Source organism: Simochromis diagramma, unplaced genomic scaffold (genome assembly GCF_900408965.1).
Source record: "Simochromis diagramma unplaced genomic scaffold, fSimDia1.1 OVJJ01000107.1, whole genome shotgun sequence".
Lineage (NCBI taxonomy): Eukaryota > Metazoa > Chordata > Actinopteri > Cichliformes > Cichlidae > Simochromis > Simochromis diagramma.
Window position 1 is genome coordinate 5,561,776 of NW_024387209.1, and position 72,089 is coordinate 5,633,864.

Sequence of the window (72,089 nt, forward strand, 5' to 3'; positions counted from 1 at the left end):
AGCTCTCTGCTGACGAGACTAGCGCCACATATGGAGTTGTTTATTTTATCTGTTTATTATTTTCTTATCCTGTTCTCACTGTCTCTGTGCTCTGTGCCTATAAAAATGCCAAGCCTCTGTTCATGGTTGTGAGTTGTTCTCAGCAGCTCACCCGTGTACACGTTAAAGCATAAAAAGTAACCTTGTCTCATTGTGTCTTTATTTCTCCTGGGTTTTTACAGAGTTTTCCCCCAACAATCAGTTTTAATCTTTTAACTTTATGCATCAAGCAAAAATGTAATTATATGCAACATTCTCTGACTTGAATAAATTAGTTTAACATTTAAACCTATTTTCTACACATTCCAGCACATAAAATAAAATATTTTTTGTGTTTACACTCAGTCTTTCAAATAGATGCAAGTAAAACACAGCAGAAAATAAATAAAGTCAAAGACTCAGCGGTCCTGTTGCTCTATTTTCACCTGTAAAGCAGGACTGCGGTAGGCGGAGGTTTACCCTGGTGCAGGTGTGCCGCAGCGGTCAGTTGAAGAATCCGCGAGTTTCTCTGTGAGTTTCCCATTACGTCGTTGCGCACTCAGTGCTTGCTTGGAAGTTTAGGGGTTTTTTCGCTGTAAAAAGTTTTCTTCCCACGCACAACGGACACTAATGTTTTTGTCACTTTTTGTGGAATCAAACTCAAAGTAAGGTCAGTACTTCCACGCTTTAAACGCTGCACGCTCATACTCTCTCCCACAGTCGATATGTGATCCATTGTTGATCTGCACACAGCTGTTGTCACGAACGTCGCACTCGCTTACGTCACTGTCGTGAGACATTCTCGCAAAAAATCACGGTTTTAGTAACGCAGTAACGCAGCGTTACTACGGGAAAGTAACGGTAATCTAATTACCGTTTTTGCAATAGTAATCCCTTACTTTACTCGTTACTTGAAAAAAGTAATCAGATTACAGTAACGCGTTACAAGTAACGCGTTACTGCCCATCTCTGGTCCCAACACTGGTGATACAGCTGTGTTTATGGTTCCCTTCACAGCTATAATCAAGCTCTTTGTTGTGTGCTCCTCTGGTTTGAGAGCTGTAGCAGCTTTTGAAGAATAACCTCCCTGGCCACTGGTGGTAATGGGCTGCTGAGGGCCTGGCTTCTCCTCTGCAGTAGGGTGACTGCTTTGTCTGTTTTGAATCTTAACCCTTTAAGACCTACCATAGAACCAAGTCCGCCAGAGCTTATATTATGTTTTTACATGGTGTGGTGCCATTTTTGGGAGCATTTCAAGTTGCTATACATCAATACAACAATTATAGCCCAGATTTTAATGATATGTATTCATTAAGTGCATAGTAATTACATAAATTGCAAAAAAGTGCAATAAACTACAAAAAAATTGAAAATCGTTTTTGCTTTTTTAACATATATTTCTAGTTAGAGAAATTTAAGAGGCTTATCCCTCAAAACTGTAAATACAAAACAGTTGCACAAAATAGCTTCCTACCACAGGAAATTTATTTTGAGTGTCTTCATAGTTTTATTTTTGAAATACACCAATTTTTATATACTGCAGGAAAAACGAAAATAAATGTTATAATGCAAATTTGCAAAAAAGCAGCATATGCATCAAAATAAACTATTTCCAGCAGTGCAATGTGAGTCCTAAGCATCCCAGAAAGGACACAGAAAGTCATAAAGTCAAACATAACTTTTAAAAACACCAGTATAGGCCCCGAGGCCCTGATGGTAAAAAAAAAAACTACATTTCCGCAAAAATGACGTCACTTCCGGTTTCGGGCAGGTAATGGCGGACATGCAAAAGTTTGCGCTGACGTCTATTCCAACGTAGGAAGTGTTATGAACAGCTGATCGGATTGGCAAAGCGTGTTTCTGGAATATTATGTTTTTGTTGCTGCAAGTCCTTTTTATGCAGTTTTTGCAAAGCTTTATGTGGAAGGAAACCGTGACCTCGGACAAGCTGATGGCATAAGATGTAAGTACAACTCCTCCGGTTTCATATGCAAAAAAAATTATTGCGCTAGCTTACGTGGTTGCAGAGCTACCTGGATTTAAAAATAGTTACGCAAAACAGAGCGTGCCCACTCCGACTGGCTCTAAAGGGTTAATGAAAACCGAGGGAGAAGAAAACAAGTGTTTTATCTGTGTTTCAACAAGAGTATCTGCAGCATTCAATCATTCTAAGATTTTGTGATCTTTTATGTTATTATATTGTAATAAAATTAAAGTGTTGGCGATTTTTTTTACTGATTTAGTCAATTTAGAAATATGTTAAATAGAACATTTAATTGAATTGAACATGCTGTTTACAGCCACTTTGTAGCTTTAGACCCCCCCCCCCCCCATTTGCATTTATTTTTAGCACACTGATCTTCATTTTCACTTTCCTTTATTTAATTACCTGCTTATGTTTATTTACCACACTTTTGTATTTATTTTCAAAGTATATCTATTCACCTGCTAGTTTATTAGGTGCACCTTGTTAGTATAGGTGGACGGATTGATCCAGATAACGATAGTTTTGATACCAATGCTGGTACTGGTGTCGGATCGATACTGTCGTGATAGTTTGTTCCTATCCTCTACGTTCAGTGTGTAAAAAACAGAAACTGACCCAAAGTGCTCTATGAAAAGGCACAATTACATTCCAGGTCTCAAAATCCAGCTTCAAAATACATGAAAAGCTGAAAGGTGTGTTTTGTTGTGTTAACTAATTATTGTGGAAATTAAAAATCACAGTGATTTCGTGGTTGTTAAAATCAGATTTTGCAAATAAATGATCATTGATTTCATAAATGATTACACACTGCTCCTTCCTACATAAGCTGCCTTATTTTTTAATAATTTAAAAGTATCGGTATTGATCAAATGGACCAATACGGCAAGGCCGTGATCCATTTGGCAAAGTAAATCCATTGGGTATCCTTGTTGGTCTTCAGACAGCAATTCTGACGGCTAAAGAACCAAATGGGACAGGCAAAAATAAATAAATAAATAAAATAAAATAAAATAAAATAAATAAAAGTATCGGTATAAGTATTGATATCAGCACTTGTACTTGCACTTTTTTGGTATTGGATCAATACCAAAATTTGGAGTATCGCACACCACTACTTGTTAGTACCAGTTTGGACTTCTTTTTGCCTTTAGAGCTGATTTAATTCTTCACGGCACAGATTCATCAACGTGTTGGAAATGTTCCTCAGAGACTTTGGTCCATGTTGACATGACAGCATCACACAGTTGGTGCAGATTTGTCAGCTGCACATCCACAATAGGCAAGGCAAGGCAAGGCAAGTTTATTTGTATAGCACAATTCAACAACAAGGTGATTCAAAGTGCTAAGAATTTCCAGTTTCACCACATCTCAAAGGTGCTCCATTAGACTGAGATCTTGTGACTGTGGAGGCCATCTGAGTACAGAGAACTCATTGTCATGTTCAAGAAACCAATATGAGATGATCTAAGTTTCGTGAAATGGTGTGTTATCCTGCTGGAAGCAGCCATCAGAAGATGGTACACTGTGGTCATAAAGGGATGGACATGGTCAGTAACAATACTCAGGCCGTGGTGTTTAAATGATGCTCAGCTGGGACTAAAGGGCCCAAAATGTGCCAAGAATTTTGGGCCGTTGTGGGAAGCAACTTGACACCTGTACTTAAATGCCTGAAGAAAGTTTTTGCACACACTACAAATTTTTAACCATTTATCGTATTTTTATGTGTCATTAAAGATGCCAGGAGAGTAACGGCCTCCCCTATGGATGGGACTAGGATCCACATTCCCTGGTTTAGGAGGGCAGCGCCTTAACTATTAGGTCACTGGTAATGTATGAGCATCAGACACCCAGTCACTGATTTAAAAACTTCAGAAGTTCAAATTCATTCATTCAGAGTTTTTTCTTTATCTTACTCTGCCTCATCGCTCTCTCACCTCAAAAAGCACATTTCCACTGTTTCATAGCTTTCAGCCTTCACCCCAAACTGAGCATGTTTGTGCAACACAATGAAAATAAATGATTTTTCCTCCCATTCCCCCTCCACTCCAAATCCAAACATCGAAACACTAAATCTTCTTTTTTCACAACTTTCTGTTGCAATGTGAATGTTTTTTTGGATTTTTTTGGGTCTCCTTTCTGCTCCTTAATTGCTTCCTAACTAATTAAAAACACTGAAATGTGCCCAGGAAATGCAGTCGGAATGGACGGGAAAACAAACATGTCATTAATCTTTGCTTTAACGCTCCTCTCATTAGCATGCGCTTCCTGTGCTCTATGGAAGAACAGACATCACTGTGACACATTATGCACTCCATGAATAGCCTGACAACAGGAGTTTGTATTCACTGAGGCACATTGTTTGTGTCTGTGCATGTGCTGTTGTAGGTCTACTAGTTCGCCCACACCATTTGTCCATCTTCAGAAACAACATGAACAAAAATAAATGCTGCTGGGAGGCCGAGTAATAGCTCTGCATGTGTGTGTTTTTATATATGTGTGACGAGAATTTCAAATGTTTAAAAGGAAAAAGCCAAAGTGCATACATTAAATGTGCATCAAGTATAGCTGTTAAGCAGCTACACTAATTAAAGGAAACATTTTTTTAAGGATGCAATTGAATAACGTGTGGGAGCAGAGCACTCTTGTGGGAAGCAGTACATGAACCCTGGTAAATGTCTTCAATGACAAGATAATTAAATGATGTTTCCTGTGGCTGTTTAAAGGTACTTAATGCAATTTTGGCAACCAGAAGGCAACGTATAAGATCCACCTTCTAGTAATTAAGCCCGCCTTTTTCTTCTTCTTCTTCCAGCTGCTCCTTTTAGGGTTCACCACAGTTGATCATCTGCTTGCACCTCTATCTTCAACATCCTCCTCTGTCAAACCAACCATCTGCATGTCCTCCTTCACTACATCTTCCTCTTTTCCTCCTGCCTGGTAGCTCAGCATCCAATATATCCACTCTCCCTCCTCTGTGAATCTCCAAATCATCTCAGCCTTGCCTCTCTAACTTTGTCTCCAACCTGCTCGGTGCTCATGTACTTATTTCTAATCTTGTCCACTCAAAAAATCAAATCATCCTGTTTTTTTTTGTCAGCGCCACCATCTCCAAACCTCACATCATAGCGTTCCTTTCACTTTCACTTCTTACCTTGTAAGCTTGCCGCTGACTTTTATATAACTGCCTCCAGACTGTTACATTCAAAATGCACATTTGTATTTGTATATATCGTTTTTATTTATTTTATTTACTTATACAGTATAATACAATCTTTGTGCTCTGTGTAAAACGCTACAGTCTTTTCTTGTCTAATTTATTTACTGAATGACAGTATAAGAAATCTGATCAGTCAATCTAATAACAATCTTAAACAGCTTGAAGAAATTCCTGAAGGAATTAGCTCGCTATACAAAGACATACTGTCAAAAACAATGAAATAGCATTAAATTACTTTCTGTCAGCAGGAAGACAAATTTTGTGAGGAACAAAGTTCAGTTTCTGAGAGTCCATGTCTCCTTGATGCTCATTGGTGAAGTCGCATATCATAATTGGAGCACTTCTGTCACGGTACTGGGTCTGCGTCTCAGTATTTGTGTTTCAGACTTTGATTTAGTTCTCAGTGATCTTAGTCCTCTCTCCCTTAGTGTTATCTCAGCCTGTGTTCGAGTCTTTGTGTTTGTTCATCTCCTGTGTCATCCTAATCAGTGTATGATGACACAGTTGTGGACCTCCCACTACAACCTTTTTTTAGTGGCATATCATCTCTCAGCATTAGTGACATGCTTCACCTTGTCCCTTTAAAACATGCTGTCTTGGTCCCGGTTTTTGTATTGACATTTTTGGATTTTGGTTTCACTTGTTCGATTGGCTATTCCTTTTATTTAAAAAGTCAGCCTTCTTTATTTTTCTCACATTCAACCTGTCTGGCTTTAATTTCACTTTAAAGGATCTTAAAAATGAAAGCAACACAAACTTCAGTTCCTCTACTGGTAATTTGAGGCTACTGTCCAACTTTACAGCAGAAATGAACAGCTTTAAAACTTGATGAAAATTGAGATATGACTGTGGAGTTATGGCTGTGGCCATGATTGGCACATGCACAGGCAGCTCGAGCCAATCAAATCAATTTCAATTCAATTTTATAGCGCTAAATCACAACACCACTCACCTCAATGCGCTTTATATTGTATGGTAAAGACCCCCTTTCGGCAAGCACTTGGCGACAGTGGGGAGGAAACAACTCCCTTTTCTAAAGGAAGAAACCTCCAGCAGAACCAGGCTCAGGGAGGGGCGCCCATCTCCTGCAACTGGTTGGGCGTGAGGGGAGGAAGACAGAATCAGAAGAGTATGCTCGACCTTATCCACTACTTCAAGTCAAAACTGGACATGAGTTAGATTATGTGGTTATTAATTTTATCACTAATTTATACCTGTGCATTACATTTATACAGTTTATGAGCTCACCAAAATTAGCTGGTCAATTATCCATATAAGGCAAGTCTTGTTGAAAAAACCCCAAGATGGTATGGGTTAAACTTATCCATGGAGGTACTTCGGATGTCACAAAATTACCTGGATAATTCAGTTTCCTCACTTCATCAGCTCTCAGGTTGTTCTGTTGCCATCTGGCTGCAGTTGTGTTATGGGAGCCTGTGCTACTATCACAGTGGTTTCTGAGTGTCTGTCCCTCTTTCACACTGCCATTAAGGAGATACTGTGCAACTCTCCATATATTTAAACATGTTTTTCACACAGATGAAAGTGAGAGTTTCTCTGTTGTCCTTTACAGTAGTTTGAAAAAATGTTTTCTTGATCAAGTTCGACTGTCAATCCATCAAAATCTAAACGCCTCTCGGTCACACTGACTTTTTGAAGTGCTCATTTACACACAGATGCACACACAAACAGATACTCGTTTGCAGGCTTCACCTTTATCGGTCAGAGCTGATGCGTGACGCCGCACTTTCACGGATCACTGTTCAAGGTTTATCTGCAGGGGTTTGTACTGGGGCGCCCTTGGGCTGCCTATCAAAACGTGTTTGAACGATACTCAATGTTTATTTTACTTGTTGTGAATGAACAATATGATGTTGTGCTTTTGGTGTGAAGCATCGTTGCACTTGTGTCCAGTCAAAGTTTTGTGATACAGTAAAATCACCAGGGAGCTGCTTTGAGTTTCAGAAGAACTTGCTGAATATGTCAACTAAGAACAACTTTTTTGCTGGTGTTATTACTTTCAATGAGTCCGGCTGGTAGCACAACCTAAAGTGCTCTCCAAGGAAGAATTAAATTCTTTTTAATCTTCCATCTTCCAACATATTTCATTGTATTATATATTTATATATATATATATATATATATATATATATATATATATATATATATATATATATATATATATATTAGTAACATGACGTACAGTACTGTGCAAAAGTCTTGAGCTGGCCCTCAGTTCTTCATATTTTGCTTCCAAGGAGCCAGATTTTCTTGTAATCTTTTGAAGTGCTCTTGAGCAATAGTTCTTCAGGCTTTCTGAGAGTCTTACAAACGTGTTTTTTTTTTTTTTTTACATTGACTGCTTTTTCACAAATTTTCAGTCCACTCCTTCCACCTGACCATTCACCACAGCATGTGTGTGTTAGGTTTGTAAGTACAGCAGGTACATTCAAACTCCATTTCATCTCTCAGCATCAGTGAGAAGTTTTCACCTTGTCTCACAAAAACACGGTTTCTGTTTGCATTGCCCGTTAGTTTTGCGGTGCTTTGAGTTTCTTCGGCATCATTTCTTCTCATGTTTTCCTTGTCAAGTTTTCACATCCTGTATAAGTTATTTGTCTTTGGTTACTTCCCATTTTACTCTGAAGGTTAGTAAGTATATGTATAAATAGTAATTGTGTTTCATGTAGGCAGGTTTTATCATTAAAAATGTAACTACATAAAACCAAGAGCTCCATCTAAGACTCTAAAGGCCAGGGAAAGCCTCTTCTCTCTAAAAAGCGCATCTGAAGAAACCACAAGACTGGAACAATGTCTTATGGACAGATGAGACCAACGTGGAGATGTTTGGTATAATGCACAAAACCAAACACCTCATATCAGCTGTCAGTACTCTGGTGGAGGGGTCTTTGAGCTTGTTTTGGAGAAAGAGGCCCTGGACACCTGGCAGTGATGGATTTGACCATGAACTCCTCTGTATACCAAAGTTGTCCATAGTCAAATGTGTGGATATCTGTTTCACAGCTAAAGCTTGTCTGAAACTGACCCCAAGCACAGCAGCAAATGAGTGAAAAGCAATGAATCAGAGCTGTACATAAATGAAAGCCCACAAACCTCAGTGAACTGAAGAATGAGACAAAATTCCTCCACTTATAAAGTTGCATAAAAACTCATAAAAACTTATTTCACAGGACTGTATCTGCAGGGAGTGGTTGATGCTTGTGAGAATAACAAAAGAGTATTGCACTTTGATTTTCAGGTTGTTAACATTTGAAAGTACAATGAGTGTCTTTGATTTTTTGGTTGTTTTGATGCGAACTGTCTAAATGAACCAGAAGGAAAATAGATTCAAAGCTGTCATTTTCCATTTCCCCTCAAAAATCCCCACACACTTAAAAATCATTGAAAAAAAAAGAGTAAAAATCACTTTGCAGGGGCAGTTTAAACTTAAAATTTAAGTTTGCCTCCTTAAATTTTATACGAACTTCCGCAACGGCACAAAAGGCACTCTTTAATCCCTAAATTTTTCCTTCCAAAATTGCTTAAAAACAGCTAAAATTACTTTGTAAGACATAGTGTCAAAGAAATGGAAGTGTGACAGTCAACTGATGAAGACTTCATTATAAGGGGACTTTTTATTTAGTCTTATTTTCTTATTTTGTGGAGAAAAATCTACATATTTCAGTTCACTGGAGGCTTGTTTAGATTCTACTGATAACAGACTTAAACAGCAAAGCAAAGGGAGAAAAGGTCTAAAAATTCATGAGTGCTGGCAAAGAAGAAACAGCAGAGAGAAGACAAACAGATAATTTTATTGACTTTCTCCTGTCTGAGGTGATGTTTTTAGTATTTAACAAACAAAGAAAGCTATTAATCGACACAGTGCGCCTCTCAGGTGTCGACAAAAGCTGTTGTCTGCTGCGGTACTGAGCATTTCTCTCCATTTGGCTAAAGCGCTTACACAGCTCTAATGAAGTGCCACTCTTAAAGTTAGCGAGACACACTGACCTCAGCTGTATCCAGATAATTAATAATATTCGCTTCAATATGATGTACACTGCAGCCCTCGGGACTTGTAAGACAAAGTAATGTGGATTGTAATTAAAGTCCTGACTGTGTGACAGAAGGGATAGGTCGAGGTTTAGAGACTACAAGGTCAGCGATAGATATTAAGCAAAAAAAAAAAAGAAAGTTAAATGCACTTTTCTAGGGGCTGGATATGGTACAAAAGTCTTGAGCCATCCTCGTTTCTTTCTATTTCGCTTCCAAGCAGCCAGATTTAATTCTTGAGCAATAGTTCTCCAGGATTTCTGAAGGTCTTTGAAACTATTTCTTTGGACATTGGCTGTTTTTTCACTCACTTTCAGTCCAGTCCTTGTGCCTGATCATTTTCAAAGGAATGTTAATGTTTGTTAAGCCAATTAACACTGATGTCTGAATCATTTAAGCATCAAAAAAGATTTCACCTTAACACTGAAAAATGGTTTCAGTGGAAAGGTGGCTGGCAAGAAACTCTTCTTAAGGAAAGGAAACAGGGAGAAAAGCCTTATATATGAAAATTACACAAGAACTAGAGTGAAAATCAGTGATAACGGGGCTGATGGAGTGATGAATCTAAATCATCGTCAGTATACAGAGAAGTCATAACTGGACAGAAAAACACACAGTGGAGCACTATCAGTCATGGACTGGCCTCCCCAGAGCCCGGACCTCAACATTATTGAAGCAGTGTGGGATCATGTTGACAGAGAACAGAACAAAAGGCAGAAACATCCAAAGAAGAGCTTTAAATGTCCTTCAAGAAGCCTGGAGAACTATTTCTGAAGACTACTGTAATGAACCACGGCAGACCCGATGACATATTTATGCTTTTAAGCATCTCTTTATGAACGCAGTTGCTTATAAACACACGAACAGCCACAGCTCTCCCACTGCCAACCGCACACATCACCAACCACAACAACGACATGATAGGACCCCGTTCAGAGTTGTAACCCAGCGAGGCGTGATTGCAGATGCCCTGCAGGTGTGTCCGCCTTCCCTGCCCTGGCACCACCGACCACGCCCCGCTACAATTCCTTAAAGAAATTATAAGAAAGCTGCCTAAGACAGATCAGACTGTGCTAAAGAATAAAAGTGGTCACACCAAATTTTGACTTTCAGGCTCATTAGGATAGTTGATACTCTGTTTTTGCTGGCCAATAAACTGTTACACCCATTTTCCATTTTCCTTCCAAAATATGAAGATGTATTAAGAGGGTGGCTCAAGACTTTTGCACAGTTTGATAGAAACCACATGAATCGCGTAAACGTCTATGTAGCGGATAAATGGATCACTACACTGTGGATACTGAAGCACCCTCCACAATGGCTCGTTAGATTTATGAACTTGAGCCGTTAGTAGGATGAAACTATTTCTGGGTTTTAAGACGTATTAATATTCAGCTCCATCTAGATCTATGCAGCTGAAGATATATGACTTCCATATTTGGAGCCAGGGGTATTTTTCATCGTAAAATCTGTACGAACAGATAACAGGATCTCACTGTGAGGAATGTGTTATGCCTGCAGATTGTTTGAGCAGATTGGCGGAGAGCTTTCAACAATTCCCTTGAAACTGAGTAGGGAATACTTTCAGGTGTGACTACCTACAAATTGCTACCCTGTCAGTGCACAGTGTCTCTCAGTTACGATCAACTCTATGATTATTACTCCTTACTTAAAATAAATACATAAATGAATAGAACAATACACACATAACGGGTGAGATCACAGCTATGTCCATATTTTCTGGTTGATTTCTGTCCAACTATTTTTAATGAGCATCAACTTGTACACAAAAAAAGGTCATATATTGAAAAATATGGTTTTATGTTAAGTCTAAATAAAATAATTATTCCAGTAAAAATCAGTGTGTGTGTCAACAGGCATGAAATTTGTGTGATGCAATCCAAATTAATAGATGAAAACAAACAAAAACACATGTTTTCAGGTTATTGCCTTATTTGTCATCACTTCTTTTTCTGCGAGTGCTACAAGTCAAGCCGGTCCTAATTGGTGTGAATTCCACAGTCAAGTAGTTGGAAGTGTAAAAACCTGTGGGTGGGGTCCACTTTGGTTAAGCTGCTTTCAGATGTCAGGCGCAGCAGGAAGAGACTGAGGAAATTAAAAAACAACAATCATGCACCCACCGTGCAGGGGAAGTGCAGATTCAATGAGCCTACATGTTGACAACAGATTAAATCATGTCGATATCGAGTTTGTTTAAAGGGGACCTGTTATTCTTTCACTTATATCCTGCAATATACACTGTTACACTTGTAAATGCTCATAATAAACATGGTTAAAATTTCAAGTAAATCACTCAGAATACAATCAAGGAATCCTTATGTACAAAACGCTCAGACTTCAGACTGCTCTAAATACTCAATTTTGGACTGTTTTTTCTACTTGTTACTCTGAAAGATGTCATACAAAGCCAATGTCCCTATTATATAGCACCAAATTATGACAACGCTCGCCTCAAGGCGCTTTATATTGTAAGGTTAAGAACCTATAATAATACAGAGAAAGCCACAACAATCCAGTGACCCATGTGAGCAAGCACTTGGCGATAGCGGGGAGGAAAATCTCCCTTTTAGCCGGAAGAATCCTTGAGCCAAATTGGTTGTGGCCGACTAGACTTTCCAGAATCTGAAATTTGATGAAACATTTCGTGTGTGCAGTTTAGTTAAGCAAAAATAGAGAAAGAGACGATCAGTTCAGTTCTCAAACTGAACTTTGTTTTTGTGGCAGGAATTTATCATATTTCTTCTTCCAAAAGTAACAAACTTATCAACATTTGAAGCAAAACGAGGGCTCAAGTGTGAAATGTAATTCTGGGCTGCCAAGCCACCTTAAATTGACAGTGCAGGGGTGTCACAGGGGTTCCTGCAGCCATCAAATCCCCTCTACAACACCTATATCCTTTATGCATTGCATCATTAAGCATACATCATCTTAACATTAGGAGGGAAACATATATCAGTTTTAACAGAGATTAACAGCTACTACAGCTAATTTCTCTGCTGTTGCCCCTAAAGGTCCCCCTGCTTCTTCTTTTTTTTTAAATGCATTAAACAAAATCAAACTTGGATATTTTTCTGTGAAGCCATGGGAATAATTTGTCGAGGAGCTCATTTCTGTTTCACACTCAAGTGGCTCTCAGGTTCTCCTCAGGTGGTAGCTGAACTTCTATAACTTGGTGTGATATGCAAACTTTTGAGGTGTGTTAAACACATTGGAGTGAGAAATAAGGATCTGACATCTTTTGTTATTAAAGAAGTAAAATATCTGAGTCTGAGCTGTGTCTTTCTTTTTGTTTAAAGCCTGCACTTGATGATGACAGCAACATTTTAAAACCTCCTCCTTAAATCTTTGTGCCTTCACGCCTGTCACTTTTCAATATTGCTCGCTGTAAACATATTCATCGCCTCTCTGTCATTTGTATTCATCGCTGCACTTTGATCCATATTCATCCTAAAACACGCTGCTCACTGTGTCGTAGTCCTTGCTCATGTGAGAAGTGCTGGGCAGTGATTTGAGGTACTCCATGTGCCTTCTGGCGTCCTCCTGATTGTGTTTGATGTAGTAAATGATGTAAGCTGTCACCATGGAGAACCAGCAGAACATGGCCACAAACATGGCTACGTCAGTCGTCTTGTGGTGGAAGTTGCAAAAGTTGATCCCCGAGTCCAGGACCTGGATCACTGGCTGTCCCACGTACTCCTCCTGCTCTGACGTGAAACAGCTGACCTCGTTCACCGTCTCAGGGTCGAGCCTCAGCTCCCTCAGTGTCTCCTGCAGCGAGCACTCGCAGTGCCAGGGGTTCTGGGAGAGGCGGATTCGGGCGTGCAGCTTGGTGAAGGTGTCCCTGGGGAGGCCGCTCAGATGGTTGTTTGAAAGATCCAAGGTCCGCAGGGCTTCGGAAACCCCCTGAAAGGCATCGACCTCCACACTCTCCAAGACGTTGTGAGATAGATCCAGCTCCCTGAGGCGGTGAAGGTCAGCGAAGGCTCCTTTCGGGACGTGTCGGATCTGGTTCGACGAGAGCAGGAGAACCACAGTGTCCTTGGGTAAGTTCGGCGGGATGCTTTCCAGGTTGCGCGAAGTGCACTGCACCACCATGCCGTTCCTCTCTGTGCAGTGGCAGAGCTTAGGGCAGGCATAGGCGGTCATCATCAAAGAGAAGAGAAGTGTTCCCACAAAGAAAAGAGAACTAAAAGAAGAAGGGTTTATGGATGACCTGCACCTTTGAGAGGCCCCCATTAGCCAGCGTTAGGACTGAAATCAGTGCTGCTGGTATGAGGGTGTGTTGCTTTAGAGGCATGAAATACATTCAAGCAAATGATGTCGCTACAGTTTCATTCTCAACATTCGCTTGAACATCGTTTATTCCGACAGTTAACTGATCCATCTCAAAAGAAGGCAAACGTTTGAAAGTTTGCATACTTGCTAAATGAGATTTCACAGTGAGGTATGGATGATGTAACCCAGAGACAGTACACGGTGGGAAATGTAGTCCATGGTGGGAGGGACACCTCTTCTCCGCCCGGCTGCAAGAAACCTGTGAGAAAAAAAGATGACAGTGAAACAAAGGGTGAAAAAGATATCGCGGCCCCTTCATCTCACAGCCTCTTTCCAGGAAAAGTAAATAAATAAATAAAATCCTCCCCCTTTTCTCCGACTCCTTCCTCCTTGGAGGGGGAAGTCGGTAAAGTTCAAGATTATCATAATAATACAAGGTTTTCTATAGCATGGGTCCCTCAACTCAAAATCTGTCCCCGCGAGAAAACGACAAGTCATTAAACAAGGTGTGGGCCCATCAATATGCATCAGATGAACTTTGAAAAACAGTGATTTGTGATTAAATAAGAAGTTGCCTGTAGTCTATAAGGTTAGCAGTGATGTATGTGAGAGCATCGAAGGTCGGGATGCAAATTAAAACCCTCTACAGGATGCACTGTATTCAGGCTGACGACAAGGTGCAGACTGAGTTTATCACTCAGTCTGCACCTTGTCGTCAGCTTTTTGATCAAGACTGTGAGTCTCAAACAAGCTGCTGTGTAATGGCTTCTGAATGATGTTCATACGATAAGCTAATGTTTCAGAAACTGCGGTGCCCTTTTGGAAATTACAGGGATATTAACGTGGGTGTAGCAGAGATAAGAATGCAGGAAATAAAAAAGGATATTACAGGTGTAGATGTTATTAAATGGGGGCATAATTCGGAGATAAACTCTCATAAGTTTCAGCTAATTGAGTTTAAATTTCCTTTAAAGCATCTACCTTCTATTTTTGTTCTTTATTTGATATTTTACACGATAAAGTAGATTCTAAATGGCAAACTTAATTAATTTGTTAATGTAAAAAGTATCTGATTAACTGATATATTAATTAACAGTTACAACAATAAATGCCCAGCTCCCCTTAGGAATACCATAGAAACACTTTTGCATACATTATTATTTCTATTCATGATAAAGTAATCTTATACTGATCAATACAGGCAGAATTTTTTTTTCTTTTTTCTATTTTGGTCTCATTTGGCTTAACTATTTTAAACTAAATTTGGAGTTGGCAACTTACCTGACAGCTTCACTCTGTCCTGCTGGATCTTAAACGGATTGGAGAAACATCCAGGAGTAAATCACCGCCTCATCCTCTGCAAACAAACAGACGTCTCCGCTCAGAATCCAGCTGAGAAAAAGCAGCTGCTTAAAGAGTCCAGCTGTTTAGTCAGGATCTCCTGTCTGTGGATCTTTGCAGCAGCAGCAGCAGCTGTGAGTCTCTCTCTCTCTCTCTCTCTCTCTCGCTCTCTCTGTGTGTGTGTGTGTGTGTGTGTGCAGAGATGGAGAGGTGAGGTAGCAGTCCCGGTTCCTCCTTTGTTTGCTTCCGGGAAATGCAGCACTTGGAAGACTCCGGGAAAACGTACACAACACAGAAAGTTTTTTGGCGTGTGTCCGTGTACAGTAGCACTGTATATTACCACTTTGTAGGCTGACACACTAAAGTTGATAATCATTTCATGATAGATTCTAGCATTTTTTAAATATGGAAGAAAAAAATCTTTCTAATCTTTAAGTAGAAATTTTGAGGGGTCCCGCCCACAGTGATAGAAAAACGTGTTTTCTTGTTTTCTTCCAACTCAAAGGGATTAGAAAATAAATTAATTCAGAATATATATATATTAGGGGTGCAACGATACACAAAATTCACGGTTCGGTTCGGTTCGATACTTTGGTGTCACGGTTCGATATTTTTTTGATACAAAAAAAATGTTCATGCCTTTTTAATTTGTCATTTATTAAAATTATAAATATATATTTTAACTCAAAAGTACAGTTTTTAAATTTAACCCTAACCCTTGTGCATGTTTTTTATTTTGACAGCGAATGCGCACCTGCGGACCACTTATGTGCAGCCCTGGTTATTTAGCTCGTCATATTGCAGCCACAGAAATTATTTTGTCCATGAAACCATAAAGCTGCACTTTCTTTTTGCCTTATAGTCTGATTTGTCATAACTTCTCCGTTTTGTGGTAAGCTTTTCTTTGGCTGTCACTTCTTCACCCTGACCTGTCTTATTTGGCTCAGCAGAACTAAAATATATATCCTGCTGCTTTTACACATGCACTCACATAATGCTCAGCGATTCTCTGCGTGATCAACCTCTCACATGTTTAAGCTTGCTGCGGGAGATTTCACTTGTCATGTTTGCATAGTAAGCTAACGATTAATAAGACGATGTCAGAGGAATTGGTGCACAAATTATCATCACTCAAAGATCAGTGCTGTCGCTCTCTATACACAGTTCGCACGATTGCAAAGTGAAAGCAAAAAAACAAGCGCAAATTCAAACGCCATGTCAATATGTCACATATTGACAGTGGCTCACCAATGCCAATGACATAATTACCCAGCTACATTTCTGAAAGAATGCAAAAGCATTGACATATATATTTCCTTCCTACAATAGCCCGACGGGCAGGGAAGAGATAGATTTTGGTAGCCCGACTGAAAAAATCGCTAGCTCCGGGACGTCGGGCTAGCGATATTGCGAGCCCTGTATCTGATTGAGGAATCACTCATCTTTGGAAAAGAGAGTTTATTACAGAGAAATGTCTCTTTCCAAAATAAAATCTATACTATCCGCTTCTTCTGGGCTATATTCTCAGCAGCATAAGGAGAATCATGTGCTAACAGCTGTCTAAATGACTCGGCTAAAGTTAGTAGCATGCTTGTTGTTTTTGTCTTTGCACTAGGATGATGTCGGCGTAAATGTGCAGTCATATTCGTTGTGTTCCCACTAGTGCTTTCAGGTTAATCTCGTTGAAATGACCTTAACGCCTCAACACGGCAAATCTCCGTTAACGAGCTACCGCCGATTGCCCCGTGCATGGGGCTAGACGGCCAACACGTTAACGAGCTAACTGCGCTAACACACTAGTTCCCACCCATGTAATTGAGCATTGCACGGCACATCCAACATACTGTTTTACTTTAGTCCATGACTCGCTTACCTTCAGGGTCATACGTCACATGAAAACCAAAATAATTCCAAACGTCAGATCTGAATGAGGGTGGGGGAGGTCCATGTTGCAAGGAGAGCTTAACTTCTGTCTCACTAGCTTGCCCTGCGCTCTTCCTTCTGACTATGCTGTCTGTGTTGAGCGCTCAGTGGATCTGCGCTCGAAAGTGCAGCCTAGGCGGAGTAGTCGAACGCAGATTCACTGAGCGCTCAACACAGACAGCATCGTCAGAAGGAAAGTTGATAAAATAAATTACAAATGTTGTATTGTTCGATACATATGCGTACCGAACCGAAAGCACTGTATCGAATGGTTCAATATCGATACGAATATCGTTGCACCCCTAATATATATATATATATATATATATATATATATATATATTGAGAGAGGGAAGGTAGTCAGAACTGAGGGGATTGAACTACCAGAAGGCAACATTGCAGACATAGAGGACAGTTACAAGTACCTGGGGATCCCGCAGGCAAATGGGAACCATGAAGAGGCCGCTAGAAAGGCTGCAACCACCAAGTACCTGCAGAGGGTCAGGCAAGTCCTGAGGAGTCAGCTGAATGGTAAGAACAAGATCCGGGCCATCAACACGTACGCCCTGCCCATGATCAGGTACCCTGCTGGGGTAATAGGCTGGCCAAAGGAGGAGATAGAAGCCACTGACATAAAGACAAGAAAGCTCCTTACCATGCATGGAGGGTTTCACCCCAAGTCCAGCACCCTGAGGCTGTACGCTAAGCGGAAGGAAGGGGGCCGGGGACTGGTGAGTGTCAGCACCACAGTCCAGGATGAGACAACGAACATCCAAGAATACATTGGGAAGATGGCCCCAACTGACCGAGTGCTCAGTGAATACCTCAGGCAGCAGAAACCCAAGAAAGAGGAGGGAGACGAGGAACCATCATGGAAGGACAGGCCCCTGCACGGTATGTACCACCGGCAGATAGAGGAGGTGGCTGATATCCAGAAATCCTACCAGTGGCTGGACAAAGCTGGACTGAAAGACAGCACAGAGGCACTAATCATGGCAGCACAAGAACAAGCTCTGAGTACAAGATCCATAGAGGCTGGGGTCTATCACACCAGGCAAGACCCCAGGTGCAGGCTGTGTAAAGATGCCCCAGAGACAATCCAGCACATAACAGCAGGGTGCAAGATGCTAGCAGGCAAGGCATACATGGAACGCCATAACCAAGTGGTGTAGTGTAGTGTACAGGAACATCTGTGTCGAGTATAACCTGAAAGTCCCGAGGTCAAAATGGGAGATGCCCCCAAGGGTGGTGGAGAATGACCGAGCTAAGATCCTGTGGGACTTCCAGATACAGACGGACAAAATGGTGGTGGCTAACCAACCGGACATAGTGGTGGTAGACAAACAGAAGAAGACGGCCGTAGTGATCGATGTAGCGGTTCCGAATGACAGCAATATCAGGAAGAAGGAACACGAGAAGCTGGAGAAATACCAAGGGCTCAGAGAAGAGCTCGAGAGGATGTGGAGGGTGAAGGTAACGGTGGTCCCCGTGGTAATCGGAGCACTAGGTGCGGTGACTCCCAAGCTAGGCGAGTGGCTCCAGCAGATCCCGGGAATAACATCGGAGATCTCTGTCCAGAAGAGCGCAGTCCTGGGAACAGCTAAGATACTGCGCAGGACCCTCAAGCTCCCAGGCCTCTGGTAGAGGACCCGAGCTTGAAGGATAAACCGCCCGCAGGGGCGTGCTGGGTGTTTTTATTTTATTTTATTGATATTGTAGCGGGTCAGGGCTGTTCGGGGTTCTGTTTGTACAGTTATGTTTTGTCTATGTTGCCATAGTGACGGGTGACGTCCTCTCGCTGCGACGGTGTGTCCTTCCGGGGTCAGAGGGCGCCCCGTGTGTTGTTGTTGTTGCCGCGCTGAGCAGTTAGCTAGCGGCAGTGTTCTTCTGCAAATGTTAATAAACGGCTGTGCTCCCTGGCTAGCTCACGGGAAGCAAGACCAAACGATACCTCCGTCTCCTCCTTGTCTGAGCTCGCCACATTGGTGTCAGAAGTGGGATAGCTCACCCTCGCCGTAATGGAGAGAGACATTCAGAGGCTGGAGCAAGCCGTCGAGGAGAACATTCCCCGCTTGGGAAACTGGCGATGGAAGAGAGAGGATGTGAGCGGCCATGTAAGTCCCCCGACGGGTCCCAATGGCGCGAGCGTACCGCGGCGGCGGCCCGTCGCGACAGATGCTAGGGCAATGCTTCATGGGCTACCTCTGTCGACCCACACGCCGAGCCCCCAACCGCAAGCAGTTATGCGTACCACGCCAGTTAAGGTACCGAAATACAACGGGCTAACCCCGTTAGAGCTCTACCTCTCACAAGTGCGGCTAGCCGCCAGACATAGTGGCTGGAGTGAAGAGGAGACTGCTACACACCTAGCGCTAGCATTAGAGGGAGATGCACTGCAGATACTCCTTGACCTAGCCCCGGCAGAGCAGCATGAGCTCCAGGCCCTCACCGCGGCACTCGAGAGGCGATTCGGGCAGCGGCACTCCACTGATCAGAGCAGAGAGCAGCTAACCAACCGGAGCCGACGACCGGGGGAGAGCCAGGGCACCTTTGCAGCAGACGTGTTGCTGTATGCTCGTCGTGGCTACCCGGAGTTTCCAGCAGCAGCCCGTGAGGAGCTTAGCCTGCATGCTTTTCTGCGAGGACTTTTCCCAGAGCGACTACGCCAACATGTCCGCCTGGCCATGCCTCAGACCCTCCGTGAGGCGCTCCTTGAGGCTGAAAGGGCCGAGCCGGTGCTCACCTCGTGACCTAACCAGCAGGTGCCCCCCCAAACTACCCCCAAATCAGAGCCGCAGACTGCGACAGGGAGGGGGAGGTTGCAGAGATGTCCCAGCTGCAACCCTCGGTGCCCCCGGAGGCGTCCTCGTCGACCGACTGACCGACCGCTGCTACCGGTGCGATATATATGTCCCAAAATTGCTCAAATGTAGTTACTCATCTAAACAAGGAACAGAGGAAAGAAAACTATTGTAGTAGCTGGCCACTTTATTAGGGAAATTTGCTCTTGTGTAGTTTATGATGTAAAGCTGTAAGTTTGTAAGTTAACGCTCACTGATCACTTTAGTGCATACAGCTATTCGTGTATAGCTGAAGGGTTAGCTCAGATTATTAAATAGAGGGTTCAATCCACACGCTGGTCAAAAAGTTGCAGTGAAAGTCTTGTTTGCTCTTCTCTTTTCTTGGTTAAATATTTGCAATTAGTGAATCACACTCACTGGCCACTTTATTAGGTACACCACGGCCCATGAAGCTAGCCAGTTAGCTCTGATGGCTAGAGCCTGATGCTAACAACACTGAGGGGGTCCATGGGTTCAAGCTCAAGAACAGCCAACAATGTCAGCATGTCTTCTTGTAAATTATACTCACTGACCACTTCATTAGGTACACTGGGGGCATGAAGCTCGCTGGTTAGCTCAGATGGTTAGATCGTGGTGCTTCAATGTCTGCAGTTTGTAAGTTACAGGCACTGGCCACTTTATTAGGTACACCTGCTGATTTATAGCTAACTGGTTAGCTTAAATGGTTAGAGCGTATTGCTAATAAAAAACAATACACACACTGGCCATAAGTTTATATAGAATGACGTTTAGGCACTCGCAATCACAATGAAACAACTCCGTGCATCTAGAAGTTGTCAAGACAACCTGCAAGAATCACTCAATCTCAGCAGGAGCAGAACCAGTGCTGTCAGCTTAGAACAGGAAACTCAGATCACCGGCTCACCAAAAATGAAGAATAGAAGATTGGAAAACATGAATGCATGCATGCGTGTTGTAAATTCTGAATTCATTTTGGGGGGTTTTATACAGAGAAAGCTTCTGACAAACTGCATATCTACAAACGTTCTGCTTATCATATGTGGCATTCACTCCACTAAATGATTGGCTGAGCTCCTGAAAATGAGTTTTTGCAACTCCCCTATTGTGTAAATCAGTCCACGTGCATTATCTCTTTATTTCCCGGCACCTACTGATGTATCAAATTCAAATTTCAAGCTTGCTTGCAGTTTTGAATGACAGCTAAACCTTTTCTTTGGGACATCTTCTCTCCCTCTCTGATGTATATTTTAACCCCATTCTGTATTTGTTTGATTATTAAAAAGAAACAACACTGCAATGAGCACTTTTGCAGCCCCAAAAGGCACGACAAACTAAATTAATGAGTGTTTTGTACTCTGCCATTGAAGTTGCCCACTTATTAGCCCACTTAGAGTATACTGCATCCATTTTAATGAAAAGGAACAATAAACTTTTTATTCTCTTCATGAACATCCCATTTAAAAAAGTCTGGAGGTCCCTGCGCCTTGTTTTGTTAACCTACTGCCACCCTATTGTCCCCGTGCTCTGTGTGTGACTGATTGCTTGCCCTGCATGCCGCTCTCTGTCATTCTTCATAAACATTGATTACAATTGTCCTGCCCCGATGGAGGACTTCAATGCTGTCACACTGGCTGTGACAAAAGACCTTTTTGAAGGTATGGTGGACATGCAAAGACTGTCAGAATGCAGGCAGCGCTTTGCAAAGCATCTGTATGATTAAATGGCAGCCATGTGCAGAGTTCAGCCCCGTCAATTTTGCTGAAAGGCAGAATCATTGATTGTATTGACCAGTGAAGCATTTCAGTGTGCATGAGTTTGCTTTTACTGTGGCTGCATCCACAGCCCGTCCTAGGCACGCTGATAAATGCTGTAACAGCTCAATGGCGGCTTTTTGTTTATTTTTTTTTTTTGCCTCTTAGGTGATCGGTGATAGATTTACCTCACATCCGCCGCCATTTAAGCTTAGTGAAACTTGCCAAGGCATTTGTTTAACATCCTTACTCATCTTGTCAGGCTCCTGGCAAAATTCCTGCATGGTATCCTGTCTTAAATAAATTCAGTCCTCCTCAGGATCACAATGATATGGAGCCGGGCCAGTTAAAGTGTCGGATAAGCATTAGAGACAGAGTACTTCTGTCATATTTCACATTTGCTGTATCAGTGCTGAATTGCAAAAGATGACATTACTTCCTGTGAACAAAGATACTGTTTTTGACACCTCTTGCCTGGCTTGTTATAGATGACATTGTAAAGTCACTCTCTGAAAGCAGCACCGCACTGCCCTACAGTATATATTGACCTCTCCAAAGCCACACTCGGTACATTTGATAATGATTTCAGGCTGCAGAGGGTACATTGGATTTTGCTCACTCTGCTTCCAGTTGCTTTCAGTCACAGCATGTTTTAGCTCTGTGACCCTGTGACAGAGGACCAGGACAGGCGAGACCCTGGCTCACAAAAGATTTGGAGCATCTTTGAGATCTGTATGTCATTGCTGTCCTCATTGCTTTGATAAAAAGTCGTTTGCATTAGAGAGAAGGTTGTCTATAAGCAGCTTACAGCATTGCTAAGTGAGAGCATGGACAGGCTCCAACATTCATACCCTGAGCCAACACTGGGGCAGAGAACTTTTGGACGAGGCCAGTCGGACAAACCTTTATTGAAACTTTATTAAGGGTAAATTAAGTGAGAAGAGCACAGAGAGACAGACTGATCACAGTAGGATTAAAGTCCAGCTTTCAGAGGGTTTGGGGCTACTTTTGAGAAAAGAAACAAACTCATCTCAAGGTTTGCATTTATCATACTAAAGATATGAGAAATCTCTCTGAATTCGTCCATCTATCTGTTCTTTTCTTGCTGAAAAACACTTTATCTGATCTATTTCAAACTTGGCAGGTGTAAAGCTGGGGACACGAGAAAGTAAAGTGCTGAGTTTGAGGTCATTTGGCTGAGTGGTCCTCATATTTTCAATAAAAGTTTTCCATTAAAGTGACCGCTGACTGCTCCACTCTGTGTTTAGGGGGAAGCACAGACATACAGGCATGCTTATTTGGCTGTCTTTGTGATTCATTGACATTATTGCACTTTCAAGCCTCTTAAAACATTTGGATTTATTTTTAATTTTCTCTAATCCACACAGGATCTATATATCTATCTATATCTATATCTATCTATATCTATATATATATATATATACATATATATATATATATATATATAAAAACACCCAGCACGCCCCTGCGGGCGGTTTATCCTTCAAGCTCGGGTCCTCTACCAGAGGCCTGGGAGCTTGAGGGTCCTGCGCAGTATCTTAGCTGTTCCCAGGACTGCGCTCTTCTGGACAGAGATCTCCTGATGTTATTCCCGGGATCTGCTGGAGCCACTCGCCTAGCTTGGGAGTCACCGCACCTAGTGCTCCGATTACCACGGGGACCACCGTTACCTTCACCCTCCACATCCTCTCGAGCTCTTCTCTGAGCCCTTGGTATTTCTCCAGCTTCTCGTGTTCCTTCTTCCTGATATTGCTGTCATTCGGAACCGCTACATCGATCACTACGGCCGTCTTCTTCTGTTTGTCTACCACCACTATGTCCGGTTGGTTAGCCACCACCATTTTGTCCGTCTGTATCTGGAAGTCCCACAGGATCTTAGCTCGGTCATTCTCCACCACCCTTGGGGGCATCTCCCATTTTGACCTCGGGACTTCCAGGTTATACTCGACACAGATGTTCCTGTACACTACACTACACCACTTGGTTATGGCGTTCCATGTATGCCTTGCCTGCTAGCATCTTGCACCCTGCTGTTATGTGCTGGATTGTCTCTGGGGCATCTTTACACAGCCTGCACCTGGGGTCTTGCCTGGTGTGATAGACCCCAGCCTCTATGGATCTTGTACTCAGAGCTTGTTCTTGTGCTGCCATGATTAGTGCCTCTGTGCTGTCTTTCAGTCCAGCTTTGTCCAGCCACTGGTAGGATTTCTGGATATCAGCCACCTCCTCTATCTGCCGGTGGTACATACCGTGCAGGGGCCTGTCCTTCCATGATGGTTCCTCGTCTCCCTCCTCTTTCTTGGGTTTCTGCTGCCTGAGGTATTCACAGCACTCGGTCAGTTGGGGCCATCTTCCCAATGTATTCTTGGATGTTCGTTGTCTCATCCTGGACTGTGGTGCTGACACTCACGAGTCCCCGGCCCCCTTCCTTCCGCTTAGCGTACAGCCTCAGGGTGCTGGACTTGGGGTGAAACCCTCCATGCATGGTAAGGAGCTTTCTTGTCTTTATGTCAGTGGCTTCTATCTCCTCCTTTGGCCAGCCTATTACCCCAGCAGGGTACCTGATCACGGGCAGGGCGTACGTGTTGATGGCCCGGATCTTGTTCTTACCATTCAGCTGACTCCTCAGGACTTGCCTGACCCTCTGCAGGTACTTGGTGGTTGCAGCTTTTCTAGCGGCCTCTTCATTGTTCCCATTCGCCTGCGGGATCCCCAGGTACTTGTAACTGTCCTCTATGTCTGCAATGTTGCCTTCTGGTAGTTCAATCCCCTCAGTTCTGACTACCTTCCCTCTCTTTGTTACCATCCGACTACACTTCTCCAGTCCGAACGACATTCCAATGTCATTGCTGTATAGTCTGGATCAGTGAATCGATGTCTCGTTCACTCTTGGCATACAGCTTGATGTCATCCATGTACAGGAGGTGGCTGACAACTGCTCCGTTCCGTAGTCGGTACGGAACGGTATCCGTAGCCAGTCTTGTTAATGATCTCACTGAGGGGGTTCAGGCCTATGCAGAACAGCAGTGGGGACAGAACATCTCCTTGGTAGATCCCGCACTTGATGGTGACTTGTGCTATGGGCTTGGAGTTGGCCTCTAGTGTTGTACGCCACATCCCCATTGAGTTCCTGATGAAGGCTCTTAGGGTCCCATTGATCTTGTACAATTCTAGGCATTCCAGGATCCAGCTGTGGGGCATTGAGTCATAGGCCTTCTTGTAATCAATCCAGGCAGTGCACAGGTTGGTCAGTCTGGTCTTGCAGTCTCGGCTGACTGTTCTGTCGACCAGTATTTGCGCCTCTGGTATTCTTGCCAATTCCTTTCTGTGTCCCGCTCATGTATTGACCCATGTGCCTGTTCATCTTAGCCGGTAGTAGGTATTGTCCGTAGTGCTGCATTAACATCATCTAGCAGACCTTCTGAGGGTACTTCACGTAATCTTGGTAACCGGCTACGGGGGATCCAGGTTTCAAGCTTGGCCATGATCCTATTTTTCAGGTCAGTTCCTCTCGCACTCAACGATCCTTCTCCTATCGCACTTGGGGCTATGTACCCAATCTCGGGTGGGGGTGATGATATCTCCCCCCTTCGTGTTCCAGTAGCCCACTTTTCGTCAGGGTGCCCTGGTTCCTCAACACCTGACGCGGACCTTGTTGATCCGGGCGACGTCCGAGCCGGCATGCCTTCATATTTATCTGTCTCGCTCATGTCTGCGGTAGGCTTGCTTAGCATAGGGGGTCTAGCCTTAGGACCCTTACTGGATACAGAAGCCGCAGGCAGGAATCGAACTTGCGATCCTCTGTTCCAAAGGCGTGTAGTCTAACCACTACGCTATCCAGCTGCTATATATATATATATATTGATCCTTGTCTTCTCTTTTTTTCAATAATTTTCAACCGGGTTGAAGTCCGGGGTTTGTGAAGCCCATTTCAGATGTTTTGTTGGCCTGCTTTGTCTGTTCCAAAATCAGTTTTGATGTGTTTGGGATCATTGTCCTGTTAGAACACCCAAGTGTGTCCAAGTTTCAATCATCTAGCTGTTTGATTGATTTGAGGTGAAGTTGAAGAATTTGGAGGTAGTCCTCCTTCTTCATTAGTCTATCTGCTTTGTCCTGTGTACCAATATCCCTGGCAGCAAAACAGCCCGAGCATGATGCTACCAACACCATGCACAACAGCTGATACATGTTCTTAGGTTTGAAAGTCTCACCTTTACTCATACTTCTTGTCATTGTGACTCAATACCTCATTCTGACCATAAAAATTTCTCCAGAGGACATTTGGCTTGTTCTTGTGACTTCCCACTTGGTCGACACCCTCTCTGGATAGTGATGCTGGTGTTCCACAAGTTTCAAGGAGACTTGAGCCTTGGTGGTTCCTGGATTGTTCCTGAATCTCCTAAACAGTTTCCTCTCATCTGAGGGTGACAGCTCTTCCTCCAGACCTTGGAAAAATGGTGATACTTCCAAATAAATTGTACTTAAGTATAATTGTTTGAAGTGATGATCTTGGAATCTGCAGCAGTTTAGGAATGACTCCAGGAGACCTTCCCGACTTGTGTAACTCTAATAATTCTCCTTATTAGATCTTCACCTTCCCGTTGTTCTGAGTATTGGTCAATCCAATGAGCGCTGTCAAATAAATCCTTTTTATGCTGCAAATACAAACTACCTGTTAGCTAATAAAGATTGCTAACAAGAAATTAACAGGCCATGTCAAGTTAAAAGTAAATGTAGAACCTTCAGAACCACCTTTTAATAGCTCTAGGTGAATATATGCTTTTGACCCTTTGTAGATTAGAGAAAACCAAAAATAATGTATGCAAACCCAATTCTTGTTTTTTAAAGTCATTAAAGATGTATGATGCACAATCATTCCATGCTGGAAAAGAAAAATTTTAAAAAATCATTAAAAGTCCAAAAATACCATCACATTCATGCCCAAGATGAGTGCATGTAAACTTCTGATCAGAACTGCAAAGTTAACTATCAAAACTAAAAGCAGAACTCATATCCTGATCAAAATCCAACTTTAATCAAAAGGCCAACCCTTAACCTTGAAACAAAACAATTTGAAGGGTTTGAAACGTGTGAAAAAATGAAATCCAGCCGCAAAGTTATAACTTTTAAAACATGACTCGACTGTGGTGGTCTGAGACTCAGATCTGTTCAAAGATAGCTGGACATTTAATTTCGTTTATCTTTTTCTCTCCGGTTTATTGAGATAAATGAGATAAACTCACTTGTTTTTTCTGGATGACCGGTTCTGGAGAAAATTGCAGCCTGCAATCTTCCTGGTCTGCACAACCACGAATTGAACAGGAACAATCTCACACATGCACACATTCACTGAGTTCATCTGCTGTTAAACTGTTTGTACACTGCACGTGGCACACTCAGAAGAAACCTGTGAACTGTAGAAACAGAAAATTGCCAGTGGATGCTCAAAAGACATTTAGTGTGCTGGTGTTACATGTAATTTTGTACACTTAATTAGATTCTGTGATTAGACTTGAGAAACACAATCAAGTCCAAATAACTGGGTCCAGCTCTCACCTGTGCATTAAATCTGGTCTTCTATATAATATATGAAATGAATATATAGAAGGGAAGTGCAGCCTACTTCTGCATGTTTAGAGCAAAGAGACAAAAAAAGGGAGCTATTCAAAACTAATGCATGGCCGTGTGGCACTGGTATTTTGCTACCATGTTATAAAGCTAAAACTGGTGGATGTACTGTCCTCTATACCATTTTCAGGTAAAACATCTAGGAAACCTCTGTGTTTCTAAGTTGAGGAGGACTGATAATAAAATAAAAAAGATGGGGAACAATTACGATATTTTAAAAAGTGTCACCTTCCAACTGCTTTGTAGGCAACTTCTTCACTTCTTTTTGTTTCACTTTTGTTTCATCGCTTCGGCGCCGACATATATAAATCACTATCCTTTCTCTCAGAAGTGCTTAGGTCTCCCTGAAGACTTTCCTGATGGTACAGTGTGATTGTCGTGTGTCAGGAGGTCCTAAGTCAGGCACACTGTCAGCAGCACAATAAAATCTGCAACACACTGCAAAGCTCTCCACTGGATCCCTGCCTGTGATTATAGCCTGCCCACTTCTAAATTTCTCAGGCAGCTTCTTGGCGATCACCCAAAAAATCTCAATTGGGCCTTAGTCCAGCCGAGAGCCCAGGAGCTATTATATTTTTCTCTAAAGCTGTGGCTTCAAAAGCATTAAACTTATATTTTCCAGCATTGTCCTGTGCTTAGTTTTAAGCCTTTAGTGTTCCCACTCTCCCATGCAACATAAAATAGGACCAATTTTCTGTCATTTCAGATCTCTTCAGCCTTAACTCTTGGAACAACGTTTTATAGAAGAGTCATACAAGAAATTAAAACTGACATCCTGATTTTATGTGCTTCCTGCAAACAAGCTTCCTACATAATTTAGTTTCAATGGAGATCGCTGTATGATTTACTCCAATGGGGTGAAAAACTCAGTTGTTTGGGAGCTGCCTGTGAACTGTCTGCAGGTTTGGATGTTCAGCTTGCACTCTGAAAAAGCAATTTGCAGGTTCAAAGACAGCTAGCTCATATCAAGATGTTACATTGAAGGGAGTCTTTCACTGCAGTGAGGAAGGAATCTTTGGATCTCACTCTGCTGCTGTCTAGAACAAATGCTGTCCATACATATGATATATTAATGAAAGAGGAGAAGCTGTACATTAAAAGAGGTACTGATCAGATGCAGGTATGCCAATACCCTTAGAAAAAAAGGAAATGAATTGACTGTCAGTAAACTATGAGAACAAATGTGAAGTACACGACTTTAGTTGAAGCCACGTAGAAATTCAGATGTATGTTTAGCCAGATCCATCACTTTTTAGTGCACTGGGTACCCCTTTAGCTAAATTTTCAACCACTTAATTGGCAGTGAAGCTGCAGATGAGAGAAGATTTCCATCTAACATGTAATTGTTGGTGTTAAAGAATATTTTAGGAGTGTTCTGGACATTACTCTGTGTGTCTGCTGATTAAATTTAAAGGCGTACACAGCAAAGGTTCCTGACAAAGGAGTGGTATTGGACCCGTTTTCTTAGTAGGGGTGGAGGGAAACACTTTGCAGAGGAAAACAAAGGCTTCATAGGAGATGCATGAGCCTCATTTCAACATTTCAGAAAGAGATATGTCTGCTGCAGCATGAAATGTGAAATTACAGAAAGCACTGATGTAGAAATCATCCAGTTGCCAGGGAAAAAAGCGATGGCTTTAAAAGCCTTGATGTGTCCTGTCTTCAGAGATGTTCTTCTGCACACCTGGGTTGTAACAAGTGTTTATTTACCATCTTACCAGCTTGAAGCAGTCTGGCCAGTTTGCTCTGACCTCTGACATCAACATGGTATTTTCACACAGAGAACTGCTGCTCACTGCTCACTTTTTTCAGATCATTCTCTGTAAACTCTAGAGATGGTAGTGTGCGAAAATCCCAGAAGATCAGCAGTTAGTTCATCTTGACTGTGTCTACGTGACTAAATGCACTGAGTTACTGCTATGTGATTGGCTGATTACATATTTGCCTTTTTTAAGCTGTTGAACACCTATTATCCCTATACAACCATTGTAAGAGCTTGGTTCGCATTGCCGGCAATAAGTCGGACTCGTTCGCGGTGGGTGATGGGCTCCGCCAGGGCTGCCCTTTGTCTCCGGTTCTGTTCATAATTTTTATGGACAGGATTTCTAGGCGCAGCCAAGTGGCGGAGGGCTTTCGCTTTGGTGGCCTCAGAATCTCATCTCTGATATTTGCGGATGATGTGGTTCTGTTGGCTTCATGGGGTGAGGGCCTCCAGCTCGCACTGGAACGGTTCGCAGCCGAGTGTGAAGCAGCGGGAATGAGGATCAGCACCTCCAAATCTGAGGCCATGGTTCTCAGCCGAAAAAGGGTGGAGTGCCCACTCCGGGTCGGGGATGAGTTCCTGCCCCAAGTGGAGGAGTTCAAGTATCTCGGGGTCTTGTTCGCGAGTGATGGGAGAAGGGAGCCGGAGATCGACAGACGGATTGGGGCTGCAGCTGCAGTAATGCAGACGCTGCACCGGTCCGTCGTGGTGAAGAGGGAGCTGAGTGTAAAAGCGAAGCTCTCAATTTACCGGTCGATCTACGTCCCTACCCTCACCTATGGCCACGAGCTGTGGGTAGTGACCGAAAGAACGAGATCGCGGATACAAGCGGCAGAAATGAGCTTCCTCCGAAAGGTGGCTGGCCTCTCCCTTAGAGATAGGGTGAGAAGTTCGGCCATCCGGGAGGGGCTCAGAGTAGAGCAGCTGCTGCTCCACATCGAAAGGAGCCAGCTGAGGTGGTTCGGGCATCTGACAAGGATGCCCCCTGGGCGCCTCCTGGGTGAGGTGTTCCAGGCATGTCCCACCGGGAGGAGGCCCCGGGGCAGACCCAGGACACGCTGGAGAGATTATATCTTTCGGCTGGCCTGGGAACGCCTTGGTGTTCCCCCGGATAAGCTGGAGGAGGTGGCTGGGGAGAGGGAGGTCTGGGCCTCTTTGCTTAGGCTGCTGCCCCCGCGACCCGGCCTCGGATAAAGCGGATGAAGATGGATGGATGGATGGATGGATGGATGGATGGATGGAACACCTATTAAGTGGCCAGTGAGTCTATATTAGCATTTTGTTGAGCAGATAACCAGAAAACATTGTTAAAATTTGCATAAAATTTTAATGGGAATCTGGTTAATGTTATGAAGTGTGTAACTAAGGTACTGGACTTGCACCAGATCTTCCACATTAACTTTATACTTCATCATACTTCTTTGTTTTTGCCTATACATGAACTCTTAAAGACATTTGATGACCTCCCCTGTACCTTCAATAATCTCTAATAATTATTTATGGTTTTGACACCTAGGTCTATGTCAATAAAGTCATATTTCAGCAACCATGAGAACAGTTTACTGATTTTTCCAAGGGTAGCTACATAGGCTGAAACCACTGTCCCAACTTGTAATGCACATCCAGTCATTTTGTTCTATTAGCAGGACTGAAATATGATAAAAACTTAGTTTAGGAAAGAGCTTCAATGGTTACTGCAAGTAAGCTTTCAATGGGCAAAGAGTGAAAACCTGAACTCACTGTAGAAGCTTTACTGGCATTAAACTTTAAACATAGGTTTGTTTGTTTTGTTTGTTGTTGTTGTTTTGGAGAGAGCTCATTACGGTCCAGCCAAGCATACATTAAACTTCATACATCCACACAGGTTTTTAATACACCCCTCGTTGATCGTAATTTATCCCAAGAGATCTCTCATCCCGTTGAGTTATGATTTTATCTTATGTAGGTGGAACAAAAGGAGACTGTGATTAAGATAATATTTTAATTCATTCTTTAATTAGGATGAATTAAAATGAAATTATAGTCAATGGTTATTAAGAAATTACAGTTATCCCTCATTTGGCTGCAGAACTGTAAGAAGACCTCACAGGGTCCCTCTAACCTTACTTTAGAACCATTTCTCTAAACAATAAGCATGCTGCAGCTTTGGTAATAATTAGGTGACTTTCTTTAATCTGATTTATGCAAAACCTAACCTTCAAAAAAGGACAGATGAGCTTCCCATTAAGATCTCATCATCTAATTATCGTAATTTCATTGTGGCACAATAATTAGCTTCATTCAAGAACTTTCAAAATGTGTCTATGGGATTTTATCAGCTGTTGTAGAAAAAAATAATTGAGAAAGACGTCAAAAGGCAAGTCACAGAAAGAAAAAAATGAAACTTTATTTGTTTGTATACTTACCAACACTGTAAAATTAAAACCTATGTAATTACTCACAACTAATATAGATCTGCACATAGCAAATAAATCGATTGAAAATAGTTACAAAGTTCTATCATTTTGTTCCCCCCCAAACTGCAATACACACAAAGAAAAGCTGAAAAACAAACAAACAAACCCAAAAAAAAACATGTCTAGCCATTCTTTTTTCCCGGCTGTTGCCACCAAACGAAAAGTGGATAAAATTCAAAAAAGCATTTTTTTAAACAAGCTACACCGCTCTTCTGTATCTATGCTAATAATAAACTGAATAAATAATTGCACATTGCACCCTATTATTGCATTAGTTGCAGTTTGTTTCAAAGTCGCAGTATACTCAGGCATATACACAAATGTAAATACAGTTTTCAAACACTGAGTAACACATGAAAATTGATGTTATTGAAGTCACACTGCCATCACTTACAAGTCAATATTCCTGCTTATTAATCAAATTCATAAAACACAACAAGATTAAATTTGTAAAATGCACACTCCGGCTGTCTAGTCATTGATTATTCACGTTTTAAGCAAACATTTCAGCATGCACTGATAACTGTTTTATAAGAGCCACAATACCCTTGAGGATATTTTTTCACCATTACAGTGTTGTGGGCAATTTTAGAAAGAATATCCTCTTAACAGGTATTAGCTAACATTTCTAAAAAGAAAAAAAAAAAAAAAACAAGTTTGCCAAAAAACAAAATTTCTTGTAATTTGACAAACATTCCCATTAGAATACAAGCTATGACAAGTGAAAACAAAAAGAAACACGAATCCCAAATGTCATTTCTATCACTACTACTTGAGTTCACATCAAAATGTAAGAATTATTGCAGAATTATCACTGACTATGCCTCCTTCAGTATATTGATACAGCATTTGGTCCATTTATGTCATCAACGCACCTAAAAGTCATAGGAATAGACACTTCTGGTAAATATGCTTATTTGTGTACTTATAGCTAGGCTAAGTTAGCAGTAAGCTTACTTAACCTAGCATGAAAAACAGAGACAACTAGATAGTCTATGGTTTCTAGTGGGATGAACTACAGGAACCACTGGTACATAAAAAAAGAAAAGGGGATCTGAAACTTTAGCTTGGAGCCAGTTAGCTTAGCTTAGCAAAAAGATTTGACCATTTCTAATAGTATAAATAAGGTGCTGCATACAATTTAAAAGTCTTTATGTGCTTATAAGCTTCATAGACTTGTGCTAGTCAGTGTTTAGCATGCAAACATCAATTGTTCAATGTAAAAATGCAGAAATAAGCATATTTCCCTAAAAGCTTTCCCCCAAACTGTTAAACTTCTCCTTTAAGCTCAGTGTAGGCTACTGGCAATAAAACAAACGTTCTGTAAATGCAGAAAGTTTCTGTGTTGGATGGCAGATAATGTGAGTCGACAATAACATTCAACAGCTGTTTGTTAGCGTCAACGCTGAAAAGAGCTTAGCTGAAACTCAGAAGTAAAGATGACCCAAAGCTGTCTATTATCTTTAGCGCATCTTCATAAGCAGAAGATGGTGGGAGAAGATGAATTACTGAATCATACCAAATATCACCCACACCTCCCTCTCATATTAAGTACAATACAACAAAACTAACTTAGCTTAATGTTCATGATCAATGAATGAAAATTCATAAGTGCATCAACACACCATAAATAAATACATGCTGGCTTTACTAGAAAACAGCAAAGCAGGAATTGTCATCCAACCTGTCCTCTTTTTACTTTTTAAAATAAAAACAATTATGTTGCTGACACAGTCGCGACAATAAAATGACATTCAAACCTAAAGCGTTAAAATCAACCGCATGACAATGAAAAGAACATGACGAGATGAACAATCGTGAAAAAGAGACTGAGTGGTCACGTCCGCCCAGGCCCCGCGGGTTCCCCCCAATGAACCCCTGAACATTCCTTGGCCCAAAAAATACCATCTGGCTTCGTCCAAACGTCTAGGCCTCTGTGCCATTAAAATTCGGCTTCTTTCCCTCCAATTTCTTAGTTTTAATTTTTTAGAAACTTCTCTCAGCCTAGCAAGTTTTTTCCAAAACAAGGGAAAGAAGCCGAAAGGTTTGGACGCAACGCTTGGCTTTTAAGTCCAACTAATCCTCCCTACATCAGAGGCAGTCCAGAGTAAAGTGTTGAGTAGTCTATTGCATGAGCGCCGCGTAGTCGACTAATGTGCTAAGTCACAAGAGTCCTCATACAAAAACAAATACAGTAGAATAATAAGTTAGTAAACAATCATTTTAAATTTCAGTCAGTGTTTTAGCCACTGGTTATTCACTAATTCCCATTCATGCATCTATATACTAATATTCGGTGTTGATAGAAGGAGGCTGTGTCGGAAGGTTTTTTGTCTGGGCAGGGAGTAGAACTAGACGTGAGTGGCCAAAAATGCTGAAAACAGTTTGCGGAAAAGAACAGGAAAACAAAGATATAATAATAACATCTGAAGTACACGGAACAGGCTTACTGAAATATGCGACAATACAACACTGAAAACATGCAATATAATGCAAACCTAGGAAATTAACATGAGAAGGGAGGCTCTAGGAGTGATACCATTGGCTTGAAAGGGTCATGTGATGCAGCAAAGAGTCATGGGTAGAGATTCGACAGAGATGCAAATTAGGACAAAAGCAGAACAGTCCAATTTTTTTGTCTTTTCAGAAATACATTATCAAAATTTGATAATTTGGCTACATCCCACCACGCACTCTACCGATAGCATCACTGAGCAGCTGTTATATGCAAATAACTACGTCCTACAAAAAACGTTCAGTCTTTTACTAGTACTTTTTTTTACTTTTAAATGATGTTCTATGACGCAGCACTGACAGAGAGAAAGCAAAAGCAAGAGATAGAGAGAAAAAGAAGAAAGAGTAACACAAGTTGTTCCTAATAAACATTCAACATGCTTCAACAGTTCTCTAAAAAATCTAAGCAACAGAGAATTTCTTTTTTGTTATCCATTTTCTTTTTTTCTTTTTTTGTTAATTTAATGTGGCTCTCTGAAACAAAAGTGAGCACCCAATCCTCCCTGAGGTGCTTTGAACCAGGGTGGGGAGGTGGTCAGGGTTTTCGGAGAGCCAGAGCCAGAGTCCGAAGGGCTTCATCAGGGTTGTCTGCAGTAGTCAGTCATTGGAAAGGGCCAAACGGAGGAGCCAGTCAGGGATCTCAGGATGTGGTCATGGAAGATGGGTCAGTCCACATAGCCGCCACGTCTCTGAACCTAAAGGAGAATGATTGGAAATGATTTTCAGTCGGGTTCTTGTGTAATTCAGCATACCTCACCCCATTTCCCCGTTTCCTTTCCTTAAAAATGGCTTATTGACTGCCACCCTTCAACTGAGACCATTTCTAAAGGTCCAGATGTATCGCTCAGGTCCTGTATCAGGTGTTTACTGGATTTTTTACAGTTTCTTAAGGACATGATTTTCAGATATTGTTCATCTGCTGTAGATAGTTTTTTAAATTTTTACAGATGTATTTGAAGTTCGGTAACTCAAAAGTACTATTTTATGCATTTTTATGTTTTAAAATACCATTTTATATTTATCTTTGGTATTTTTCATAGATTGAGTTATAGAAATATTTGTCTCTGTGATAGGCTGCTAGAAACAAAGAGCCTAAATATACAATTTAAAATATAAAGAAATGGGGGATGGCTCAAAACTCTTGCACATTACTATTTATTTATGATGTAATTTTAAACAGTTATGGTAGTAAAACATGTGATGTTACAAAGCAAAACATTGATGGAAAGGCAATTAAAAACAAAGAATAAAATAAACAAACAACACTCACTGAGAGCTCATTAAGAGAAGAAAAAAGTGCTTTTGCAAAATCTTGACAAAGTGAGAGCAGCTAATTAGGCACTAATTCAAAAGATATCATCCATGTTCACAAGGAGGAAGTTTTTCACACTTTTCTCTTTGTTTGGACTATTTTTGCAGTCAAACAGTCACTGATCTCTGACCTTGCATTGATGAGATACTGGGCCAGGCTGATGTTGGCGGGAGTCCCTGTGATGGTAATCTGGCGTTCCGATGACCCTTCCATGGCGTTAGCTATTTTGATCTGCGCCCCAGACATCTGACGGATCTCGTTGATTTTGGTTCCCTGGCGTCCGATTATGCAGCCTATTAGCTGGGAAGAAAAGAGGATGGGACATAAAAGAGACATTTGATTGATTCTCAGTGGAGCGTGTGAGTACTGGCCAGTCTTTGACAGCTTTTCAACTATAACTTAGATGCTCCTTATTTAGGTCCAACAAGTCTTTTCCATTAAGGACATTCACTTTGCAAAGCTAACTGCCTTTGGCTGCACTTTGTCTATAATTGTTGCAGTTGAATTGCTGTCACATTGCATAGCTGGAAACTTCAGCAGGAAGCCATGTGAAAAGATGATGAAACAGAGCATGTCTGGGAGTTTGTGCTTTGATAACCAGTTTTACCAGTTTAATGCAGACTTTCCGTTGTTTTATTTATTCCTTTGTAGCAGTTTTGAGCATTCACCCCGATTATAGCTTTAGGGAGTGACAAAACAGCAGAAAGTGGGCCCAAATTACCCAAACTGCTGAATAAGTGTGACTGAAGAAGACAACAGTATTTCTGCAACAACATTCACAATATTGACTTGCCTGAAGCCTGATAATGGATAACCTGATTCTCTGTCAGATTTCGTGAAAAATGTCTCATTTTAAACCACTGCTGTTTGCAAGTTTCGTTAAACTTTTTTGTCAGGAAAAAATGAAAGTGACGAATGGTGAGTAAAGCGCATTGTTGGGTATCTGCATATCATGACAAATGTACTCACATCATTGGGAATGGTGAGTTCATGAGTACTGGCCTGGTTACTGGCATCCAGACCTGCTGCTGAACACAGGAAGCAGACAGAAAGAGTGGAGGAAAGGGAAAGGACATAAAGTACAGTTTGGCACGTTAAGGAGGCAAACTGCGATTATCTACTATAAAATACTATGTTATCTATAAACCAGCAGCAAACGCATGTCACTGGAAATGTGGCTCAGCCCTATGCAGAGCCTATGCAATACACAAATTTGAGTTCTAACTTTTGAAGAAAAAAAATCCAAGACAACTGCAATTCTATACAATAAGGAAACTAAGGGAAAAACAAAAAACAAAAGAAGCCTCAACATCAACAAGAGCAGACCACCAGCAGGCCATGTCAATGGCAGTGAACCACAGAGACCATTAGGAGGAGAACAACGAGAAGAAGAAAGAAAGGACAGAGACAGGAAAAGAAGAGAAAGAGAAAAAAAGGAGGAAGAGAATGTGTTCGTCTCTACAGGTAAAAACGAGAGAAGGATCTTTGGTGAAGAGGGTCATTGTGTAGGTGGGTACGTACCGGGGAAGGCAGGGGTGGTCTGTCCGAGGGGGGTAAAGGGGGTTTGCTGCATAGCCAACTGGTGGAGCTTGCTCAACTGCTGAGGGGGGGAGGAGGAGGACAGCAGAGCTATGAGGTCATCGTTAAAAACGCACTCTGACACGCACACGCTCACCAGACACATACACGCACGCACAAAGGTCAGTCCGAAATGCTACAAGAGTAAAGTAAGGATCTGAGGAGAAGTAACAACACTGACAGGTGAAGGACAAAGACAGAAAGAAAAGAGAGACCATGAAAGAAAGACAGAAGAAGAAGAGGAGAACCTCATGAAGGACTTGGCCTGAGATTGGAGCATTTGGGAGGATTTCATAAGCCCCGCCCCTCATTGTTACTATTGCTACACATATAACAGTCTATGTTGAAACTGCAGTTTAGGGAATAAAATGTCACTGTGCTGTTCTGGCCTGGAATCCTGCACTTGCTAAAATAATTGCTGCAGTTCTGAAATAGACCTTTGCAGTTGTTAAACTAAACTCTTGAACTAAACTCTGCATTTCTAGAACAGAACTCTGCAATCAATCATTCACTCTGCACAGGTTGACATTCAGAATCTGGTGACCACAGATGAGAGTTTTAGTAGCAGAAGCATTCTGGTTGCCATATGTAATGTGCTTCTTGTCTGATTTTTATTTGCCTTTTTTTTTTTAAAGCAGGTGTTGTTTGAATGCAGATAAACAGTCTGTGTGGAGAGCAAAAGAGGGTATGAAATTATGAAACTAGTGACTATCATTTAAAGCCATACAAACTGAAAGTGATTTGCAGCAACTTGCTGAGCAGAAACTGCAGAATTTGAATGACATTCCACGACTTCAAGCACCTGCCAACGACACTACTGGTGACGCGAAGTGGACAGGACCTGGGATAACCTTTTCTCAACTTCCAAGTGAGTGATTAAAGCTACAAGCAATGAGAGAGAAAAATACCTTTGAGATATGACCTGGTGGTAACAACATTAGAGGATTATAGGCAACTGAAGCCTTGAATGTCCACAAGCGAACAACCAACCAGCTGAGTTGGGGATCTTGTTAGGATGACTCCTGGATACCTCCTGTAATGCGTTGCCAGTAAATGGATATCTGGAATAGGCTGCATAGGTAACTGTGATCCAACTTTAGATAGTCGAGGATAGATGGATGTTTGCCAATGTAATCCCCTGATGTCACCTTCCCCTAATGCCTAATATCACCTTTTCATATGTCAGTCAATGATATTGTTCACGCTCACTGACTGTCAGTAAATCAATCATGCTCATGAGTTTACATTTTCTAACAGCTGTAACTTTACATTTTGAATGTTTACCACCAACTGGTCATGACAGATGGCTGCTGCTCCTTGAACCTGAATCTGCTGGAGGTTTCTTCCTTTTAAAAGGGAGCTTTTTCCTCCCACTCTCACCAAGTGCTTGCCCCCATCTTTAAGATAAATAACTCAAATTGGAGGTGAGTTGAATACTGAGAATTTCAAAACCTTCTTGTATTCAAAGTCATCTTTACCATCAAAGCAGCCGTTTTAATCAATGAAAATTCCTCATTTTGGGATTCCATACAGTTTCCTTTCTACTTGAAAAAACAGCATTTTTCCTCTTCTTCGTCTTGAGCTTGTTTGAACATGCCAACAAATGGAAAGTTTAATTAAAGTTAGTTAGTTTAATTAAAATTAAATTGTAAAAAGAAATGGAGTGGAGGTCAGGAGCCGATCTGAAGTCCATCAAGAACTTCAAGACTAATCTGATAACTTCTTCAGGCCAAGCCCCATGAGGTTTAATGCCAATCAGAGGGCACAGAGGCAAGAATAAGAAAAGTTAGAAACATAGGAAATAACATATCAGAATAAAAGCTGTATTAATATTAACAATTAATATTAATAAGGGTGGAAAGAAAGTAAGAAAATCTGGATGCAGCGAGACAGAGTTATAGAGGGTGCAAGGTTGACTGCCTCGTGGGGCACTCACATCTGGATGTGGGATGGCATACTGTCCTTGAATGGTATACGCCTGCAAACATGAGGAGAAGAGCTCACTGTTATGATCCCACAAGACACATTATTCAATAAGTTCTGAAAAGCTAAATAAACAAAAGTGGACTGAAACAAAATATAAATCAAGAAAAAATGAACTGTCGACATTTCTACAGCTCAAGGACAACATAGACTTAAATGTTTTTTTATATCTTATGAGTCATATTACATGTAAGTCATGCATTATAGCTTTCCTGTCAAGTTCTCCTACAATTCATCAATCAAATCCAGTTGAACTAAATAAAAAAGGGACAAATCAGACAGCAGGGAGGTGATTGGGAGGGTGTGGAGTAAACCAGAGGAGCGACCCTGAGGGGAGTAAGGTGTCGTGTCCTATTGGACATGTGGTTTATAGGAGCCACAGAGGTCAGAACTGAGCAAAATTGAATTTTATCCCACAAGATACAAACCTGATTTTTAATATAAGAATAGAAACACACCAAGTCTGTGGCTTCTGCTTTAGATATTTTACTGCCTTTCTCAATAGTCTGACATCAACCACTAAAATCTAAAAACAAACAAACAAATTATAGATGCTATACAGGAATGTAGTTAAAGTGATTAATCAGTTAGTCAATCCACAAGAACTTTGCCTGCAACTATTTGAATAACTGAATAATTTAATTAAAACTCCTGTTATGGGTTGCTGTATTAAGTTTTTCCACTCTTAAAGGTAATTAAAGGGAAGTATTGAATCTTTTGACTCAAACCTGACCTGAATAACATAGAGCTGAAGCAGTTTTTTTATTCATAGACTTGTCAACCAGCAGTAATTTGCACAGCTGAATATAAATATAGCCAAGTTTCCACAAATTCAAGCTTTTTGGATGTGAATATTTATTAATTTAGATGACTCTGAAGATTTTTCCTTCACAATTTTGCCCTGTTTTATAATTGATGTAGCCACCAAGCAGGGGTGCCAGTTTAACTCACAGTGTTTCTCAAGTGATTCATATACCTTAAGGCTGTTGCAGAGGCACAGGTGTGAATCTGCCCCAGGCCATTTGCTGGGTGTTTTCACTATTGTCCTGTTATAGCAGAGGATAGAAAGCCTCCAACCTACTGATCAGCAAAGCTGAGGGGAACATAGCCTATAGTAAAAAATAAGCTCTAGTTAATTGGAGCTAAAGTAAAGAAAAGCAAGACCTGTGTTTGTGCGTGTGTGTCTTAATAATAATAATACTATTAACAAATATCAATATAATTTTTTTTTAAACAGACAGATTTCTAAAATATTGGTGTTTTCTTCCTTTTGTTATAGATGATCTAAAAATGTGTTTAGCACTCTACAAGTGAGCCAGACACACCTCACTTGTAGCCAAAACCTACAGCTCAAAAGCAGTTTTTGGATTACTCTAAAAACAAAAAAACTTGCTTTCCATTAGCCGCCTCTGAGCAGAGAAGCCCCACCCTACTGTTTTTTAATGAGGAGTGGCCAATCACAAGATAGCTTGCTTGACCAATGGATTTCCATAAAAGGAAAGGAGCTGCACGTGTCTCAGTATAAGATAAACTGGGATTATTTTTAACTGTGAATCATACAAAGCTGCTCTATTAGAGTCCAAAAATAAAAATTTGTACTTTGAAATGAATAAAATATAATTAATATAAGCTGCTGCTTCATTTGTTGTCCTGCCATACTACTCCTATCCACTAGCTGCTGCCACTGAGTTTCCCTTCCCCTGCAGACCACCTTATATAGCAACACACCTTGCTCCTGTGAGCCTCCCCATTGTGGCTGGCTCTGTTGCTATGAGCTCCTTTACTCCCTATGTCTGTTTATGGCTGAAGTAGAATTACAGAAGTATATTTGTGTATTTTTACTGCTTTTGGTTCCAAACTAAGAAAAAGCTGTGTTTCCAAGAGTATCTACTCTAGAGGATTTTTCCTGTCTTGGTCACTTGGTTACAGTTTTAGGCTTTAGAGTAAAGTTTAATTTCCCCAAGCTTCATCAAGCTTAACATTTGTTTTTCCTGATTTTCTTTTAGACTTTTAAGCAGAGTATTTTCAGCTAGAAGCACCAGCATCCGTTTTCACTAAATAAAAGGTAAGTCACCTGATGGATCCTCTGACTCAGATGAGCTGAACGCAATTGATCTCAGTTCTGGTTTGAGTGGCTGGGGGTGATGGATGACAGTTTAAAAACAAATAAAAGCAGTGAGGGTTTCATGCTAGTTGGGATTTGGGTGGGTGAGGGGAGTGAGGAAGGGAGGAAAAGTGAGTAAAACCTGGTGCGACACTAACAGGCAGTGGCTGGTGCTGCAGTAAGAGGCTGAGGTTGGCTGTGGACGCCCCCAGTGGGTCTGCTCTTACCTGGCCACCTGAAAAAATGACAGGGGTGGAGGCAGGCTTGGGGCGGTAGGGGATGGTGGCACCTTTCGGTGGGGACTGAGGAGAGCAAAGGAGGAGAGAGTGGGGGGAAGAAGAAGAAGGGGCGGGATGTGGAGAGAGTGTTAGAACGGGAAGACAGAAAATAATAGAGAGAGAGAAAGAAAGAAGTTGCATAAAGTGAGACCAGAAGGGAGAGTGCCTTAGGGAAGACAACCTGTGGACACCCACACAAAAAGTGCTCTTCACTGTGCGTTCATGCTGACATTACATGTCCAAATCGTGGTTCAGTGCACAACTAAACTTGGATTTACCTGGAACACCACTTTCAACTGGATAATGATGACTCAACATATTGTTGTTATTTAAGTTTTGTTTTTCTTAAGTCTAGAGACTTACAGTCATGTCACAAATGTCCTAGTATCCATGGCTGGTGCCATCATGAAGGCCCAATGGAGAACTGGCTGTGCAGATAGTTCAAATTAATGGTGCAAGAAAAAGAGAGACACCTAAATACCGTGTAGCCCTTTGATCCAAAGCATTTTTTTTTCCATTTTCGACACAGAATTACAAGAAGGTAACAATACTTTTGTCAAAAACATCAAATATATGCCTCCTGCTTTGATCTTTTGGGTGAATTTTTCTTACTGATACATCAGGCTTTAACCCTGTCATGCATGAATTATGACAACCTCAATCAGGATGACACAGCAGTGTCCAGTGTAGTGGTTAATGTGTAAGTACACACTGACACAAATACAAGAAAACAGTCTTTGAATAGCTGTCCACTGTAGTGACCACTGTGCGTGAAAGGGTTAATGCTATTTATGCTGTTCACAGGTAAGTCCATCACTTAATTATCTCAGCAACTATGAGACAGATTGCTGTGAAAGTTTGCACCAACATCCACCTTCATTAGAAGATGATATAAATATCATAAGTTAAAGCTTTCAGTGATCCAAACTAGCTTAAACACAATCCTGAGTTTAATCTTGGATTTAATAAACTACACTCCATGGCTGTAAAAATTTAATCTGTAATTGTAATATCTTTAGGCTGACTCTAAAACTGAGGTTGGGTGGGATTTTAACACTTGACTTGTAATAAGGGGTAAATGTGAGATAGTGATAGATTGAGCTCAGCAGTGACTGCCCACTTTTTTAAGAAGTCCGGCTCCAGGAGTGAACTTTCTCTGTTAATGTTTCATAAGATCCTTACATAAAGAGTTTTAAGCCTTGATCTAAGCCATGACCACTGTAAAGCCATGCTGACCATTAGAAAATTAGATTTGGATAAAAAAAAAACACCCAGGAAAATAATAATAATAAAAAAAGACAGAGGTACAAGACTATGTACATAATTACTTTTTAGGGTTAGGAAACAACTTATCCCATAATGCACTACAAATGGGATTGGCTTCCAGCCTGTTTAAATCTCCTCCTTTTCATTGTCATAGCTTTCAGAGTTTGTAAGGTTGTAGTATTGTTTTTGATGGTGCTTAGTTCTTGGCTGCAGTCACCGCAAGTTTTACACTCACTAACCAACCTGATGTTCGTAGGTTTAAACAGTGACTTTCACAAAACAGAGAAATTGCTGTTTCAGTTTAGGAAAGTGGAAGAGTATTCTTTCCCCCCAAAGTTACGACTAAACTGTGTTTTTTGCTAAAAAAAAGTTGATCTCATATGTCAGTACTGGCATTTCTAAAGGGCTATACAGAACAGATGGGAGAAACACCCTTCAGCTCTGTTATGAGTGTTGCTGTTGCATAGTTTGTCCACCAGAGGGCACTCCACAACTTCCCTCTTGGCAACACATGTTTGGAACGCCACAATGAGATCAACCAGCTGACGAGCAGAATCAGACCGAGCATAATAATTCATGACTTGTTGTGACAATGACGCATGGTAACTTTTGAACTATACCGTCATATTATCTCAGTAAGGATTCATAAATAACGACACATAACAACTACTTCGTAACTCTGTTTGAGTTTCATATCTGTGAAAGAAAATTTATTGTCCAATATACTGGGTTTCTACCAAATACAGTATCGGCATTGGTACTGGTATCAATATCACTACTGGTATTGGCCTTAAAAATCCTGTATTTATGGACTATAGGTGTAATGCAGAGTTATGGTTTCTAAAGGAGAGATTATCATCGTTTCACAGTGTCGCAGGTTGTAGTAAGTTGACTCACAGCATTATGGTAATAATCAAAATCCCTATGAACAATATGAATGGGAATGGGATTTTTGGAAGCTCACTGTTGAGCTCTATAAGGTTTCTTCACTGTCGGCTTTACCATACAATTCAAGTGAAGTAAACCTTTCCATTGTGACTGTGGTATTACTAGATTGCTGTGTGGTTTATTTTCTGGTTTGGAGGAAGTCTGTACTTCAGTTTTTCCTGAGTGAAATTTTAGTGTTTTATCCTCAAGTTAGCATTTATTTAAAGCTATCCATATTTAAGTCCCCGGTCTTTGTATGAACTGTAATAACCCAGCTAATTAGCATTAGTTCACAAATTGGCACTACACCCCAAATTTGAGGCTTCAGAATAGGAGTTCACAAAAACAAAGAGTTTCTTTATGATGACTGTGTACATCTTTTATGTACAGCTTATGGCCTGAACCTATTTGCAGATGTGTCAGTTCGTTATCTGTAAACAAAAATCACCCAAAAGTCCACACACGAGGTTTTAAGGCTGCTGTTTTCGACCTATGGAAACCTGCTTTTCTCCCGACTGTGCAAACATTAAGTCAGTGCAGGACATTTGCACGTCTCTGGCGTCATTTACTGAGTACTTGGTGTCACATTTGCCATCTAAAAGGCAAAGAAATGTGTCTGCAGCAGTGCAGTAATGTTAATAATCCAGACTTGCAAACATAAACAATATCAAAACATGCGGATACATTAAATGTGAAAAATTACATTTAGAAACAAATCTTTGGATACAGCAGAAACTCTAGGAGTAAATTACTTTAAAAAGTGTAGTCAAGCCTCTGAATTCTCCGTATCAAACTAATTTTCAGCTACATAACATTTCTTTCATGTCCCCTGTGTGGCCACCCCACCCCCCTCACCGTACCTCGAGCAACACCACACATATCTGTTTGACACACTGGATGATGGCCTCGGGGGCTCCTGAGATTGTCACCGCTCTCTCAGTGGAGTTGGGGAGCATGTCTCCTGCCACCTGGACCTGAGCTCCTGTGGACTGGAGGCAAGAAAGAAACATTTTTTAAAAAATTAATATCATTTCATTACATGACCCTGCATCCCTTCAAACTGAGCAGAAACCGATATGGGAGAGCAAAATGAGCTCTTGGAGCAGTGCACACCGGGTATTTTGCAAGACTGAACACTTAAATGGAAACTACATGAACCAGAAATGTGGGATTTGGGAAGCTTACATGGGAGCTATATGAGGGATAAATATAAGCATATCCTCTGGCAGTGTCATTATTTTAAAAAACATGATTGATTTTATGTTTATGGACATCGTTAGGATGAAAAATGTGCCGCCACCTCTCTCATTTCTTTGATTTTGGAGCCTCCTTTGCCGATGAGGGATCCACACTGGCTGGCTGGGACGACGAGCCTCAGGGTTACAGGGGGTTTGCTGGTGGCTGGGCTGTTGCTCATGGAGTTGATAATATCCTGCGGGCGAGGAAAGGCCACATTTTGTCAGATGCGATGACTTTCATAGTGTTTTTCTGTCTGTGAAGTGGAGGCTTTGTAATAAATCTACCTTCATGGTTCTTAACTCACCATCAGCGCTTTGAGAAAACTCTTTGCTTCGGCACAAAATGACCTTTAAAAAGCTAGAATGATGTTTACTTTTTGGCAATAACATCTCTTCATACTGTTAAGTTGCTGCTTTTATTAATATTGTTCTAATAAACAGGGTTAAAGCCTCTGTATTTCAGTATGATGCTACTTTAAAATTGACCATTTTATCTGTTGGCTATAATTATAATATTTTCCACCTAATCCTGTTTTATAAGGTACTGTACAGCCAGTGTACAGCAGTAGAAACTGACCAAAGCAGTATTATTAATATGATCCTATTTAATAATGAAGCACTAACAGAAGGTATCCTGTCGAGATGACAGTGCAAAACGGCAAATTTGGCTGCCAGAGCCGTAAGAGAGTTTACTTAAATAAATCAATGCCACTGAAGCATAAAATCCTGATACACGGTCCAAAAATCCTATTTCAAGAAATATAATTAAGTCTAGTTATTGCAAGAGAAAGCTCGTCCTTTGCATTTAGCTAAAAATAACTCCAAGTTGTTTATCAAGTAAAGGAAACTGAAAAAGAGTTTATCATAGAACCATGTAAATGTATGATTGCCACACATGGAAGTCTCGATTGTTTTATTTCTGCCCTCATGATCTCGTGTATTACCTCGGTTTATTATGTAATAGCATAATTAACATGTACCATTATGCCCTTGTGGCAGAGACAGCTGTGGTTGCAGGATTTTTACAAGTTTAATGGGCAAATGCATGTCCAAATCATGTGCATATTACGGAGCCCCGCAGGGGACATGGGAGAAAAAAAAAATTAGGGAGAAAAAAAAAAATTAGGGAGAAACAAAAAAATTAAGACGGACTTTTGCGAGATCTCGCAAAACAAACTCGGGATCTCGCAAAAGTATTGCAAGATCTCGCAAAAGTTTTAGCCGCATTCTTCGGAGGCCGCCAGCTCGAAGCCGACCGGGAGGTCGAGGCACGATGTACCGGGAAAGCGGTGTTCCTCCCGGCTGTAGTAGGTCTCGACCTCCCGTTAGCTTCGAGCTAGTGGGTGTCAGATCTCCAAAAACGTCGGAGCACTTTTGCAAATATGTGATGTCTTGTAAACCGAGCAGGTATCTGACGTTTACACAACTACATTCACGCCTCAAAATATCTTAAAAGTGTATTTTGTGACCCAGAAAGAGTAATATTACAACTAAGTAGCTGCCGCCATTGTTGGAATTCAACTTTCGCGAGAAAGTTTTGCGAGATCCCGAGTTTGTTTTGCGAGATCTCGCAAAAGTCCGTCTTAATTTTTTTTTTTCTCCCATGTCCCCTGCGGGGCTCCGTAGCATATGACTTCTTTTGAGGAGGAAAAAAAAGGTGAAATGGTCAAGGTAGGGGCTTTTAATGATATAGTGGTCCCTTGTTTATTGCGGGAGTTACGTTCCAAAAATAACCTGCGATTTGTGAAATCCGCGAAGTCGCCAACTTTATTTCTTACAACTATTATAGACGTTTTAAAGCTGTAAAACCCCTCACTACAAGCTTTATACACTTTTCTCAGACAGGCATGAACATTTTCACACTTTTCTCTGTTGTTTACACACTCTCAAAGTTCAAACCTTCGTAGAAAAATAAGTCCAGTATTATAGAATGAAACCAAAGCACCCGTGGCTTCCTTTGACGGTGCAAAACGTTTCCTCGACATTGTTGTGTTTGTTGGGGAGAAAACATACAAACATACAGTACAGCACTTCAGAGTCACACTGCTAGCGATAGAAGATTTATGTAAATTTGACAAGCCGAACGCATTTTGTACTGTACAGGAGACACTGCGCAATGGTCTACAGCCAATCAGGACGCAGAACACAATGTGCCGTAAAAAAAACACAAACAAAAACAAAATATGGAAAATTGCACAAAAAAAATCCACGAAACAGCAAGACCACGAAAAGTGAACCGGGTTATAGCGAGGGACCACTGTACCAGATTTCAAGTGTTTTGGCATTGAGAAGTCAAATTTCTGCAACTTTGAAAAGTTCTATGAAGATCTGCTGCTGGGATATGTGATTGTTGTTTTGCATAGTCTTGCTGAAATAAGCAACAACGTCGGTGAAAAACACTTTGTCTGGTTGGCAGCGTTGCTCTAAAACCTGTGTGCTTTGTTTAGCATTAGTGGGGCCTTCACAGATGTGCTGCATGCTAATACCACGTCCGCTGGCAGCACTTTCAAGCCTCACCTGGCTGGAGCCTTTCTGTGTGGAGTAGATGATCTTCCTGTGCCTACATGTATTTCCCACAAGCTAGCTGTGAACAAAGTTCTGCATAATAGTGCTTTGAGTAAAGCCCTGTATAAATGCATATAAATTGCATTGTTGCAGGCACAACACTCAATTAGCATCACAGATTCTGGCTTTTAAACTTATCATTGATAACAATACAGATCTTCTTATCTAGAGAGCGTGACATCCATGATTCCTAAAAAATAAAAAATAAAAAGCTTCTCAGTTTGCCAATTTAACATGCAGTCCGTGAAATATTTTCACTTAAATAGAGCATTTAAATGATTAACATTCTGTAGTCCCTGTTCACCTACAGTGCACAGAGCAAACACAACATTTATTTTAATGGGGGTTGTAAAAGTACAAAGTACAGTGATTACTACCACCTGTCATTAAAGGAGGAAAAGATAAATATTTCAGAAATCTGTCAAAAACTCATTTAAAACTAAACGTATCATTATTGAGCAAAGACTGTAATATTTTTTTTAAAAATGTGCTTTGCCTTTTTTTCACCTTTTTTTGTAAATGGACTCCATTCATGGATAATTGATTAAGAGTGATGAAAATTCTTATTTTTAGCATTAAAACTATAATTTAAATTAAAGAGCCTGCACATGCTGGTGAATTAACCCTTACAGGGACATAAACCTTACATGGGGTGGGGTTCTAATAATTTGGTAAGCATTGCATGTGGGTACCTTCACACTTACTATACAGTGAATTCAGGCCTAATCGATAACACCTTGACTACACTAATATATGAGTGTAGCTGAGTTGCAGAGTTAAACAAAATCAAGTGACTTGTGTTTGCATCGTAGTACAACAACTGACACTGAAATCTCCACACTTACTTAAAGCTGCACTTGTGTGCAGCGCCTGAATAATAAGTGGTTGAGTCTGTCTATTGTATTATGGAGACACTTGGCTCGGTCGGGCTGAAAGTATGCTGATATGGCACCCAAATCAAAACACAGCACTGGCCCATTTTCAGAGGGTGTTGCAAGGTTAGATCAGCACATTTCTGTCCTACATATCAGGGCCAAAGCTGCTTTGTATTCCACCTGGAAATGAGTCAGTGCAGGTGCTAAAGCCGGCCTGTGGTGCTGGATTCTCTCATAAGTACGGTCGCACTCAGATGCACATACAGCCTTTACGCCATTACTTTACATACAGTTGTAAGATTCTTGAATGCAACCACTAAGATGTTAAAGTAAAAATGTTGCTACATTTGCTAATTTTTCTTTTAAAATGTGCCATTTTAAAAAAATCTTATAGAGGAAAATGGTTCAAATTTGATTTGAAATCAGTGCTTAAATAATACCAAGTTTATTATTGTTGTAAAAACAGATTTTTTTTGTGGTGTAAAATAATGACTGGTACCTCTTCAAACTTGTAGGCTATCATGGCAAAGGCCTTGAAAATGGCATCTGTTGGCCCGGTGATGGTGACTATCCGTTCAGGGCAGTTCCCCTCTGAGATGTTGATACGGGCGCCGCTCTTTAGAGCGAAAGAGAGAGCAAAAAAGCATTAAATACGTGATTATAGGACAAAAATAATTAACAAGAGTTTGAGAAAAATTCTTCTTACGTCTTCACGCATTTTCTTGACTGTCTCTCCTTTCTGAAAGCAAAGGGGAGAAAGAGCAGTGAGATGTTTTGTGCATTTCCCACCGGCGTTATCATGCTTTACATGCTCTGCTTGTTGTGCTTGTGATAAATACCTTTCCTATGATGCTTCCAACCTCCTGCAGAAACAACAGAAAGAAATGTTAGATGCCATGGGCTCCTTGAAATTAGTTTTTGTTTTCTTTGCTCTTTTTACAGATAATTGGAAGCAGAAGCAGAACAAGAAAAGTCAAGTTTGAATTCGTGTGTTTGTACCTTGCCGTGCATCAGCAGCCTGATGGTGAGGGTCACATTCAGTCCACCTTCTGATTGGACCTTAATGGGCTCCATGTTGGGATTGGATGTGAAGGAAGGGGCGTGGTCACGTGACAGAGGAAGTCGAGGGCCAATGCGAGTGTGATGGTAGAGTCAGCCAACCGGTCACCTGCCAGTTAAAAGAAATGCAGAAATGCAAAAATGCTTGATGCTTTCATTTTAATTTAATCTGCTTCAGTTAGTGTAGGGCAGCCATTTCCAAATTTAAATTTGACCTATCAGAGCACTTTCTACAACCCACACTGTAAAAGAAACAGAAAATGCCAGTTAATTCTACTTTTTGTGTTAAAATTTGATGTGTGTTTAAAAAGTACGTAAAATCTGTAAAAATTTATTTTTTATTTGTATGTATTTATTTAACCGGGGCAATTCATGTTTAACGTGGTTTTAATACTGATGTGCTGCACGTAGAGTTTATAGCTGTAAACATGTATCCTTTGTTGGGCTCTTACATCCACAGTGAACAAACAAGATTTACAGCAGTCAGTTATTTAAAACCACAATACTCCGTAAATACAAACTGTGGTTGATACACTACATTATTCTAATATTTGTAAGATGGAAATTATGTTTTTTTAGTTGTGGAGGTAACTTTTATCCAGCTTTTGACCTTTACTGTGAAAAATTTAACATCTGTAATGAATTTGATATACAAAATTCCTTTAAATTAAACATTACATTGTACTATATTTTTGTACTTATTATCCTTTTACGATCCTCTGAGGAGTTTTAACTCTTTCTGTGCCAATAATAGGTCGGAGAAATTAAAAAGAATCCTCAGAATTATATATCTCTATCTATCTCTCTATCTCTCTCTCTCTGTATATATATATATATATATATATATATATGTGTGTGTGTGTGTACACACACACACACACATATATAATAAGAAACTAAATATGTAGTAATAATATAACGACATGGCTTAGTTTTTGTGGTTTTACACTTTTTTTAAATATTAACTCATAATTTAAAACAAGCCTAGCTGCAGTGCCTTCTTGGCCCACTGGGGGCCGCTGTCGGACAGAGATTCAGTGCAGCACTTTTTGTTTTTTTTAATGGATCCAAACCATGCAAGTCTAAAGCTGTAGACATTTACAGTCTTCGCCTTAAGCTTTTATAAAAATGTAGGCCTGCATGAGAGCTTCTCTTTGGGAGCCGGCTCATTATGCAGACTGTCTAAAATCACCTGGAAATGTACATTTAAAAATACTACAAACATGGTTACATTCAGTATTTTTCTTGACTGTGTGCCTAATTTGTTCTTACTAAATTTGGGAATGTCGTAAAAGAAAAAGAAAGATGTAATTTAACAAAATGGATGTGAACTGCAGTTTATAGCAACCATCACTCAAACAGCAGCAAAACAAAACTGGATTTGTTGTCGACTATTTTTAGCTGTGGATTAATCCACTCTCAGTCTCTGTGGGACTGAGTGAAAATAAACAACAGTGTATTTGCTCATAATAATGAAGAAACAGGTCAGTGCAACGGTGTGGCTCAATTCTGTGTTTTTAATAGTCTTAGAGGTGTTATAGGAAGATTATCAGGGTTTTAATGTCGCTGCTTTGTCTTTTTTTTAAGAAAAACTGGATTTTGCAACTTTTTTGTGCAGGTTTTGTGACACATACCTCAACTGTATTTAAAAATGACCAGTAACCACTGCACACAGAAGCATAGATGGGAGAAGGGGTTAAATAATAGAAGAGCATCTTGTTATTCTCCCCTTAGGTATTAAATATATCTGTAATAACACAAATATTACAGAATACATGGAATGATAAGTGGTCTCCTGATCCAATGCAATAAAAGCAGTTGAAATGTAGGTCAGCATATGTCTCCGCAGTCGCGAGATGAGCCATCAAACGGCGAGCGCCATATTTATTTTTATCAAGCCCATTTCAGCCAGATCACCTCTAATTCTGCCTGACAAGTGATGTAATGACTCAGGCAGGACTCGCAGTGACGAGAGCACGCACAAGATGGCGCTATGTACCTGAACGCGGCTCTGCAGGATTTCTTTCTTTTCTTTTTTTCTTTTTTTAAAATCCACAACTGGAAACTGTGCCTGCTAATAAATAAATCAGGAATATCTTGACGGGGAGAATTGTCTGATATAACAAGATTTAAATGATGATAATCCAATTTTTTTTCCAGAAGGGAAAGCCATTTTTTGTGAGCCTGAATTATTAGGAAATCTATTAAAATAAATCAGAGGAATAGAAGAGTTACGCACTGCAGATGGAGAGAGAAAAAAAAGGGGGGGAGAAGAGAGATGTCCCTTTTTTTAGATCAAATTCAGAGGAAGTACAAGACGAGTTAACCTTCCCAAGTACGCTTTAGAAACCTCTGCTTTAGTCAGTATGAATATTTATTCTGGTGATTGACAATGCAGTCAAGAAAAAGACAGAAATATGGATGGGAGAGATCCTGAAGTGGCTGACCTTGACTGCAGAGACAGTTAATGTCACAGTCTGCCAATCACAGTCATTATTGCTGTGTTTTATCTCTCTCTCTCTCTCTCTCTCCATATATATATATATATATATATATATATATAATGTGTAATGTGTTCTCTGGCTGCCTTCCTGTGTAATTTCTAATCACTTGATGTCATTTGTAGCTGTGAATCATTCAAATGAGTGTTGCTTGAAATGGTGACCCGACCAGCTGTGCCTGCTGGTGAGATGTTTGTCGAGGCCTTCAGTCGACCGAGTTGCAGTTGTTACGTGGCAAAAAAAATCTGCTTTTATGATGCCTCGCATTTCAGATCAGGCGGCTTTATTCGGTGCTCTGAGCTAAAGGACGGTATGTGACTCCCTTTTTAAAAATGTATGTAAAAATGTGCAAGACTTGTGTAGTTTCTTGTACATTTTTCCTTTTTGGCATCACTTTATGTGGAAGATGTTATGTTGAATAGTTTTTGTCTTTTTGTTGGCTGTGAATATGTGAAATAAAAGTCCAAGTGAGGGAGTCAGGGTGCTAGAGATTAGAGAGGTACAAAAACCAGAAGATGTTTTAGGTGATTTTCATATAAAAATGGACAAAAGCAGGAAATATTCGCATTAAAGAAATGAATTAACTCCAAACCCTAAACCTTAACAACATGAAGTGCAGAACATGGCTTCACGTCTCTCATTTTGTTTGACCAGCAGTCCAGAAACTGAAATATACTGAGTTTATGATAATAAAATAAACCAAAGTATCATTTCATTTAGCATTTCATGCCTGTAAAGCATTTATTTATTCCATTATTTATTTATTTTTTACTGTCTTAAACTGAAATTTCAGGCTTGGACCTAAGACTCATGGTTTGTGCTGGGGAAAAGAAACATGCCATGAACTGTGACCCCACAGGGTTTAACCCCTTAGCAGTCCTACAAATTTTGCCTAAAAGGGTTAGGAGTCGGACGTACCGTGGGCGGTACGTCCGACTGCTAAGGGGTTAATAATTGAATATATCAAAATTGATTAGTAGACTAAATGCCTCATCTTTCTTTTTGTAATGTACAGTTCTTATATCCTCTAACCTAGACAGACATATGTTGAAAATAATGCTTTTTTGTGAAACGGTAGCCGTAGATTCATCCTTTAATCTACGCTGGGATGCTGGTCGGAGGCCAGAGGAGGGTCGAGAGATAAGGACGGGGATTCTGCTGCCAGCTGTCTCTCCAATCTCCCAGAGGAGACCAGATTACATAAAAAGCTTTAATCCGGGTTTAAGACCCAAGCCAGCGGTGCAGGTCCTCTCCAGGGGCTTGGAGAGAGAGAGAGGGGAATAAAAAAAAGCAAAAACATTTAAGATTGACAACGGGATTGAAGATGAGCGAGGGAAGATCCTCATCCCTTTCTAAACTTCACATCAGGGGCAGGAAGGTGCTTAAAGAAGGGTCTTTGCTGGGGAGATTGATCTTTCAGATTAAATATCATTTCACATCCTTTCTTCTTTTTTAAATATTTCGGACAATACAGCTCCCCTCCCAGCAACAACCCCTCCTCGATGGAGGAGCCTCCTTCCCTGTGATTAAGACCGTGAAACCTCTCTGTAGATTTAGGTCAACAAAAATCGAGGCTGCCTGAACCTCAGAGTCGAATGGGGTCACAGCGCTAAGAGCTGCATTTCAGTAGTGGCTTTCTCAGACTGTATTCTACTCATGTTTCCTGTATAATAATAGAATTGGGTCAAGGCCTTGTGAATCATTGGTGCCAATGGGCAAAAACCTTGCAGCTTTTAAAAAAAAATTCCAAGCCTGATAAAAACTCTAATTTAAAGACATCCTGATAAAAGCTAAAGAAGGATTGGTCTCTGATAGGAGTCCCTCCTCCTGTGTCCATCATTTCTGCTGTTGCACTGATTTATATACTTTTATTTTTTATATATAATTCTGCTCTCCTTGTCTCCATTGCTCAGGCAGGAAGTTGGAGAAGGGGAATGCAGAGAGGGAATTTTTCATGACATCTGATGGGGAAAGTGGGTCATGCTCGGTGTTGCAGCACTGCTAGCCTCCTCCTCTATGGCGGCTATTGAATTAATCACGCTTTACGCTCGGCTGGACAACGCAGTGCACAAAATGCCCCCCCCACACCTCCGCAAACACACTCTTCCCAACTCCCCTCTCCTCCCATCATCTCACGCTGCGTCTGCTCGGCACTCGCCGCAGAAAAGGTTCGAGCGCCGCTCTAGAAGAACTCGAACTCCTCCTCTTTTATCTCCCGCCAACAATGAGGAGACGCTGTTGTTGTGCAGAGCCGGTGTTGCGTGAATGATGGAAAAACACTCGCAGAAGTGAAGTTAAGGGGCTCTTTTTGAAAATTGTTTTAGTAAGGAGGGAAGCTGGTTATTGATTATAAACTAACATTAACTGTATTATCTATTCTTAATTGGAAATTATTGGGCAGAGGTGGTTGCAGATCAAAGTGGACTTGGTGTGAGGGGTCAGAACATCAGATTTCTGCATAAAATGTTCAGCTTTAGGCCATTTTTTATAGATTAAAGATGCAATGTGAAACTTTATCTGGCCAGGAAACTAATCTAGTGCCTCACATACTGATTTAAAATGTAGGTTATTGAATTCAGAAGCTGTCGGTGCTTTGCATTTCAAGGGCTACATTATGGATGAAGTCACTCTCTTCGACTTTCTCTCATTCCACCCTCGGCCTCGACTGTGAGCTGTTTTTATTTTGCGGGGCTAAACTGACGGTGCAAACCGTCACCGTGACATCCGCCATAATGTGAAAGTCGAAGACAAAGAGGATAATTAATCAAACTCCTCCCTGTGGAATAGAAAAACAAGGCACTAACTGCTGCTGTTTCGTGTCACGAGAATAACAGAGGAGCAGAAAAAGAAAAATCATTAAATGGGCGGCCGGTAGTCTAATCTAGGCCAAAGCCTCTGTCATCTGTTCCGTCCTAATCCACATATCTACAGATATGTCATTATGACGTTTCGACATCAAACAGAGCCTGAGCCAAAGCTGCACGGCCGAGGTTTGTGAAATTGAATCTGCAGCTTGAGACGGCAAGATTTTTACTGATTAGGTGGCAAGTTTCAAGCGAGTTGTGTGCAGTCTTCTGTCATTAAAAAGTGTTCATGGGATAGTTAATTAATTACCTTTAATATAATAATGCAAATATCTGGACATCTTTGTTCTGATTACCATCCAATTTCTTGTGTTGTGTTCATTTATGAGGTCTCCCCGAACTCTTTGGACAGCTGCACTCCCAACACTCCCAACACTCCCATCTCTGCAACAGTTCTGATAAAGGTTAATTAATAGGGCCCGTTATTTTTACTGTACTTGTTGTAAACAGTGGCATCAGCACAGACCTGTCACCAGCTGCAGCGTTATTTTCATTGTTAGGTGTTGCCACAAATTCAAATTTTTATTTTTAACCAACATATTTTTACTATTGAATTTTACCATTTACAAAAGCTGCCGTAAAAAAGATGATGCACTTTTACAGTCTGCTGTCACTCTCGCTCTTGCCAAGGGCAACAACAACATATGCAATTGGTCCTTTAGTCGCCAGTCTAGTTTCTCAAGCACTTGGTGGGTGGAGCTTATGTGGGTCGACCACCATATTGATAACCAAGAGAATATGACTAAAGCAGATTCTCTTTCCATTAAAATTTAGGGGTATTTTATTTTTAGTATTTTATGTCATAAAAATTGAACTGCATTTGGCTCTAAGAAATTTTGACAAGATTTGTTTAAAATTTTCTGACTTCTGTTAGCTCCACCTCCAGCACCAACCATGCTAACGTTGAGCCTGCAACCCCATTCGTATCGTATTTGATGCATGAGTCTTTGAGACCTCTACATCAGTGTGATCTTTTCTTCCTTCTGAAAAAACAAAATTAATTTCACAACAATGCCAAACTGAACAAATATGATGCAAATTAAAATGTACATATGCTAATTAATGTTTATTGTATTAATTCATTTATATTTAATTTTTCAGAAGGTTCAGTAAACACTTGCGTTTCAGTTATGGGGTTAATTAATGCAGTGGTGCAGTATTTAATGATGCTGCAAACACCTTGACAGATGTGTGCAGGTGCATGTCAAGCAACCAAGAGAAAAGGTGTATCCGTAATGTTGCCAATATGTTTGCCCAAAACCGGGCTGTTGGGCAGAGGGTGACCTCATTGATCCATATGTTTCCTGTGGATCCGCTCAAATCACTGTTTGGCAATTCTCTTCTACATTTACACCCACAAATCTCTTCTCAGTTGCAGTTTGTGATAGTTGAAGTAACAGGAAAATGGTGGTGTATAATTGCTAGCTGCTGTCAGAAATAGTAACTGTAGCAAGATCAAGTAGAAGAAATGGAGAAGAGTTGCTCTAAGTCCTGAGGTTTTCACCCTGCGTTTCCTGGTATATGAGCAGCTCTCGTCTCGTCTGGCACAGGCTTTTGTTGTACGCGGCTGAGTGGGGGGGCGTCCGCCCAGTTAGCCTTCCTATACGGCACTATGACAGTGCTCTCAAGAGCTGTCAGCCCACATCAGCAGCCCAGCATCCTGATACCTCAGCCCAAATCACAATCAAAACTCTGGCCACCACATCTTCACCGCGACCAGTCAAATCAGAGAACAAATTGAGCGAGGAAGACGTGAAGACCAAGTATCACCAAGTGGCTTTAAAAATACCTCACCGCCTACTCTGCGTTCCCTTAAAATAGCCCAAGTGTCCTGGGGTGGATGGGGAGGGCGAGGAGTAAGCTTTACAATGCAGGCGCACCATGTTGTGATGTGAATGCGGCGCTAAGAGCCCAGCGTTAAGTCGGCCATTTTAGATTTGCCACAATTTGTAATGTGAGATCACTGCTTGTCACAAAGTCATGGCTTCCATACGTGGGGGCTTTCGCCGAGCGGTCGAGCAGAACGGCTCGAAATCGCATCCGCATCCAGGTCCTCATCCTCTTTTCTTTTTCGGCCTCTGTCACCTCCCAACAGAAAATTTTCGAGTGTATCAGACTTTATTAATCTGAGTGCCAAACAGAAGCTTTTCACCCAAACAAAGGAGTTATTCATCGCCGGTTTCCAAGTGCAACACAGAGAGCCGCTTCTGAAGTAATGGCAAATGACATTTTTGGTCTATGACTAGCTGCAAATAAGGCCATCAGCAGTGCTAATATCTATGTGACGATAATTGGAATAATGATCTTTTGTTGGGGGGTGGCACGGGGGCTGATGTATCAATTCCACTGAGCATCATTTCTACTATAAATTCGGGCGGTCCGGCTTCATCGTTAGCAGAATTTAAGCAGGTTTTCTTCCACTTACTATTGTTTTCGTGCTCACTGCTAATTCTCGAAACAATAAAAACGCTCATGCTTGAATCTAAACCAAGACAATGAACACCTAAACAATGTGAATCAAGAGACGCCTGAAAGCAAAATCGACTGACCATAAAATTCCCCAGGGAGAACCAAAATATTTCCTCCCGCATGGGTCATCTTATTGGCACTCACTGAGGCTAACTTACAAAAAACGTAAACTTGAAAGCATCAAATTAGGTAACAATAGGTCGATAAGTTGCACCATGTCACAGCTCATTATGTGCGTAATGATTTAATCCTCGCTGTGGGTAAGTTATGAAGTTAATTAATTATTGATGGCGATACCCAACTCGGCGAGGAGCGGCATTTTTTAAAGTTTCAACTGTTTAATGTGCCTGGAAGTCAAGCAATCAACTCAAGTATGTATTTAACTAAAGTAGAGAACAAATCATTTTTATAAGAATGTAAATTATTCATTATTATTATTGTAAAGGAAAAGGCTCATTCTGGAGCTTTAACAAGTTTTTCCTGAATAGAAGCAACAAGAAGAGGGATTACCTTTATGCAGTGCAGGAGACAGTCGCTGACGACCACTTTCGGCGTTGGACGATTAAAAATTGCAAAGGGAAAATTATTTTTTTTGCCTTTTGCTCTGCCCAGAACAAACTCTTACACCCTATTGGTCCTTGCCGACAGGTCACATGAGCAACCAGAGGAACACGTGACGGACCTCGAAATTATATGATGAAACAAAACCGACTCCCCCGATGAGCTCAGTTTGCGTTTCTGCGCCGCTGTTTGCCGCACTGTTTGGTGTCAATTGTAAATAGGCCGTATGATGAGGCATAATCTGGGTGACCATCACCCACCACCCCATCAACCCCCAACACCCCCCACCCCCCTCTTTCCGTCAGCTGCAACAAAATAGGGACGTGCCCAGTGAGGCACACGGGCATCACCGGGGCATGTCTGGGGATGAGGCTGGTCTGAATCAGAACTGTAGCCTCCGGGGTGTTCATCTGTGCCAGGGGAGGGTCGAGCACCCACCAACCCCCCAAATCTCTGAAATCCACAAAGCCGGCGTCCTTGTCGTTGCCGATAACAATCGACACATGAATAACCCAGCTACATGTTCAAATAATCCCAACCTCAGATTAAAACAATGCTGCGGCACTGCTGCCAAAGTGCTTGTTTATGAGGGACTCAGCTCAGGACAGTTGAGGAACTTTTTCGGGGCTTGACGCAACCAGACACCTCAAAGCGATCGAGGTCAAAGCAAAATGCACCCGCGCCAAACTGTGCACGGCAGCGTGGCGGACCGACAGACGTCGTGGACTTGCGCATCCTCTGCTTTTTAATCTGCTTCTGTGAGTGTGTGTGTGCAGAATTACAGAGCTTTGGATGGAGGCATCCCATCCAGATTTTCAAATCCAGCACAAATCCAGCCCTCATGTCAGATGGACAGTTGTGCAGAGCTTAATCTGACATTATTAGGGTGGGACGGCAGCAGCGGCAGAACATTTAAGGGAGCTGCCAGGAGAAAGCAAAACAGTGGGGTTATAGTGTCTGGATTAGGGGCAAGTGCAGACAATGAAGAACATGATTCACCTCTTTGTCTGTGCTTTTTATTTGACACCGAAGCGCTCCATTGGAAAAACTGATTATGTATCAAATTACAAAAAGCGGGTTTTTGTGATGAGGCTTTTAATTTTTCTTCCTATAGACCACTAAATGGTAAACATGCCTACCCACCTACCCACCCGACTGTAAAATGGCCCATGGGATAAACTACAAATAGAGCATTAAATTTGCTCCACATTGAATCATACGAGGCAAAGAAGGAGAAAGACTGTGGGGTAAAATGGAGCACCACGTCAGAGGAAATCTGCTCATTATTTGACACCCCCCCCCCCCACAAAAAAAAAATGTCTTGGCTCATCTTCAGAACTCCAAAAAGATCCAAGAGTAGTGGTAACCATCAAAAAAAGCTAGTTTATGTAACACCCTTGTATAATTAAGTCTAATCTTTTCTGGTTCTAAGTACGACAGTCCTTTGAGAATCTGTGGAATGTTTTGAGATGGAGTGTTAATGGCCACAAGGACCAAAAGGTCAAAGGTTAAACTGCTTACCGGTTAAGATGTAGGGATGCTCCTGATCAGGGCAGAGCAGGTTGGGTGCAGTCTGGGAGTTTAGGACCAAGATGGCAGATTTTGGGCACACTGAGAGTTGGGACAACTCCCAAGGCCCTATAAGTAGAGTCAACCCCCCCGCCGCCTATGGCCTCCAGCAAGGTGATGAACCCAGGCTGATCCAGTAAATGTACCCCCACCCCCAACACTCCTGCCAAACAGAGCCTGTCCTCATATCCACCCACATCCCCTATCAGGGTACCAGGGTCCTAATGGAGGCAGAGAGGCGTGAAGGAGAGAGTGAGAGAAGATCGCACTGACAGTCAATCCCACTGATTGTTGATGAGAGGATGAAAGTGGTCGCACATGTGGGGAAAGAGATGGAAGAGCTGGCAGCATAATTCAACTTTTCCATGTTAGTTGTGAAACTCAGACTCATAAAGGGTTGTCCTGGTGGCTCAGCAGTACCAGTGTCTACCATCACTGCAATTATTAAGTCACAAAATACAGGAAATTCCAAAATGAATAGTGTTCTTTTGCTGTTTCAGTGTAAATTGCTACACCTGTTTTTCTTTTTTGGGGGGAAGAATATAAAGAAATAACAAGTGACTCGAGACTTTTGCACAACACTAAGTTGCAATATGCAGCTTATTGCCTCTCATGTGCCTTGAGTTTCCAATTCACAGACTTCAGTCTAGGCCATCTTGGGCTAAAGTAGAAAATCAACATAAAAGACTAGAATTAAAAGTGCTAAAATGACTCAGAGAAACACCACAACTTAGAAATGTAATGAATCTCTTGCATGCGGACATTAAAGAGGCAAAGTAGGAGAGTGACGATTCATATTGACTTTGAGCTACGCCTGTTATCCCTTCCTCTGCAATCAGTATTGATTTTCCGTGAGTAACAGCAACAACATGTAACCGCTGACTGTCATAGACTTGGGCTACAGCCATTCAACTTTCAAAATATCCTCAAACTCTACACCGTCTGCTGATTATTGGAAATGAAACAAGTAAAGAATAAATAAATTATATCAAAATATTCTAATAAAACTTGTATGTGTCATAAAGCAATATTCTGGGCCTCCTGCATCTGTCTGTATGTGTTGTCACTTATATGCTGATAATAATCCTTATATGATATTTTTAAAAAGCCATATGGCTGTTTAAAGATGACTGCAGGCATGGTTTAGTCATGTTTATGAGAAATTACACTGCTGACACATCCATAGATGAGCAGAATTTATTTTTTAATAAAGCTTTGGTGTAGCACGAGGAAGTATTCATGCCCCCCTGTAATTTTAGATTTTCACCTATCTGTTATATTATATATTATTATTATTCTAATACTGGATTCTAGTGAGTTTTCAGATAAGTGTTCAAGGACACAATGTTGGTTTTACCATTAGCTAGATACAGATCTCAGTTTTTCTGCATCCCACATCAGATAATCTATATTAAGGTTAGCCTTTACCTTCTTTTTGAACTTTATATAGGTTCTGTATCTACCTTTATATCTTTTCTTGTTTCAGCTGAAGGCTGTTGTATATTGATGTTTTTATTGGACTTATTTCAAAATCAAACTGAGGTAAATTCCTCTGAGGCTTTAAATGTGATCGAGAGCTTTTTAAAAAAATACACTCAGCTTCTAATCAAAACTTTTTTACTTAAATCATTCTAGATCCAGGTTAGACTCCCTGTTGCCTTCAAACCTGTCTTGATTCTTCATGGCATAGATTCATCAATGCCACGAAGATATAGATTCATCTATGGTCTGTATTAACATGACAGCATTACACAGTTGCTGCAGATTTGTCAGTTACAGATCAAAAACCACCACATCCCAGCCCTGTTAGATTCAGATCTGGTGATTGTGGAAGCCATGTGAGTACAGTGAACTCATTGTCATGTTCAAGAAACCAGTCTGAGATGATCTGAGCTTTGTGACACCCTGCTGGAAGCAGCGATTAGAAGATAGTAACATTGGGGTCATAAAGGGATGGTCAGCAACGACACTCAGGTGGGCTGTGGTACTCAAATGATGCTCAGTTGGTACTAGGGGACCAAAAGGGTGCATAGACCCATGCTGACCCTACTATTCGAGTGTCACAGCAGAAATTAAGACTCATCAAACCAGGCAAAGTTTCTTCAGTTGCTGAACCTTTGTGAACTGTAAGCCTCAGTTTCCTGTTCTTAGCTTACAGGGGTGGTTTGAAGTGTGGTCTTCTGATGCTGTAGTGATGCTCTTCTGCATAAATTGGTTGTAAAGTGGTGGTGATTGAGTTACTGTTTCCTTCCTATTATCTCAAAGAATTCTGCTTATTCTTCTCTAACCTCTGACATCATCATTTTCTCCCAGAGAACTGTTACTCACTGGATATATTTTGTTTGCAGACTGTTTTGTGTAAACTCTACAGATGGCTGTGTGGGAAAATGCCAGAAGATCATCACTTTCTAAATTATTCAGACTAAATGCCATGCCACGTTCAGAGTCACTTTAATGACTTTTCTTCCCCATTGTGATGCTCACTTTGAACTTCAACTGGTTGTTAATACAGATATCTAATCAGACAGTCATATGGCAGCAACTCATTGAACATGTATCTATAATGAGGTGGCTGGTGAGTGCAATTTTTAATTTGATGTTGTTGCTTTCATGAGCCCCTTTCCAAGAACTCAAATACATAAACATCAAAGCATTTTCCCCCTGAAGTGTTAAGTTTGTCCTACTATTGTTACCATGTGAGATTTGATACTTCTTTTTTAACTGGTGCACTTAGTGTTGGTTTTTTGTATTTCAAGCTTCTGTTGTCAGTGCTGTTAGTGCTGCTTATCAGATTCAACAGATAAACTCCATGATGAGAAGACGCAGTAATGCAGAGAAACCAGACAGGTTTCTCCAAAAGAATTTCTCAATGCTGTCTGGCTGCTTGAATCTGTAAAATGTATCACTGGTCTCCTATATTGGCTCTCTGATATGAATTGAATCATTTTAGATTGCAGCCTAATAGAAGTTCTAATAAAATCAACCAACAAGCCAAACTAGGGACCAGGTCACACTAGAAAAATCACAAGGCACAGTATTTACAGTTGCAAACTCAAAAGTGAAATCAACACATAACCATCACAAATATAATTAAGACACAATATTCATTTGAACATGTGAAAATCTTAGCAGGAATTGGTAATAAGCCAGTGTTGGCCAACTTTAGACTTCTCTAATCACCCTTATTGGGTGGATTGCCAGTTGGACCATCAGCACTGTAATCCATGAAACAGATTAAGATGTTGACTCAGAATCACAAATGCCAAGCTCCTCTCAATCAATCCACCCATCCATCTATCCACCCATCCATCCATCCATCCATCCACATATCTTTCCTTTGGCTACCCATTTCAGGGTTCCTTTCTGTCACACCAAAATCAAATTACTCTGATGGTTATTCAAACATTTAATTCTGATGAAGGTGGTGTATTAATGCTGGGGATCTTTTTTTCCTCTTATAAATAGTGATTAAAGTAAATATTTGTTACAGGAACAGTTGATACACCCTCTCCGCTCTTTCTTGAAATATTTTAAATCTGGCTGAGGACATAAAAACCTCCAATAATTTCCTATTTTATTGGTATTAAAACATTATTTTTTCTAAGCCTGTAGTAGGAAAAAAAGAAGTAGATATACGGTTTGGTGATAAAGATGAAGCTTTGCTTAAACATAAATGATGACAAAAATGAAGAGCAACATATAAGCCCTTTTGAACCAATTTCCTTTTTATAACGTGCTCCTATCCTCTTTTATGTTGAGAATTTATCCCCGATAGCTCAAACCGGAGCACTCCTATGTCTTGGGAACAATAAAGCACTCATAAGTGTTCAGCATGCTCTAAAAGCCTTCGCCCTCAACTCTAAAGCTGCTCCACGCTCCTAATGGAAAATACTGTCTGACCCTTTCTGTTCATGTGGTCAATGCGGCCCATAATGGGTACACATTGCCTCCTGGCAAAAACCGATGATGAATAGACTTTTGTTTGGTGAGGAGCTTTGAGTGTGTGCGACTCCTCTGGGCTCCAATGCTGTGGTCGTACTTTATTAGTGTTCAAAAACAACACAAATGCGAGATATGTTGGGCATTTATCTGTAAGGAAGTTTAGTTTATTTGATGGCACACAGGAGGAAAAAGAAAACATATTACACATTGATGACCAGAGTCAGGAGGGAGGCTTTGTTTCCCATCTCGTTGTCCTCTGAAGGGGGATGCAATGAAATATTAACCTTGATCTCCTGGAGCGATTTTAACAATGAACACAAGTTTGCATGGAAAACAGGTCTCATAAGTTTCCGAAGTTGCACATTTCTCAACACTTGAACGTGGCCTTATCTTGACTCCAAAGCTGCAGATTACTTCAAATCTCTTATCAAAGTATATCCTCTTTAGAAAAACCAAAACGCCCTTAGGAAATGCAGATGTTGTCTACCTTGAAAGAAGAAGAGAAAAGCATGACTAAAAATAGACTTCAACATCTTAGGGGCTCGTTTCTTCCTTCACAGTTGTCAGGGTCTAACTTGCTTAGCAGATAAACATTAGGATAAATTCTTGCCTCTTTTTTGGATCCTGACTGTTTAAAAATTGAAACATGAAACATCAGAACAAACATGACAGTTTGGAGGTTTTATATGAAAGAGAGTACTGTTGCCTCAGTTTTTAAGGCCTTCAAAAGAAGTTGCTGTAGTTTTTCTTTGGCCTTTAAATGCTACAGAATTTATTATCAACACCGAATTAAATTTCTGGAAGAAGAAATAGTCTTTTATTTATAAAACACTTTATGTAAAAATCAAGTCGGTGCAACGGAGCTTTACATACATTGACTGACCACTTCATTAAATACACCAGTATCTAATTGGCCAATCACATGGCATCAGCTCTGTGCATTTTGGTATGTAGCCAAACCTAAGTTCAAAGTGAGCATCAGAAGGAGGCAAAAAAGTGATTTAAGAGACTTTCAGGAAATGTCGATCTTCTGGTATTTTCCCACACAACCATCTATAGAGTTTACAGTGAAGGATCTGGAAAAGAGAAAATATCAAGTTCTCCAGGAGAAAAATATTTTTTTTATGTCAGAGGTCACAGAGTTCAGAGTTCTTCAACAGTAACTCAAATAACCACTTGTTACACCCAAGGTATGCAGAAGAGCATCTCTGAACACACGGGATATTTAGACTTGAAGAGGAAGCAGAAGACCACATGCCACTCCTGTGAGCAACAAACTTAGGATGTTTTCACTCCTATAGTTTGTGTATTCTGGTCAAGATCAGTTGGTTAGTTTGTAAACTTGTAGAATTTTTGCGTAGTTTGGTCTGTTTTTACACAGAGAAAAACCCAAGTGAACTCCAAGCAGACCAAAATGCATCCCTACAAACCATGTGACAATATTCACTCTTCTCAGTGACCAGATGTGTTTGAGGTGGGGGCAACAGCAGTAAGTACAGTAAGATGGTGTTGTGTTCTGGGCTATCAGAGAACACTGATAATTTACGTTCATTTCACAGCTAGTTGCTAGCCTATGCAGACCATTGCACCATCCTGTATTGAGAATACAAAGCATACGTGGCTACGGGAAATCTTTTAGCTCAAACTTCTAACATACACCTGGTAGCTGGTTCAGAGTGGTGTTGGGCCACATTCACATCGTAAACGAGTCACTCTGAAGTTTGTTGGGACCATACAGAAAGCACCTCACCCAAAGGGGTCTCGGTGCAGTTATTTTGGTGCACACGCAAGTGCGATTACTGTGTTCATGCCTGCACAAAAAAAATGCACCAATGGTAAAAAAAACAAGAGTTCAATTTAATAAGACCATGCTAGATTAGGATTAGGCTAAAATTCACACAAGCTCACCAAAATTGGTCAGTTGAAGATTAGAAAAACATTGCCTGCTCTGATTTGGTGTGACCATCTTTATTCTTCAGGACAGTCTGAACTCTCTTAGGCAGCTTTCTTGTCATGTCTTTAAGTCGTCTTCAGGAATAGTTCTCCAGGCTTCTTGAAGGACATTCAAAGCTCTTCTTTGGATGTTTCTGCCTTTTGTTCTGTTCTCTGTCAAGGTGATCGCACACTGCTTCAATAATGTTGAGGTCCGGACTCTGGGGAGGCAATTCGTTTAGATGTCGTTTTTATGTTTTGGCCTTACTGGGGATTTACACTTCAGCATGAAATTGGTGACGTTGTTATATTGTAACCGCAAACTACTCAGAAACTCTACGTCATAACTTGACATGCACCTCCTGAGAAATGTAACCACACGTCGGGTCGATGCAGTGCTGTCAATTCATCTTGAGTATTTTTAGGTACTTTTCCACTACAGCTGTTAAATTTAGCAGTAAGAGTAATAGCATCAACTCACGAACATCAGCAATTACTTGGAGGGAGACATCTGGGAAGTGACCTGAGGGAAATGCACAAATAAGTGGAAAAACTTCAGGGACAAATATGTTTGCCTTTGAAAAAACACTGTCCCCAATAAATAGTTGTGAACCAGGAGGGGAAAAAGTCACAGTACTTTATTTGTCTCAATCGGCTGGTACCGCATATAAAACTCTGGGGCATGTCCACACAGTAATTGCTGATAACGACATCTGCCACATACATAGGTTAGAAGTCTAAATCAGACCTTATATACTTTATTTCCATGTATGTTTGCACAGGTTTGCTTAAATTGTTGCACCTTTTTCCCATTTGCCTAGCAAAACGTGAAGAAATGAAGGGTGGCTCAAGACTTTCCCATGATACTGGATATGACATTTCCCTCCTTTTTTAAAAAAATTTACATCAACAACATTTTGCATCAGTATATCTGCTGACTCCGTGAAATGGCGAAACAAAAGTCCTCACGCTCATTCCAAGCAAAACAAAAGGGCACAGTTTTTCTTGATGAACACTATTTTATATTTTGCTGTGTGAACAGGTTAAAATGAGCAGCAGGCCTTATTGCTGTAGCTTTTCCTGAGACTTAAAGGAAGAAAAACATCCTTTTTTTCTCAAGCATAAGATTATACATGAAATTCCTGCTATAATTTATCACCTATTATAACATTTCTACCTTCTCGGAAACGCTAGTATCATAACATTAAACACATTTTTGCAGAGCATCAGACTTCATCAAATACCTCAAAGTCACTGTTTTAAGCTGCAAACCAGCCTTGATGGTCTTCAACTGATATTTGTCATTTCTTGAGGGCAGATTCATGAATCGTTTGCCTGTGCTGATAAAATTGTAGTATCTTATTAAAATCTTGCCCCGCTCAGCTTTAAAACCACCACAGCAGTTGTGTTGATTTTTGTGCTCCTTGCTTACATTTTCAGCGTGTGTCTCTCTGCTCTCCGCAGACATGCAGAGGCGTTGGAAGTGGCACAGTCTCTCTCTGAGGGTGTCTGCTCCAATCCGAGGATTACCTCAGTGGTAATACAGGACAGAACATTAGTATTGAGTCACGGCAAACACTATGACTGAAATCTATTTTAATCATCACAACTCATCGACACGTGGGCTCCTCCGGAACAGTCCCGATAGGATTTTAGACTCATGCCATTCGATGAGATCTGACGTGTTAAGATGCGGGGTATGTGCAGATGTGAAATCAGATGAGGATGATGATGTTGCAAGGGGCAACCATGTGCTGAACTGCAGTGATATGAGCCAGGGGATTATGGGTGTGGTAACTGCAGTGCAGGCAATACAAGAATGCACATCTGGAGATGATTTAAAGCGAAGAGAACTCATGTTGGATAAATCAATGGACAGAAGGATCTATAGGTGGACGAACAGAGGATGCATGAGCAAATGGACGGATGACTGGTGCATTGCAGAGGCAGAGCAAACCATTTTTCTTAGCCCGTCCAAAGAGCACAGTGATAGAAATTGGACCTGACCATGCCAGAGGCTGGAGATGAGACACAACCCCACACACAAACACACACGAAGGAACATCACTGAACCTCAGAAGGACAGTTTTTGACACTAGCAAAGTTAGAGGGCCCGTAATGCACAAACACTCCAGACAACCTCGGGGGCCTCAAGTACAGTCGACTGAAGCAGCCAGAGTGGCACGGATTTGAAAAAAAAAAAAAATGCTAGAAGCTCTCCTTTAATCTGCTAGTTATTTTCTTGATTATCTGCTCTGTACTTCCCAAATAAAGTCTTCGGATTTATTGCCTTTTTTCTCCATCAAATCATTCTGTTTGTTATAAATGAACACCAGGAAAAGCAGCAAATCTTCACATTAGAAGAGCAGTTTTTCAAAGGAATGATTGAAGCAAGTAATGTTTGATGAGCAAATGATCTCAATTTACTTTTTACAAACAACTCTGTAAATCTTAAGGCCCGCTGAAAGACTTTGTGTGTTTGTATGTAGATGTGTGTTTGCAGAGATTATCTAGCCGTCCATTTTCTCCCACTTAAACAGTGCCAGCAAGAATGCAAGCTGTTATCAAGGATGCCATGCAAAATATTAGTTTTTTTAGATTATTATGTATTGTATAATGGATTTTTTTTTTTTAATTACAGTGGAACTGTAACGAAAACCACTGATTTAACCTTAGGATGCTGGATGCTGGCGTGATGTAAGATTTGGCACTGCTCCATGACTCCAGATTATTGATAAGTGTTTTCTCAGTGGGTCTTTCTAATTAAATGTGGACGTTTCTGACATACAGCAATTGTTTTCCTTTTTTGGCTGCAGTCCCTGCCGGGAAAATGTTTTCAGGATAAGAGATTAAGTGCTGATGCATCTTGTCTCCGTTCTTGTTGCTAAGCACTAGCCGAGCAGCAGCTGTAGCTCACATGCTAATCAAACCTGGCAGCTGAGAGCACTTTTGCATTTGCATTTTATGCAGATTGGGTTTGTAGGTGTTACTGTAGACCTGCCAATCGAATACTGCACACATACAGTTATTTCACCTTCATAGTGTCTCTTATCCACAGACACACACACACGCACTCACAGACAGACACACAAACACACACACACACAGTCTGGCTGCCTTCTAGCTGAAGCTGCCATTGCAACAGAACCAGTTGCTTTGACAAAGGACACAAGTTCCCCTGGGTGTCAGTAGGACTGAAGCCTTGATGCCCTGAATATACTGGAAGTGTCACTGTTAGCGTGTGGGTGCACGTCTGAGTGTCTCCATACTGTATGCAAAGGGCCTGTGTGTGTGTGTGTGTGTGTGTGTGTGTGTACTCTTCTGCATTTACCAGAGCCAGCAGAAGGTGTACTGGGAAATACCTCAAACATGTGCACAGTTTATATGAAGTATTAAATGTTTATGGGAAGTGTTTCTCGGGGATCACAAATCCATGCAAGCACATTTAGATCAGAGCGCCTGGCAGATTTGAGGATTTTGATCAAAATCTATACAACCAAAGCAGCAGAAGGAAATCCTGGTTTGAGGTATTAAACATAGATTAGACCAGATTAGGGGATGTTTGATAGTCGGACAGATATGAACAGTTTAGTGTCAGGCAAGATGAAGATGACTCACTTGGGTGAATTAGTATGGCTTAATGAAGCTGGAGTGGCGCTGAAACTCTACTTCCAGTATGAAGGTCACGATAATAATGGGCTTAAACTCTTTGCACATTTTTTTGAGTTGAATGGAGCAAAAGCCTGCGAGCCAGCTCAGGCAGCTACACCACATCATACATGCTTCTCTCCTCATACAAAACACACCCTCCCATTTTGAAGTCTGTTTAAACTGCAAAATGTCTCATTCATCTCTCCCTCTGGGATGTCATCACTGCTGCTTTGCATTGGTACCTGCTGTTTCGACCCCCAACATAAACCTGTAGTGAGTTTGGTCCACAATGCCACCATTGTTTGCTTCTGTACACCACCACAGTGGATTGTTTGAAGTGTAGACTTTTAGCCTTAATTTAAGGGGTTTAAGAAAACTATTGCATTAACTCAAACTTAAGGAGAAGGGACAGAATCGACTCAGCAAAGACTAGAGCTTTGGAACGGATAAAGACCTCCATCGTTGCCATTCATACTAAACCAAGTAAATGAGTAACAGATAAACAATTACATGAAAGAATAGTCATTAAAAATATAGCTCTTTTTAAACAAAGGGTCTACAGTTTTAAAAAAGGCATTTTCTGTGAATTAACAAAATCTTTTATAATTACAATAATTTACTACAGTGGCATTTCCTTATCATGAATAAAAACAGAAATGTTCTGTTGATGTTGCACTTCTCAGGGATTAAATGCATAGTTAAAAAACTTTACACTGCCAGAAAAAGGAGTTTCACTGGTCCACCTGTATGTAGCCCACAATGTAAAATGAGTTTGACATCCTTGCATTTACTCTTTAGGAATTACAGCCATAGTTATACACAGTCCACCGTAGTTACCCCAAAGTTGAGAGCCAGTTGAGATCATTAGCCTAATTATTCCATGACAAACTTGCATTTGGTAGCTGTTCTGTATTTTCAATATGAGGTCCAAGTGAGGGAGGCCATCATTAGGCTGAAAATCTGAAAGTAAAAGACAACAAAAACTTTATGTGTTCCCAAAGCAACAGGCTGGTTCCTTTTTAAAAAGGAGTGCGCCAGCACACCAAAAGGACTAAAAGACCATAGAAGAAAACTAAAGCAGATGATGACAGAATTATTTACACAGTTAATAAATACAACTTCACAACAGCTAACCAAGTCAAGAACACTGTGGAGCAGGCAGGAGTATCATTGTCGAGGCTTACAATAAAGAGACGCCTTCTTGAATGGAAACACAGTGGAGTGCAAACCACTGGTTGCACTCAAGAACAAGAAGGTCAGTTTAGATTTTGAAAGCCTGCATAGTTATAATCATTAATAAAGTAATAAATTATTTGGACATATTAAAAAATAAGATGAACTTGTAGCAGAATGATGGGAAGAAAACGTTTGGAGAAGAAGAGAAACGACTCAAGGTATGAAGAATATCATTTTTCCCAGTTTGATCCTAGGCGAAGAGACAAATCTCTTCAGGGTTGCATCAGAAACAGCATCTGGTATATAAAAATCTGCCAGATCAACCGTGCAGAGCTACCCACTGTGGCGACTATCCTGACCATGTTGTTTCTTTGAGAAAAAGTGTACGTTACAAGCTGCAAGTTTCACTTCTTCAGTACATATTTCTGTATCAAATTTATTTATACATCTACATAAAAACAGCGCCTCTACACAGCAAAATGGGAATCATATCAGTCAAATAAAAATATTAATAGTTAACAGTATGATCGTCGATACTAATGTTGGCTTTCTCTTGAATATAGTGGAACTGCTGTAAATGGCACTTATGAGCTCTTTTCATAGGTTGTTTCATGTAGGAAATTCTTTCTACATCTACACCATCTACAACAGGCAATCAACAAAAGTGCACAGTTAACCGATATTAAAGCTCAGCACAAGGGGGTGACATTAATGTTTGCATGAGGTAGCTGTAGCTGAGATCGGGCCAGATGAGCTGTCTGGTACTCATGCCTGTATGAAATTATAACTGGCTCCTCTATGTGTGGATAAAATGCTGCTATGGAGATAAAAGCCTCATTTATTTATATTTCTGACAACATAAAGTTCTGGGCAGTGTCTACCTCAGGTTTCCAGCCCCTCCATTGATTTCTTTTACTCTTGCAGTTCATGTTGAAGCAGCGTGGTGAATCGTGCAGGACGGACACGCAGACAATTGCTGCCCACTAAAACTGACATTCCTCATGGCTGCAGCACCATATGCGGAGCTGCTCATTTAGTCCACGCATGACTGGCTTTCATCATTAGCAAAGGATAGAGGAAAAATAAATAAATTAGGCCTTGTAATTTCAAGCGTTTCTGTTCGCCCTCCAGTAAAGATCCAGCAGTTTTTTTTTTCCTCGAGTGGGCGGTTTCTGATTTGTGCTGGCTGCATAAATGTGTAAAATAGAGGAAAAAATAAGATAAGAAGGCAAATCAAGAAGCCAAAATCAAGTGAGGGCAATCTTTAAATAAGAGCATTAATTTATCTATTAAACCCCAGCAGGGAGGCTTTGTGATGCATAATTCTTGATGTTGTTTCTAATGTGTTATTATTATTTTTATTCACATCTCTGAGGGTTTCTTTTAGGTGGCCCGGACCGCTGAGCTGTGAAGAATGGGAATGAACCCTTCAGCACAGTGCATATCTGACAGAGGGGTATCTTTAATAAGTTATTGTCATGAACTAGTTTTGCATTTAATATGTTAAAAACATACAAACAAATGTTTACACACCATGTTTACCTTGTATTTTATGCTGAACTGAAGCATTTGTGTGATATTTTTAAGCAAATATTGGATAGATTTTAATCCTGAATCCTCTAGATGGCATTGCCTTGGCTTCCAGTAGCACTGTGAGAAATCTTTGAGTCATCTCTGACCAGGATATGTCCTTGTGCATAAAACAAAGAGAGAGGACTGTGTTATTTCATCTGCGCAATATCGCTAAAATTAGGAACATCCTGTCTCGGAGTTATGCTAAAAAACTAGTTCATGCATTTATTACTTGTAGGCTGGATTACTGTTATTTACTATTATCAGGCTGTTTTCAAAAACACCGCAGCAATAGTATTAACAGGGACTAGAATGATACATTCACTGGACACTTCATTAGGTACACATGTTCAACTACTCATTAATGTAAACATCTACTCAGCTAGTCACATGGTAGGGACTGTGCATTTAGGTGTCAATACATCGTCAAGATGACCTGCTGAACTTGAAACTGTGCATCAGAATGGAGAAGAAAGATCATTTAAGGGACTTTAAATGTGGCATGGTTGTTTGTCTGAGTATTTCAGAAACTCCGGGGTTTACAGAGAATGATTCAAAAAACAGAAAAATTCAATGACCGGCAGTTTTCTGTTGATATCAGAGAAGAATGGTCAGACTGCTTTGAGCTGATAGGAAGGCAACAGCCACTCAGACAATAACTTGTGACAACCAAGGTATGCAGAAGAGCATCTCAACAGTGGCAGAAGACCACACTGAGCACTACTCTTGTCAGCTAAGAACAGGAAGCTAAAGCCACAGTTCACCCAGCCTCATCAAAACTGGATTAATATAAGGTTGAAAAAATTTTGCCTGGTCAACATTCAGATGGTAGGGTCACCATTTAGCATAAACAGCTTGAAAGTATAGACTCATCAAATCTA

The 72,089-nt window shown here is 40.9% G+C and overlaps 2 protein-coding genes and 1 long non-coding RNA gene across 7 annotated transcripts in view; all 3 read right to left on the minus strand.

Moving 5' to 3' along the window:
* Positions 1-3,277, minus strand: part of LOC120746113 — a 15,148-nt gene extending 11,871 nt beyond the window's left edge. Inside the window, exon 1 of the long non-coding RNA XR_005698780.1 lies at positions 3,131-3,277. This is a non-coding gene — a long non-coding RNA (uncharacterized LOC120746113). The remainder of the gene's footprint in view (positions 1-3,130) is intronic.
* Positions 3,278-10,032: 6,755 nt separating this feature from the next.
* Positions 10,033-15,030, minus strand: LOC120746327 (leucine-rich repeat-containing protein 3-like). Its single transcript, XM_040051778.1, has 2 exons — positions 14,850-15,030; positions 10,033-13,827 (listed from the first exon to the last, which is right to left on the minus strand). Exon 2 carries the CDS (start codon positions 13,527-13,529, stop codon positions 12,741-12,743), a length of 789 nt encoding a protein of 262 aa, XP_039907712.1. The 5' UTR covers positions 13,530-13,827; positions 14,850-15,030; the 3' UTR covers positions 10,033-12,740.
* Positions 15,031-31,208: 16,178 nt separating this feature from the next.
* LOC120746340 (poly(rC)-binding protein 3-like) lies at positions 31,209-59,079 on the minus strand. 5 transcript variants are annotated; one of them, XM_040051814.1, is made up of 13 exons: positions 58,888-59,079; positions 48,912-49,080; positions 48,752-48,775; positions 48,619-48,651; positions 48,412-48,528; positions 44,535-44,666; positions 44,095-44,223; positions 40,922-41,065; positions 38,613-38,654; positions 36,620-36,698; positions 36,068-36,126; positions 35,229-35,398; positions 31,209-34,481 (listed from the first exon to the last, which is right to left on the minus strand). In XM_040051814.1, the coding sequence occupies exons 2-13, from the start codon at positions 48,984-48,986 to the stop codon at positions 34,427-34,429; spliced, it is 1,059 nt and encodes a 352-aa protein (XP_039907748.1). In that variant the 5' UTR covers positions 48,987-49,080; positions 58,888-59,079; the 3' UTR covers positions 31,209-34,426. The 5 variants fall into 5 exon arrangements, with proteins under 5 accessions (XP_039907748.1, XP_039907749.1, XP_039907747.1 ...); XM_040051815.1 differs by lacking the exon at positions 58,888-59,079 and adding an exon at positions 57,316-57,616 and having other exon boundaries at positions 36,620-36,695; XM_040051813.1 differs by lacking the exon at positions 58,888-59,079 and adding an exon at positions 57,316-57,616.
* Between the last annotated feature and the right edge of the window lie 13,010 nt (positions 59,080-72,089).

Coding starts and splice junctions, on each gene's coding strand:
- LOC120746327 (XM_040051778.1), bottom strand. CDS start 13,529: ATGGGGGCCTCTCAAAGGTGCAGGTCATCCATAAACCCTTCTTCTTTT.
- LOC120746340 (XM_040051814.1), bottom strand. CDS start 48,986: ATGGAGCCCATTAAGGTCCAATCAGAAGGTGGACTGAATGTGACCCTC. Junction 36,699..38,612: donor ATGCCATCCCACATCCAGAT/GTGAGTGCCCCA, acceptor TCCCCCCCTCAG/CAGTTGAGCAAGCTCCACCA. Junction 35,399..36,067: donor AACTCACCATTCCCAATGAT/GTGAGTACATTT, acceptor TTTTCTTCCCAG/CTAATAGGCTGCATAATCGG.